Source organism: Antechinus flavipes, chromosome 1 (genome assembly GCF_016432865.1).
Source record: "Antechinus flavipes isolate AdamAnt ecotype Samford, QLD, Australia chromosome 1, AdamAnt_v2, whole genome shotgun sequence".
In the NCBI taxonomy this organism is placed as follows: Eukaryota; Metazoa; Chordata; class Mammalia; order Dasyuromorphia; family Dasyuridae; genus Antechinus; species Antechinus flavipes.
The window spans coordinates 249908881-249980969 of NC_067398.1; positions in this window are offsets into that span (position 1 = coordinate 249908881).

The following is a 72089-nucleotide window of genomic DNA, read 5'->3' on the forward strand; positions in this document are numbered from 1 at the left end:
GGAAGCACAGTTATGCTGCAAAAGTTCTATTGCCCCAGGCTGAGCCCCCCACTGTGCAGATTAGAGGCTGCCCTGGGCTGAGCCCCCCTGCCTTGCAGATTTATGACTGCCTTGCTATAGCCTCGGTGCTGCAGAATGCTGCTGCACAGATGTGTTGTGGTCTGTGTTGCGTCACTTCTGGTTTTGGGTGGGTATAGCCAGATATTGTTAGGTTCTGGCGTTTTTTAGAGTATCCTTTACCTTTGGCTTTAATTTCTCTGCTGGTCTACTGCTTTTCAACCAAGGCAGAGCAGTCAGCCTATGGCAGAGTCATCTCTGTAAATTTTCTAACCACAGAGGCCACCCTGGTCGGGTCTGCTAAATATGCTAGCCCAGGGGTCCTCAAACTTTTTAAATAGGGGGCCAGTTCACTCTCCCTCAGACTGTTGGAGGGCCGGACTATAGTAAAAACAAAAACTTTGTGTGGTGAACCTTTAAATAAAGAAACTTCATAGCGCTGGTTGAGGGGGATAAACATCCTCAGCTGCTGCATCTGGCCCGCAGGCCATAGTTTGACGACCCCTGTGCTAGCCTCTAGTTCTATCCCTGACTGTACTGGTCTGTTCCTGCCTCTTAGGACAAACCTTTTCTGGCGATATTCCAGATTATCTTCGGCTGGTAAGTTGTTGTACTTCTAATCTTTGTGAATTTTACCAGTCAAGCACTATTTTTGAGGCTGAATTTAATAATTGGTCGTAAGGATATGGGAGGAGCTTAGAAAGTCATGTGTGCCTTCTCCTCCATCTTGGCTCCACCCCTTCTGCTTTTGTTTTCTTTGATTCTTCTTTTACAAAAATGAGCAAAAAATTAAAATAGACTCTAACCATTGATAGCTTCTATATGGATAGAGAGCAGATTTTAAACCCTGGGGAGACTAAAAACAGACTGTCTGCAGATGAATCCCCAAAAAGGGATATGATCTGGTCCTTAATACACAAGACTCTCATAGAAGAAATTAAAAAGGCTCTCACAAGAGAGCTAGAAGAAAAATGGGAAAAGGAAAGGGAAGCTTGGCAAGAGAGTCTGGATAAGTCATTGCACCCATTTAAAGATAGAGTAGATAAAGAAATCAAATCCTTGAAAAACAATTAGTGAATTGGAAAAAGAAAATAGCTCTCTAAAAAATAAAATTGGTGAAATGGAAAAAAATTCCATAGAACAAAACAACTCACTTAAAAATTCAATTGGACAATTAGAAAACAATATAAAAAAAAGTGAGTGAAGAAAATAACTCATTAAAAATCAGAATCGAAGAAATGGAAATGAATGACTTGAGGCGACACCAAGAATCAGTCAAACAAAACCAAAAAAATGCAACAATGGGAAAAAAGGTCAAATAACTTATTGGGAAAACAACAGACCTGGAAAATAGACCTAGGAGAGATAATCTGAGAATGATTGGACTTCCTGAAAAATATGATGAAAAAAAGAGCCCGGACACTATTTTACAGGAAATTATCAAAGAGAACTGCCCAGATGTTATAGAAACAGAGGGTAAAATAGACATTGAAAGAATTCTTCATTCTCCTACTGAAAGGGACTCTAAAATCAAAACTCCAAGACATATAGTGGCCAAATTCCAAAACTATCAGGAGAAGGAAAAAATACTGCAAGGTACTAGAAAAAATCAATTCAAATATAGAGGAGCCACAATAAGGATTACTTAGGGTCTAGCAGCATCCACATTAAAAGATCAAAGGGCCTGGAATATGATATTCAGAAAGGCTAAGGAACTTGGTATGCAGCCAAAAATAACTTTACCCAGCTAAAATGAGCATCTTTTTCCAAAGACGAAGATGGACATTCAATGAAATAAATGAATTTCATTTATTTCTGATAAGAAATCAAAACTAAACAAAAAGTTTGATCTCCAAATATAGAACTCAAGAGAAACCTAAAAAGGTCAAAAGAAATTTTGGGAACTATATTTCTGTTATAAAGATATATAAAGAACACATGTATAATTTGTTTTAGAAACTAGAAGTGGAAAGCAAATTGTACCAGAAAAAGGGTAAACTGGGGGTACTACATCTCAGGAAGAGGCAAAGGAAACCTATTGTATTTGAGAGAGAAAATGGAGAGGGATGAACATAGTGTGTATCATACTCTCATTAGAATTGGCAGTAAGATCTGGAGTGAAACACCAAAGATGAAGATGGACATTCAATGAAATAAATGAATTTCATTTATTTCTGATAAAGAAATCAAAACTAAACAAAAAGTTTGATCTCCAACTATAGAACTCAAGAGAAATCTAAAAAGGTCAAAAGAAATTTTGGGGACTATATTTCTGTTATAAAGATATATAAATAACACATGTATAATTTGTTCTAGAAACTATAGGTGGAAAGCAAATTGTACCAGAAAAAGGGTAAACTGGGGGTACTACATCTCAGGAAGAGGCAAAGGAAACCTAGTGTATCTGAGAGAAAAAATGGAGAGGGATGAACATAGTGTGTATCATACTCTCATCAGAATTGGCAGTAAGATCCGGAGTGAAACAAAGTTGCCCACAATATTGTATTAGAAATGCTAGCCTCGGCAATAAGAATCGAGAAAGAGATTAAATGAATTAGAATAGGTAATCTGGAAACCAAATTATCATTCTTTGCAGTTGATATGATAGTATACTTAGAGACCCTCAGAGATACTATTAGAAATAATTCACAATTTTAGCAAAGTTACAGGATACAAAATAAATCCACATAAATCCTCAGCATTTTTATACAACACCACAAAATCCAACAGCAAGAGATACAAAGAGAAATTCCATTCAGAATAACTGTCAATAGCATAAAATATTTAGGAACCTATCTACCAAAGAAAAGTCAGGAATTATATGAGCAAAATTATAAAACACTTTCCATACAAATAAAGTCAGATTTAAATAATTGGAAAAATATTAAGTGCTCTTGGATATGCCAAGTGAATATAATAAAGATGACAATACTCCCTAAACTAATCTATTTATTTAGTGCTATTAACAATCAGACTCCAAAGAAACTATTTTAATGACCTAGAAAAAATAATAACAAAATTCATATGGAAGAACAAAAGGTCTAGAATTTCAAGATAATTAATTTTAAAAAATCAAATGAAGGTGGCCTTGCTGTACCTGATCTAAAACTATATTATAAAGCAGCAGTCACCAAAACCATTTGGTATTGGCTAAGAAATAGATTAATTGATCAGTGGAATAAGTTAGGTTCACAGGACAAAAAAGTCAATAACTATAGCAATCTAATATTTGACAAATCCAAAGATCCCAACTTTTGGAATAAGAATTCATTATTTGACTAAAACTGCAGGGAAAACTGGAAATAAGTAGGGCAGAAACTAGGCATAGACACATACTTAACACCATACACCAAGATAAGATCAAAATGACTTCATGATTTAAGCATAAAGAATGAGATTATAAATAAATTAGAGGAACATAGGATCGTTTACCTCTCAGACTTATGGAGAAGGAAGGAATTTGTGACCAAAGAAGAACTAGAGATCATTATTGATCACAAAATAGAAAATTTTGATTACATCAAATTAAAAAGCCTTTGTACAAACAAAACTAATGCCAACAAGATTAGAAGGGAAACAACAAACTGGGAAAACATTTTTTACAGTTAAAGGTTCTGATAGAGGCCTCATTTCCAAAATATATAGAGTACTGACTCTAATTTATAAGAAATCAAGCCATTCTCCATTTGATAAATGGTCAAAGGATATGAACAGACAATTTTCAGATGATGAAATTGAAACCATCTCCACTCATATGAAAGAGTGTTCCAAATCACTATTGATCAGAGAAATGAAAATTAAGACAACTCTGAGATACTACTACACACCTGTCAGATTGGCTAAGATGACAAGAAAAAATAATGATGAATGTTGGAGGGGATGCGGGAAAATTGGGGATGCATTGTTGGTGGAGTTGTGAACGAATCCAACCATTCTGGAGAGCAATTTGAAATTATGCCCCAAAAGTTATCAGTCTGTGCATACCCTTTGATCCAGCAGTATCTGGGCTTATATCCCAAAGAGATATTAAAGAAGGGAAAGGGACCTGTATGTGCAAGAATGTTTGTGGCAGGCCTTTTTGTAGTGGCTAGAAACTCGAAAATGAATGGATATCCATTGATTGGAGAATGGTTGGATAAATTGTGGTATATGAATGTTATGGAATATTATTGTTCTGTAAGAAATGACCAGCAGGATGAATACAGAGAGTTTTGGAAAGACTTACATGAACTGATGCTTAGTGAAATGAGCAGAACCAGGAAATCATTATATACTTCAACAACAATACTGTATGAGGATGTATTCTGATGTAAGTGGTTATCTTTGACAAAGAGATCTAATTCAGTTTCAATTGATCAATAATGGACAGAATCAGCTACACCCAGAGAAGGAACACTGGGAAATGAGTGTAAACTGTTTGCATTTTTGTTTTTCTTCTCAGGTTATTTTTACCTTCTGAATCCAATTCTTCCTGTGCAATATGAGAATTGTTCAGTTCTACATACATATATTGTATCTAGGATATACTACAATTTATTTAGCATGTATAAGACTGCCTGACATTTAGGGGAGAAGGTGGAGGGAGGGAAAGGAAAAATCAGAACAGAAGTGAGTGTAAGGGATAATGTTGTAAAAAATTATCCACGCATATGTACTATCAATAAAAAGCTATAATAAAAAAAGTGTTAAACATAAAGAAATATTTTATAATTCTTTATAAAGAATTACATTATAAACAAATTAGAAGAACATAGGATAGTTTACTTCTCAGATTTGTGGAGGAAGAAGTAATTTGTTACCAAAGAAGAACTAAAGATCATTATTGATCACAAAATAGAAAATTTTGATTATATTAACTTAAAAAGTTTTTGTACAAACAGAACTAATGCAGATAAGATTAGAAGGGAAGCAATAAACTGGGAAAACATTTTTACATCCAAAGGATCTGATAAAGGCCTCATTTCTAAAATATAAAGAGAATTGACTCAAATTTATACTAGTTCAAGCCATTCTCCAATTGATAAATGGTCAAAGGATATGAGTAGACAATTTTCAGATGAAGAAATTGAAACTATTTGTAGTCACATGAAAAGGTGCTCCAAATCACTATTGATCAGAGAAATTCAAATTAAGACAACTCTGAGATACCACTGCACACCTCTCAGATTGGCTAAGATGACAGGAAACGATAATGACAATGTTGGAGGGGATGTAGGAAAACTGGGACACTGATACATTGTTGGTGGAACTGTGAAAGGATCCAACCATTCTAGAGAGCAATTTGGAACTAAGCTCATAAAGTTATCCAACTGCATACTCTTTGATCCAGCAGTGTTACTACTGGGCTTATATCCCAAAGAAATCTTAAAGGAGAGAAAGGGACCCACATGTGCAAAAATGTTGTGGTAGCCCTTTTTGTAGTGGCAAGAAACTGGAAACTGAATGGATGCCCATCAACTGGAGAATGGCTTAATAAATTATGATATATGAATGCTATGGAATATTATTGTTCTGTAAGACATGACCAACAGGATGAATACAGAGAGGACTGGCGAGACTTACATGAACTGATGCTAAGTGAAATGAGCAGAACCAGGAGATCATTATACAAGACAACAACAAAACTATACAATGATCAATTCTGAGAGCGTGGCTCTCTTCAATGATGAAGGGATTCAAATCAGTTCCAATTGTTCAGTGATTAAGAGAGCCATCTATACCCAGAGAGAAGACTGTGGGAACTGAGTGTGGTTCACAACATAGCATTCTCTCTCTCTCTGTTGTTTGCTTGCATTTTGTTTTCTTTCTCAGTTTTTTTCTTTTTCTTCCTTCTTGATCTGATTTTTCTTGTGTAAGATAACTGTATTAATATGTATACATATATTGCATCTAATATGTATTTCAACACATTTAACATGTATTGGGCTACCTGTATGTCAGGGGAGAGGGTGGGGAGAAGGAGGGGAAAATTTGGAATAAAAGGTTTTGCAAGGGTTAATGTTGGAAAAATTACTCATGCCTATGCTTTCTAAATAAAAAATATTTAAATAAAAAGCATACACATATAAACTAATGATTAAATACTAATCAGTCTCCAGAAGTTATCAATTATTAATTAAAATTATCTCAATAATTAAATGAAGTGGGCTATTGCACATGCTCAGACAACCCATGATAGAGAAACCCCTATTAAAGACACAAGGTACATGCTTCTGGGAGAAAACATTCTGAATTCCCCTGCCACATGAATAAGAATGGCCTCTTTCCCATGATTTTGTAGCAAGAACAGGATAGCTTTCAAATTACAAGCTGAGACAGTCGATCTCCCTTTGCTGTGGCATCCAGGGGGGATTCCTGTTCATCTATAGCATAGACATTATGAACTGAACCTTTCCCCCTACATTTTGGGTCTTGTGACCCAAAAAAATGAGTTTTTGATTTTGGCATGATTCAGTTGTCCTTTTTAATTATAAGTACAGCTTAAGTGGAATTGGGGTAGAAGGCACACCCCAAATTGAGGCAACTTAATTCTTGGAGGTTTGAATCAACAACAGTAAGACTAGATGTTTTCAAATGAGTTATGGATACTGGAGAACATTTAGGGAGTGGTCATATGTAATACATATGGTACTGGGTGCCAGCATATTCACTGCTAACGTATATAAAACATTTGGTACTCAGTAGTATAATGTTGATCCTGTTTTATAGTCTTTATTAGTTTTCTTATTCCTGATGGAAATGGAACAAAACCAAATCAGCAATGAAGAAATGAGAAGGATGCTATCATATTAACTCTTTTTTTGATTCAAGAAGTCCATAGTGACTGAAAGGTTTAGACACTTAGTTATTACAATTAATATTATGCATATGTTTATATTATATTATGTTATATTACATTCACAAAATTGTTCACATACATACAGACACACAAATATGTGTATGTATGGGTGTATATACATTTAAGCTCAGGACTTTTGCCCATTTATGTAGTTTGAGAATCACTTTGGTGAAGCTTCTACCTCCCCTTAATATCTTCTCTGACCCTTTCCCATTTACTCAGTAAAACAACAATAACAACACATTTACTGAGAATTTATCTAGTGCAGAACATTGTGCTAGGTCCTAGGGAAATACAGTTTATAGAAGATAGATTGATAATAATAGAATGTGGTATATATAAACCAAGCTTTTATAAAGACTTTTTAAAACATTCTTTCCTTTTTTAGCCATCTTCTGTGCAACCTTGCCTAGTAGTTCACCTCATGGCCTTGTTCTGAATGATAAATGACTTTCTGCATAATTATTTCAAGAAAATGTCAGGCATTCTTCACTTCATTCTCACCTCTCCAATCATCTTCTTCAGAGTCTTGCCACTCTTTTTTTCCTCCCCTATTCCCTCCAATTCTGGCACCGTACACCCCATGGAAATGCCATGGAAAAAGGTATATGAATCTACTTCTCAAAGTTCCCATTCACTATCTCTATAACTTTTGAAATCAAAGTGCTGCTGGGTGTCTGGTCTCTCGTTTTTGCCAAGTAATTTCCTTGAAGATAAGATTTTGCTTTTATATTTGTATTCCTAATGCTTAGCACAATATTTGGCACATAGTAAACACTTAATACCTTTTTTTTTTTCACTTGTTCAGTCATTTGAATTCATACAAATGTAAAATTTGCTGCCTCTGCCTCCCATACCAAAGTAGATGTCCGAGGGTGCTAAATTAACTTGCAATTTTCTTTATCATTAAGAGATACAAAAAAGTCAGGATAATATAATATGATTTTGTGGTCCCCTGATTTTAGGGAGGCTTCTGTCCTGGCAATATTTCTGATTCCAAAATCCTCTGGCTTTGCCCCTCTCCCCCCACCAGGAATGCTATTATTCTGACAATTTGCCTGATTCCAAAGACCACTCCTTAATCAGCTAGCTTCTGGCCTCAGGAAACTCCCACAGATCAAACTTCTGAGATAATAGGGAATAAGACCACTCCTCAGTTCATTGCTGACTGATAATCTGGTCAATGAGAATCCAATTCCTTCCTACCTCTGGAGTCACAGAATTAGCATATTTATGATAGAAACTGGATAAATGTCTTTCCTTGTTTCTGTTTCTCTGCTGAATTCCCTTAAAATTCAGTCCTCTTGCAATGGCATTACTATTACAATAAAACTTTGCCCCTTAGCTAGAGGAGATGGATTCAAGCCCGCAAATTCTTTTGAGACACCTCAGGACACCAGTCTGTGACTCCAAACTTTTGGGGCCCCTTCCCAATTTTAACAAGGAGGCATAATAGAAAGGCCCCAAAGTTACTATAAAGAACTATGGGAGTTTTCACAGCTGTTCTAAGGGGGACTCTTAAAAAAGGCAGATGCCTCTACAGCTATCAGAATTTCTCTGAGCATTAGCTCTTATTTCCTGGGATTCTCTGTAGTACTGATGTGACAATGGGAGAAGATGGAGAAATCTGACCAAGGGTTATCCTGGAATGGGAATTCTCCAAGGGCTAGTTCTAGAAAGCATTAAATAGTCTACCAGGATACTGAGGCCAAGATCAGGTTCAGATAGCAATTGAACAGATACTGAATGCAGTTTATACTTGATCACTAACAGTAACATGGAATGATGAGGAGCACCGTGAGCTAACTTCCATCCCCATCCCCTCCTCACCTAGATATTGAGCACACTTGAAAATACTTTCCTACAAAAGTCTTCCAGTAACCTGATCTCCCTTCCCCAACCAAAGCAACAAGATCTGATGTAGGAGGGAAAAGGGGCAAGGAGAGAAAAAGAATTGAGAATTCAGATGTTACTAATGCAGCACTCTTAATTTTTAATATCAATGAGGTAAATAATTTAATGAATTTTTTATGGCCATCATGAGCAGAAAAAAAAAAACAAAATAAATCTGGGATCCAGGGGATATAGACAATACGTTAATTCAATTAATCAAGACTCACATTAGGTATTGGGGAAACAATGATAAAAATCAAACTATCCTGACCTCATGGAATGTACATTTTAACTGAGAAGAAAAACACATATGCAAGTATATAGAAAATAATGATAATTAATTGAGGAGAGGGACAGTTATGGGCAGTTCAAAAAAGGTCTCATGTAGAAGCTGGTACTTAAGCTGAGCTTTAACAAAAACCAGGCAATATAATAAGGGAATATATTCTAGGCTTAGGGAACAGTTTCTGTAAAGGCAAGGATACTGATTTGTCAAAATTATGAGAAATAGTAAAGGACCAATTTGGCTAAATCACAGTACATTAAGGGGAATAATGCATAAATAAACTAAGAAGGTAAATTGGAATCAGGTTGTAAAGAGAGTTAAGTGCAAGAGGAATTTTTATGTCATCCTACGTAATATTCTCTCTAAAATGCAATGTTCTCTTTTGGAGGTTTTCTTGGGGTCTCTGGAGGCAACCTTCGTTTCAGTTCAGTAATCATCACAAGTGCAGCCAAGTGTTAAAGTCCAAATGGTTTATTGTCTCCTTTCCTGTGGCCTTTCTTATAGTCCAGATCCTTTATTATCTCCTTCCTAGGGCTGGGCAGCTTTCTGGAGAGCCTTTCAGTCTGGCCTTGGTTTTGAGAGCTTGAACTCCCACCTGCCTTCTTTGGTTTCTGAATCTCCCAGACTCCAAAGGTTTGTGCTTCAGCCTCCAGCCACCACAAAGGTGGAAGATCTGTCTCAGCCTCCGAGAGCTTCTAGTGCACTTGTCCTTTCTGGCCCGGAGAACTTCTTCCTTAAGTGATCTACGCTGAGTACAAACCAATCAATATATCACTAGGAAACCATTATTTGTTGTAGGATTAAATCAATGCTAAACTAGATTTAACCATTATCTCCTCAATTCCACTTAGTACCTTGTTTCATAACATCTCCTTGTAGGATTAAATCAGTCATACTGAACCATGCTAAATTAGATAACTATTGTCTCTATCAATTCCACTGACTTGGTACCTTGTAAGAATCCTGTTTCAAGCTCAGAGTTCTGGCCCATAACAATCCTAAAAGCAATAAGGAGTCACTAAAATATGAATACCCTTACTTAACAACCTAGGAACTTGTTACACTAGATCTTGAAAAGTCTTAAATGGTTATTGCTCTCTATAAGGGCACAGAGTAAAAGAAATGGTAATTCCGTCATACACACATCACTAAGTGCTACTGCTATTATTCATTTGTTCAATTGTGTTGGATTCTTTATGATCCCATGAACCACAGTACTCCAATAGAGTCCATGGGGTCCATCCTAGGCAAGGATACTGAAGCTATTTACCATTTCCTTCTCCAGTGGATTAACAAGTCAGAGGTTAAGTGACTTCCCAGGTCAGAGAGCTCAGAAATATCTGAAACTGAATTTCAACTCAGGTATTTCAGACTTCAAGCCTAGAGTTCTATTCATGAGCCATTTAACTACCTCTCACTGAATGCTGCTAACAAATAAAACAATGTCTTGGATATTTCACATATCTTATTTGTACCTTATGTGAGACAGGAAGTAGAAGTATTATGCCTGTTTTACAAGTGAAAAAACTGAAGTTCAGAAAGAATGACAATCCATGTTCAGATAGATCCCATTTTCTTAAACTGTGGGTCAGGTTCACTTTTGAGGTCATGTAATTGAATTTGGAGGTCACAAAATTATGATTTATTATCAGAAAATGCTTGATTTGTGTATCAATTTTATATGCCTATATACCTAAGATCCCAAAAAATTTCCTAGGCAAAAAGAGATAGTGAGTGGAAAAAGTTTAAGAAGCTCTAAGATAGATATGTTGGAGGTACAGACTCCCCTGATTGTCCAGTGTTCTTTCTACTATATACCACTATGGTGCCCTGCATTCTTGGTGTCTATAGTCTAGAAGGGAAATAAGATAGAAACATAAATTAATAAAATAAATAGTGTATGACAAGCATATTTTAAAAAGTATAAAACAAAAAAAGGAATCATGGGAAGGCTTCACAGAATTTAAGCCAAATAAAATTCCATTCAAGGTAGGGCTTTTTGAGCCAGACATGGCTGAAAGTGAGACAAGAATAAAAAAAAAAAAACTGAACAAAACCAACAACAAAGATGTCAATCCATGTCATTTTGTGCTATGGAAGAGAGGAGGAAAATGAAATTAAAGAAGAAAGAAAGGAAAAAGGGGGGGGGGAAGAGGTCACATGCAAAAATTCAATAGGGTATATGTAATGCTCTTGCTATGATGCTGATTTTAAAAATACATGTAAATTGTGTGAAGAGTAAGAAACTAAATCTGTGGAACTTTCAGAATATTTGAACAATAAGACAGCAGACTACACAATTTCTCTAATCCCCTTGACTAATAGAAAAACAACAATTTAAGCCTCTCCAAAATATACATTATGCTCCAAGGATAATGCATTTTCAGCTGACTTCATGGTCTAGGACACTTAGAATTCAAAAGAACTAAAAACAAAAACAGGAACTGCAGGACCCTGAGCTAGTCATTATCTCTCCATTACCTCTCAAGTAAATGGCAGCAAGACTGCATTAGCAAACCAAAGGGAAGAATAGGAGCTTAAATCAAAACCCACTCCATTTATTCTATTCTCCCCTCTTTCTTTCCAGTGTCATAGAGACCTCAGCTCCAAGCTGCAGAAGTTGACTTTGATAGGTAGTTTGGCTACAACTCTCCAGGATCAAAAGCATGCCTAAGGTGGCACCTAAAAACTACCAGTGCCTCAAAACTCCAAATTCCTGATGTGGGTGATGTGGGAAAGATTCCTATCTTTGATTCCCAAACCCCTCTAGTTAATGTAATTATCCTTTGACTCACAAATCCAATAGAAGATATGGACCTATCCCAGTCCCATCCAGATCTGAGCCAGCTTTGGGGCTACACCCCAAAGCCCCTCGAGCTAAATCTTCCATTATAAAAGGGAGACACTGGGACGCCCTCTTTGCAGAGATTCTAAACATGCTAGCCATGTGAGGGCCCTCTGTCCAGTGCCCCCCTTATCTCTACCTTCACCTATCTTCTACTTCCAAACCCAATAATAAGCCGCTTTTATCAATCTAGCTCTCGGGGCCAATAAATGCTTTTATTGGGGATTTGCACTGCTACTAGACCTCATTTACCGCCTTGCGCAGAATCCAAGGGGGTTGCAGGGGAACTTTGCTTGACTTCCTCTACCCCAGACCTGCCCTAGACCTCAATTAAATCCTAATTTCATTTAGGTGCTCCAAATCTAGACCTCAACATGGGTACTGCACCAAAGAACTTTGGAACAGAGAAGAAAAGACAAGTGACCAAGATAGGACACTGTATGGAGGATGGAAAAGCAGACAGTCAGCAATCTATCAAGTCTGGAAAAAAGTACAGTATACAGCTGGTTTTGACCACCTAAAAAGTCAATTGAGACAGAGATCTAAGCTGGTCAATCATGAACTGTCCGATGCAGAAGGAGGCTGAGATCTCTGAAATCCTAATCAGAGGGAAAGGAATCAGGAAGTGAGTAATAAGGAAAATAAAGGGGGGAGGGTGGAAAAAAATTAAAGGAGGAAGAAAAAAACTCAAAGACCTTGAACATAAACAGACAAATCAATAGAAAGGAAAAGAGCATGTATATTCAGTAAACAAGTTCAAGTACCTATGAACAAATACTGCAAAATAAAGGAAAATGATTCAATACTTGATGAGACAGAGACCTCTTATGCATTTAAGAACATGGAAGCATAACACATCTTTCTTTTTTTTTTTGCCTTCATATTTTATTTTATTTTTTTCTTTATTAAATCTATTTTTCAAAACATAAGCATGGACAATTTTCAACATTAACCCTTGCAAAACTTTGTGTTCCAATTTTTCTCCCCTTTCCACCACTCCCTTCCCTAGATGGCAAGTAGTCCAATATATGTTAAATATGCTAGAAATATATATTAAATCCAATGCATATATATTTATATATGCATATATATTTATATAATTATCTTGCCACACAAGAAAAATCAAATCAAACCAGAAAAAAATGAGAAGCAAATAAAATGCAAGCAAACAACAACAAAAAGAATGAAAATGCTACACTGTGAATTACACTCAATTCCCACAGTCTTCTGTCTGGATGTAGATAGCTCTCTTCATCACTAAACAATTGGAACTGGAAGAATACATTTTTCTTGAGAGATTTAAAAAAAGAAATGAGACTTATAAGAGAAGAATTTATGGCCTACACAGAAAAAAGTAATGAATAGAAGAGGAAAAAATTGAATCTGCAATGGAATCACCAAAGAAACAAAAGAGAGAACAATTGGAGACAATCCAGAAGAAGAGAATTAGAAAATAATCACATCTAAAAAATATGTGCTTATTTATCTAAGCAAAACATATTGATCTTGAAGACAGAATGCACAAATAATTCAAGTCTCCCAGAAAAACACAACAAGACAAATAATCTTAATATCACAATGAATGAAATAATATAAAAGAGAACTTCTGAACACTGGAAAAGAAATTCCAATCAAAAGAATTCAGGTTGCCTCCAGAAAAATATACAAGGCTGCAAATTCTAAGACAAATTGAGGTAAAATTTAATAATTCAATACAGAAACAACAAGTTCTATAAGTCATCAGGACAAAGACTTTCAAATACAAAGGAAAGGATATTCTAAGAAGACTATTCAAGACTAGGCTGCCCCCACTAAAAAAAGTTAGCAGGAATGAAAGAATGTGTTCCAAAGAGCAATGAAGTTCAGGGTGTAACCCAGGATAACTTATTCTACAAATCTGAACTTAAATATACAGGACAAGATGGATGTACAATAATAAAGACTTTGACACACTTTAAGAAAGAAAACCACAACTAAAGAGAGACCCAAACAACAGATACATAGGAGCATTGAATAAACTTTGACAGCAAGAGCAAAGATGATAACTGAGAACCCAGTAACAAACCTCTTTTAAAGACAAGAATTCAGGAATGTAGGTAGAAATCTGATACAGATAATAATGAAGAAATCAATAGTCGGTATTATGAACAGAACTTGCCATTATTTGGCATACAGATGAATCAATGCTTTTTTGTGGTGGGACTATGACAATATGGGAGAGTAAATAAAAAGGAGGAGAAGAAAACAGGGGCATAGAGAGGTAATAGTAATGTACTGGGATCAAATTAAGAGATGGCAATGAGGAAAAGATAACCTCTATAGGGTGAGAAAAAGCTTACAGAGACATGGGTGAAAAGTGGGGAGGAAAGTAGGAAACGGAAGGGAAAGGAAATATGCCTTTGGGGGTTTGAGTTTTGGGTTTAACCCCATTTGTGTTAGAGAGTGTTTTACTGATAAATGTTCCAATGGATGAAGAGAGATGGTTAATGAAATGAAATGAAGATCTTACATTGAATGAAACCTGAGGAATTTGGACTTTAAAAACTCTTATTTAGGGGTAGCTAGTTGGCACAGTGGATAGAGCACCAGCTCCAGGCAAGTCACTTAACCCCAACTGCCTCAGCCAAAAAATAAAAATAAAAAACAAATCTCTCTTATTTTTCTTGGAATGGGGGAGCTAGAACCTCTGAGGGTAACTGGCACCTGAAAAAAAAGGAGATGCATGGACACACGGAAGAGATTGTGTAGCCAATGTAGGAGGAAAAGGTCAATAAAAGAGGGTTAAGACCAGTGAGGGACTACATGATCAGGGAGGTAGTGGGGAGCCCACAGAGGGTGAGTATTCTCTGATATCTGTAATCGTTATCATTGTTCTCAAAGTAAGGCATAATGGATACTTTGGAAACTCTGATTGCATGAAGTCTATAGAAAAAAGGGACCAGATAATTTTAAGAATCATGAATCGGAGAATAAGCGTCTAAACTAAACAGGAAATGAAAATAGATAATGAAGAGAGTGAGAGAAATCCTTTTTATTTAAAAACTAAAGATCAGGACTAGGTGAAGGGGAGGAAAGGGAGAAAGGGAGGCAGAATTTACTTGATGAACAGGAAAAAGGAGGGGAAGAAACATATAATCAGATCAAAGCAAGAGATATAAAGGAACTAATAAACAAAACCCCAATGGGAAAAGGGTATCAATAAGAATTGGAATTCACAAGTGAGGGAAGAAAGACTTATAGGAATGGAACTACCTTTAAAAAAAGATTAAAATTAAATAACTGAAGGACTTTCTACTACATAAACAGCAAAAAAAAAAAAAAAAGATTGAAACTTAAAAGCTTCTTCTGCATAGATTAATGTATTTAGAATAAGAAGAGAAGTGGTTGAATGGGGAAGAAAAGTCTATCACATTTTTCTGATAAAGGTTTAATATCCAGGATATATGAACAATTAATATATTACTAATAACTATTCCCAAATAGATAATAAACAGTTATCAAAAGAAAGTATGTACAGTCAAATTTAAAAATGTTCCAAATTACATAATAAGAGAAACATAAATTCAAACAATCCTGAGGTTTTACTTCACATCCTGTAAATTAAGCAAAACAACAATATTGGCAATACTTAATATTGGAGAAGTTGTGAAATGATAGGTATATTAGTACTGTTAGTCAATCTGTGAAATAGCACAAAAGTTTTGGAATGCAGTTTCAAATTATGAATATAAAATGACTAAAATGTCCATACCCTTTGAACTAGAGATTCCATTAATAAGCTGATACCGTAAGGTAAGAAAAAAGTCCCCATATATTTCAAATTGATTCCAATATGTGATTTTATCACATATTTGTGTGATAAATAAGAAATGAAAGCAGAGTAGATATCTAACAATTAAGGACTGGCTTAACAAATTGTATTACATGAATATAATGGAATATTACTAAAAAAGATGTGTGGTAAATATAGAAAAGCATGGAAAGAGCTACTTGAACTGATGCAGTGAAGTAAGCATAGCCAAGAAAATAATATCTACAGTAACTACAACAATGAAAACTGAAAGAACAAGTACACAACAAAAAAAACAAAAGTAAATGTAACAAAATTATAAAATTCAAGTGGGATTCAAATGAAGAGATGAGAAGACACCCCCAATCTATTCCTTCATGGAGGTAGAAAGTCCACAGAGTTATTGCACATGTTTTTGGACTTTTTCAATGTATCACTCAGTTGTGCTGACATTTTTTCCCCTCTCCAAAACACACTCTTTGTCACTTGGGATGGCTCTTGGGGAGAGACAAGGAGAGAGAAAAATAGTATGCTATGGTAATGTAAGAGGATAAAAATATCTATAAAAACTCTTAAAGAAAAAAATTAGGAAAAGATAGCTGAGGAAACAATTCTAAAAACAAATCTCAGAAGAAGACAATAACATTGGCAAATTGAAAAATATCATAGAAACAGAATTTTCCTTTTTAGACTTCTAGTTTTGATCTAACAGTATGCCAGATTTACCCCAATAAAGCTGTTTGATAGGAATTCTTGATGTAGGCTAAATGTGAATGTATTACAATTAAAGAGCATTCATTAAATATATTATAGAGTACTGATTGAAAATTGTGCAAAGGAAGTAAAAAAGACAAGTCATAGAGAACTTGACAATTTATACCTTATAACCATCAGCTATAATCTTAATATACAAAATGTACATGATATTTTTTTCAAATGATAAATAACAAACCTTAAAAATGTTACCCATTTCGAATTAAAATGCAACAGTACACCACAATATAATAATAGCACTTTCTATTTGTTCTTCTTTGAATATAAGAGTATGGAAACATATATATATATATATATATATATATACACACACACACACATATATATACACATATATGTATATGTATATATATATTACAAATAAAAATTCATGAAAATAAAATTCATAAAACAAGCCCAATTTCGTGACTCAAATCTCTAAAGTATAAAAGAGCAAAAAACCAAGAAAACACACTTTGCAAATTATAAATTTCAGACTTAATTTCTTAGAATAAAAGATATTATTGAGACATGAATTTGAAATCTATCAGACCAAGATAGATGGAAACGTTAGTTTGTTTATTTTATATTAACCAATGCAAATGAAATACTAATGAAATATGATCTTAAATAGCATAAATAATGTTTTACATAAATACAAATGCTCAGATTATAATTCAAATGTCAATCCTGAAATGTGAAGATTCAATCTATCATTATAAGGTCTGTCAACACCATAAATTTGCCTAATTTTTAAAAATGTGATATGTTCACTTAAACATCATGCTCTCATAAAGAAAACAATTACATATTTAAACTACAATAGCCCCTGATTATATTTGGAGAAATAAACTACAAAAAAAATTTTAATTTGTTCTAAAATATCTACAAGATTTTAAAAATAACTTTAGCATTATACTTTTCCTGAAAATAAGCAAAAACAGCAAGTATCATCTGAATACACACACACACACACATATACATATACATATATATGTATATATATATATATATATACAAATAGAAAGATAGATACATTGATAGATAAGTTCATGCAAAAAAAAAAAAATTCCTGTAATGAAAAGTAAAAGAGACTCAGAAGATGAAGACAAAACTTTGCAATTTTAGTCCTTGGTCTAGAAATCTCACTTTTCCCCACTATAAAATGGATGTTATAGTAGTTCTGTATAACTACTATGCAAATAGATACTCTTTAGTAGAATTATTATACAGGTCAAAATAACACAACATGTCAGGTACAAACACACAGGTATGTAATAATGTAATGGCACTTTATAATGTCATTTTGCTAGAAACATCTGTACAAAAAAACTAAATATTTTTTCAGGAAAAAAAAGAGTATCTGTATTTCTGAGAGAGCTAGATGTAAAGGAAAAAAATTTATAATCTACCATTTAAAATCTAAGAAAACATCAAGGACCTCTTTGCTAATGAGTAATTTCATTTTGGCCACATTTGTGGTTTTCTTGACAAAGATACCGGAGTAAGTGGTTTGTTAGTTCCTTTTCCATCTCATTTTACAGATAAGCAACTAAAGCACACAGGAATAATTGACTTGCCCAAGTTCACAGAACTAAATGACTTTGGCCAGATTTGAACTCAGAAAGATGACTTCCTGATTCCAAGCCTAGTGTTCTATCCACTAGGCCACAAGTTAGTTGTCCAAAGGACTTTCTATTTATACCTAAATATTGATCTCATAAAATTGTCATCATTTTTCATATTATTAAACTTCAATGGTCTAGTGCTACATGATTTAATGTTTTAATTTTAAATGTATCATTTCTTCACTGTGCAGTTCCTACCTTTCTTATTCTATTCCAATTTCAGGTCCATTCAAATATTTACTGAATTCCCACTATGGTTAAGGTACCACTGGGGCTACCAAAAATTAAAGAAGTTTAAGAAAAATTGGGAAAAGAAACAATATTAATGCTAGGGAATTGTGAGAAAAAAAGAGACAATCACATGGGGATAGCGATATAAAAATTAAACAAGGAAAATAACTCCCTAAAAAATAGAATCAACCAAATGGAAAAGGAAGTACAAAAACTCACTGAGCAAAATAATTCCTTAAAAATTAGAATTGAATAAGTGGAAACTACTGACTCTATGAAATGTCAAGATATGATAAAAACAGAATCAAAAAAAGAGTAAAAAGAAAGAAAATGTGAAATTTCTTATTGGAAAAACAACTGATCTAGAAAATAGATCCAAGTGAAATAACATAAGAATTACTGGTCTCACTGAAAGGTATGATTTTAAAAAATAAAATGGCATGTACAACATCTTCAAGAGATTATCAAACTGCCCTGATATATTATAACTAGATGAAAAAATAGAAATTTAAGGAGGACATTGATCACTGCCTGAAAATGATCCCAAAATAAAAATTCCCAGGCTCATCATAACCAAATTCCAGAACTTATAGATCAAGGAGAGAGCACTGCAAACAGCCAAAAGGAAACATTTCAAATATTACAGATTTTCAGTCAAGATTACACAAGTTTTGGCAACTTCCACATTAAAGAAATGGAAATTCCAAATGGCATGGAATATAATATACTAGAGGACCAAGGAGCAAGGATTACAATCAAGAATCACTCATCCTGTAAAATTGAATATAATCTTTCAGGGGGGAAATGGACATCTAATGAACATTGAAGAATTTTTTAAATATATTTTTTAATTTTTATTTTTTTATTAAAGCTTTTTATTTATAAAACATAAGCATGGATAATTTTCCAACATTGTACCTTGCAAAGCCTTCTGTTCCAAATTATCCTCTCCTTCCCCGCTCCCTCTCCCCTAGATGGCAGGTAGTTCAATACATGTTAAAAACATTAAAATATATGTTAAATCCAATATATGTACACTTATTTACACAGTTATCTTGCTGCACAAGAAAAATCAGGTCAAGAAAAAAAAAACTGGGAAAGAAAACAAAATGCAAGCAAACAACAACAGAAAGAATGAGAATGCTATGTTGTGGTCCACACCCAGCTCCCACAGTGCAGTCTGTGGGGTTAGATGGCTCTCTTCATCACTGAACAATTGGAATTGGTTTGAATCATCTCATTATTCAAGCATTTCTAATTAAAAAACCAGGGCTGAATAAAAATTTGGCCTCCAAATACAAGCTCAAGGGAAACATAAAAAGATAAAGAGAAAAAAATTAAATTCAAGAAGGTTAAATAATTTATATGTCTATGTATATGTGACAAGATATTTGTAAGAAGAAGTATATGTATAAGAAGGAGTATATGTATACAGAGGATTTGGACATAAGGTGACTTAGATAAGATCATACCCTAGAAAATGAAATAAAGAGATGAAAAAGAAAAAAGGCTTAAGGGGAATAAATTATCTGACATAAAAGAACTATTATATTAGAATAAAGGGGAAGATGGGAAGTGGGATGACCAGGTTTAAATTTTACTCTGATCAAAATTGCTTCAATTGCATACTCAGTTGGATATAGAAATAAATCTTATGCTATAAAAAAGGAAAGTAAGATAGAGACAATAGAAGGGGGAGGTGGGACTAATAAATGGGAGGGTATACTGAAGAAGGCAGTGATCAGAAGTATAATACTTTTGAGGAGGAACAGGGTAGAGTGTAAGAGAGAAAGGGGAATAAACAAGGGAAAAACAGCATGGAGCAAAACATACAGTTATCATAATTATTAATGAGAATGGGATGAACTTATTCATAAAATGAAAGCCAATAGCAAAGTGAATTAAAAACCAGAATATTTCAACATGTTTACCAAAAAACAAAACAAAACAAAACAAAACAAAACAAAACAAAAAAAAAAAACCTGAAGCAGAGAAATAAACACAGAGCAAAGGTAAGGCTCTAACGATCTACTATGCTTCAATGGAATCAAAGAAAGCAGGAATTTTAATCATGATCTCAGACAAAGCAAAAGCAAAAATAGGTCTCATTAAAAGAGATGAAGAAAAAACTGTATCTTGCTGAAAGGTACCATAAACAATGAAGTCATTCCAAAACTAAACACATATGGACCAAAAGGTATAGCATCTAAATTTTTGAAGGAAACAATAGATTTCAGAAGAAAAGAGATAATAAAACTATACTAGTTGAAGGACTTCAGTTTTGCCTTCTGAGGACTCAAAAAAAAATTTTTTTTTAAACAAGAAAGAAGTTAAGGAAGTGAATAAAATTCTGGGAAAGTTAGATATGCTAGATCTCTGGAGAAAAGTGAATTGAAATAAAAAGGGATGTACTTTTTTTCCCCTCAGCAATTCATGGTATCTATACAAAAACTGACCAAGTGGTAGAACATTAAAAACCTCACAAACAAATGCAGAAAAACAGAAATAGTAAACAGATCTTTCAGATAATGCAATAAAAATTACATTCAGTAAAGGACAATAGATAAGAGATTAAAAATTTAAATAATATAAGCAACACATCAAGTGGATTAAAGAACACATTGAGAAACAATCAATAATTTTGTGAAAGAAAATGACAATAATGAAACAACATACCAAAACTTATGGGATTCACCCAAAGCAGTACTTAGGGGAAAATTCATATCTCTAATTGCTTACATCAATAAAATAGAGAAAAGGCTGATAGATGAATTGGGAAAGAAACTAAAACACTAAAAAAAGAACAAATTAAAAATCCTCAATTAAATACCAAATAAGAAGTTCTGAAAATCAAAGGAGATATTAATAAAATTGAAAAAAAAAAACCCGTGAACTAATAAATAAAAGTTCAAGCTCATCTTATGGGAAAAAATGAACAATTGGTTGATTTGATTTTTTAAAAAGAATTGAAGAAAACCAAATTGCTAGCATCAAAAATGAAAGAAGTGAATACATCACCAATGAATATGTGAAGACTGTTGTTAAGAGCTATTTTACACTATAACAATTATATACCAATAAATATGACAATCTAAGTTAAATGGATGAATATTTACAATACTATATACATTATTTGGGAAAACAGACAAAGAAGGAATCCTATCAAATTTCTTTTATGACATAAATATCATAAATGTTCAAACCAGAAAGAGCCAAAACAAAAATGAAAATTATAGATCAATTTCTGTAACAAATATTCATGTGAAAAATTTAAATAAAATACTAGCAAAGACATTACAGCAATATTGTACAAGGATCATACACTATGACCAGGTGAGATTTATACTAGGAATGCAGGGCTGGTTCAATATTAGGAAAACTCTCAACATGATTAACTATAGTAATAATAAAACTAACAAAAATTAGGTGTTATTTCAACAGAGGTTGAAAAAGCCCTTGACAAAACACAGTACTCTTTCCTATTAAAAATATGAGAGAACATAGGAATAAATTGAGCTTACTTTAAAATGATAAGTAATGTTTATCTAAAACCATCACAATGTGTTAGCTCTAATAGGGATAAGCTAGAAGCATTCTCAAAACAGTTATAGATGAAAAAAGGATGTCCATTATCACCTGTATTATTTAATATAAAAATGCTAGCCACAGTAATAAAAGATGAAAAAAAAATGGAAGGAATTAGAATGGACGATGAGTAATTAACACTATCACTCTTTCCAATTGCTATGATGTTATACTTAGAAAATCCTAAAGAACCAACTAAAAGCTATTTGAAATTATTAACAACTTTAATGAAGTTACAATTTCCAAAATAAATCCACCATAAATCAACAGCATTTCTATAAATTTTTGACAAAGTTCAGCAGCAAGCGATAGAAAGAGAAATTAAACATAGACAATATAAAATACTCGAAAGTCTACCTGCCAAAACAAACCCAGCAGCTTTATGAACACAGCTATAAAACACTTTTCACACAAATAAAGTCACATCTAAACAATTGGAAAAATATTGTTCATGTGTAAGCCAAGTCAATACAATAAAAGTGACAACTATACCTAACTTAATCTATATATTCAATATCATGTCAATAAAAAATAGAGTTAGAAAAAACTAATAAAGTTCATCTGGAAGAACAGAATCTTAAGACTATCAAGGGAATCCATGAAAAAAAATGTAAAAAAGGTGGTTTAGCCTTACCAGATCATAAACTGTATTACAATTATCAAAATTATCAAAACCATTTGGTCCTGGCTAAGAAATAGAGTGATGGATCTGTGGAATATTTGGATACAAACTGCATTATAGTAAATGGCCATACTTGTTAAGACCATGCTTTAAGCCCAAATGAGGTTGGTTTTCGCTGATTGACCAAAAATAGAATCCAAACAAAGCCCCATTTGGTCATTGGTTGAGTCCCGATTATCTCAGAGTGAATATAGATTGTAATTGTTTTTATTTTTCAAAATGAGACCTGTTAAAGACCTTAGCTTAAAAATGCCAACATTTCTCACCACATCCGGGAACATTTCTGGTTGTTCTGATCTATATCTTGCGACTGGATTTGGTTGGCTCCAGAAGAGAAACATTGGTGATTGCACAACCCTCCCTCACTTAGGTCCAATTCACTTGTGTCTTCACATCAATTCACTAATGTTATGGTCTTTTTCAAGAACAAAGGACAAACAAGAATAGGGAACTGCGTCAAATCTATAAAAAGAAAAGTAATTCCCTAATTGATAAATGGTCAAAGAATACGAATAGATGTTTAAAGACAAAGAAATATGAGCTCTTTCTACTCATATGAAAAAAAATGTTCTAAATCACCTTTGATCAGAAAAATGCAAATTGAAACAACTGAGGTACTACTTCAAACCTATTAATCTTTGCATCATTCTAATCTTTCTTCTTTATTATTGTATTCTATATTATTCATTTATTGGATCTATTATGTTAGAATAAAAGAAACAATGAAGAATCAGGAATATTTTCAAAAGTAAATTGATAGGAAATAACTTAGAAAATCAGCAGGGATTGAAGAAAAGTTAGTGTCAGATTTTATAAAGCAGGTTTAAGTTCAAGTATAAAGGAAAAAAGTCAACTTTAGGATAAAAGGATAGAACTTTATAGTTTTTGTTGTTAGTTTTCATTATAAGTACTGGTTACCATATAAAGAAAAGTTGCTCTAAAATAATTAGTCAATATACTACCAATTTATACATTGTATACTAAAATTTTCACAATAGCTTTATCAGCAAATTTTCTAATAAGAAGGATACATACACACAATCTCAATAAAACTAAGCCTTGGCTCACATTAGAGAAAATATTGCAAAAATATTATCTTATAAATACAGCCCATGGAAATGAGGGTGGGGTTGCACAGAAAAAAAAAGACAAAGAAACAATGGGCTATAACAGGTGAATTCTAAAGAGGAGACCAGTGTTAACTCTCTAAATACAATTCACTTTCAAAGTCATAAAAAAACAATCTTTTTGAACTTGTATTTTCTTAACTAAAGCCATCCTTATTTCTACACTAGCTGTTCACAGTGAAACAGGTACTATCTTGTCAAATGAGACTTTCTTTTATCTGTGTATTGTTACCATTGACAAGGTTTTTTTTGGTTGCTTAGAAACCAGGTCATGCTGATATTACAGTCAGCAATCCTTGAATAACAGCATTGGGGGAAAGTAGAATTGACGGAGAAGGATGAGAGTAAGGAAAAGTGAGGGGCTTAACAAGAGAAAGAGAGTGAGAGTAGAAAGAAAGAGAGATAGAGAGGCAGAGGCAGAGAGAAAGACAGACAGAGAGAAAAAGGGAAAAAGAGAGAGAGAGAGAGAGAGAGAGAAAGGCAAACCTTATTAGTGAAAGTTAGTAAGTTAATATGATTTGGAATATGATAAAATTAGTAACAGAAAACTTCCAAATTCAGATTAAAATGATTCACTCCACAAAAATGTAACACCTAATGCTTCCTATAAAAACTATTATTCCATACTAAATCTGAGTTTGTCTAGCTATGTGAACTACAGGGAATATATAACTAAATATTAAATTACCCTGTGTAAGGTTCAGATATTCTGACAACACAGAACAAAATTTGCTGAACAAAGCAAATTAAGATATCTTTTTAAGTGGAATATTCAATTATGAACTTTAAACAAACCCCTAATGTATCAGCCAAGACAATTGTCTTCAAGAGTTATATGAATTTCTCAGAAAAGGCATTTCAGTTGAGTTGAATAAAAACCTCTCTGAGCCAACTTCATTAACTAGTACAACATCAAAGTTGCCTGGAGTGACAGGCTAATCTAAAACTTCTTTCATCAAGCAATTTCCATATGCCCTAGCTATATATTTTCACAAAATGTTGGCAGACATCTTGAAAAGAAAGCTAAGAGCAGCACCTAGAAATATCAACTTTAAAAACTGACTTTTTCCCCTTTTCTACAGATCAATAATTTCTTTGCGCTCTGCTTTGCTTTGGGAATTTTTTTTCCTTATTTTTGGAATGATGGCATTCTCAAAGTTGATCGATTATATTGGCACAAGAAAAATGAAGGCAGGAAATATGTGAATGGCTCACCTCCCCTCAAAGCAGTCTGTGACTGACCTCTTAGAAAAAACTGCTCTTTAAAGAACATAGGATTTTCAAATCACAGCAATCTCAATAAATAAATCCACTTTCAAATATGAGAGAACTACCTCATCCATTTCATTAATACAATGAATTCCATTATAACTACCTCCACAGGGATTCAAAATTGCTTTGTTGTAATTGAATTTTGCTATAATAAACAGGCCTCGGAATGGTGGCAGAGAGGTGCTAAGTTGTGCTTACTCTGAAAATATCTCTACTATAGTCCAGAAAGGCAGGACACAGCAATAATAAAATGCAAAATACTTTCTACTGAATCTTCTTCACTCTGAAAAAATCTTCTTGGATAGTGTGATTTAGTTGTTGAAAGAGAGAGGGGAAATGGGAACATTCCCTCAGTTTTGATATTGAGATCCAAATATCTCATTCCCCTGCTAAAAAAAAACAAAAACAAAAAACAAACAAAAAAAAAAACCTCCAAATTTCATTAATTCCTTCAATCCATTTTGAGAAATCTGTATTTCTTGTTTCTTCATTACTGATGAATAGTATTTTGCCTATGCCTCAAAAGTGTGCAGTAGGATCAAGAAATCAAATCCAGAGAGCAGTGGTAAGAAATTTCAAATTAGTTTTAGTTTCTCTCCATCAAGGTTACATAAACTATGGCAAATTGAATAACAGAGGGCCATTCAATTCATCAAATACTTCCTTCCACCTCCCCTCCATCTCCTAGAATAGCTATAAAAAGATTTAATAATGCCATTTACCTTTAAATTATAATCATTTCTGAATATATCTCTTCCATAACTCCTTCCTTCTCAACTAACCATTCCTTATATGCTAGTTATTGCTATAACTATTAAATTTGTCTTCCATATGACAAGTTCCTTTATTTTTCTTAAGTATTATTTTTTTCATCTAAGTCCAAATTATTTTTTAACAGCAGCCTATAAACTCAAGAGCTAATTAAATTGTCTAGTCTTCTTGTGATAATTAAATTTATTTACTTTTCACATGTTACTCTTATGTAGGGGGTTTTTAAGCCCTATGTTCTATTCATCTCATCATTAATTACCCTTGTCATTCTCTAGACAGCAAAGCCTTCTCACCAGTTTCATGTATGTATGTATGTATTGATTTCAATATGACTCCACTCTGGGATTGGTCTACCTGGCAAGTCCCTGGCCAGGATCACACATCTTTAGGAATCCCACTTATGTTGGCTTTATTCCTAGCAAGCTCAATATTCAAAGTGCTCTATCTTCTTGTCTTCATGGGGATACTCTTTGAACTTTCCAACTTCTATTCATGTTTTGTCTCTTCTTTAGAAAGGTAATTCCTAGTAAATATGAACCATCTTTTTTTTCTTTTTTACTAGTATCTCCAGAACTAAGTTTAGTGCCTAGCATTAGTAACTGTTTAATAAATATTCTACTGTCTATATCTAGGTTTCTGCTTGTTATATAGCCGTGCTTCAAATGATCCAGTTTTGTTAAAGGTCCATATATTTTCACTGTTGATAGAACTCTACAGCATCTATTATTTTGAGTTATAACTTGAATTCCTTTTCCTTCAGGATTATTCCATATTTTATATGATTTCTCATGACTACAAAGTAATTCCAAATAAACTCAATTAGTATTCTTTTATAATTAATGACTACCTCCTCAACTTTGTGGATATTTGCAAAACTTGTCATTTGGTGGTCATTCTGTGGAGTAGACTAAATATAAAGTTTTGAATAGTTTTCATATTATTTCATGGTTTTTAATTTATTATGATGAAAGACCAATGATCCTTAAGTTATTTCTATATAACCTATCTTCTTTCAAAATAATTTTTTCTACTTTTCTTCCTTCCACTTCTGAATTCTTTACTTCTGATCTTTTCTTTTCTTTTTCAGAAGAAAATCTTTGAAGTGAGATTCTCTATTATATATTTGACAGCTAGATGACTCAGTGGATAAAGCACTGGGCTTGGACTCAGAAAGACCTGAGTTCAAATCTAATCTCAAACACTTTCAACTTATGTAATCCTCAGAAAGTTACTTAACCTGTCTGCTTCTCTTTCCTAAATTATAAAATTAGAAGCCCTTACCTCAAAGAATCAAGTGAGATAACATTTATAAAGACAGCACAGTGTCTGGCACAAATACATGTTCTCTGTCTCCTTTCCTTTTTCTATTTTTGTAGTTATCCATCTTATTTGTGGTCATTACACATTTGTGGAAATTAAGATTATACCTACATTTTCTTTTTCAGATTTTTTTTCAAAATTCCAGCTTTTTCCTTTTTTCTTTTTTTAAAAAAAATAACATATTATCTCCCCCCCCCAAATTACAGGTCAACACATTTTTTATTATTCATTATTACAAGATTTTGAGTTCCAAATTTTTCTACCTCTCTTTCCCCTCCCATCTTCCAAAAATGGTAGGCAATTTGATATAGGTTATACATGTGCTACCATGTAAAACATATTTTCATATTAGTCACATTGTAAAAAAAGAGAAAGATCAAAAGAACAAAATTATGAAAAAGAATAAAGTCAATAAAAATATGCTTCAATCTGTACACAGAGTCAATCAATTCTTTATGTTTATTTTTACACATGTAGGTCTTTTTTCTCTTTTTAATATTCTCTTTGGGATACAGACCTAGTAGAGGTATTATTAGAACAAAGAGAAGGCATTGTTTGGTTGCCTTTTGAGCATGGTTCCAAACTGCTCTCCAGAAAGGCTGAATCAGTTGATAACTCTATCAACAATACATGAGTATTCCAGTTTTCCAACAGGCTCTCCAACCTTTATCCTTTTCTTTTTTATCTATCTTTTATCCTTTTATATTAGCCAATCTCATAAGTACAAAGTAGCACCTCAGAGTCGTTTTAATTTGTATTTTTATAATAAAAGGTGATTTAAAGTACTTCTTCATATGCTTATAGATACCTTTGATTTCTTCATCTAAAAACTGCCTGCTCACATGCTTTGACCCCTTATCAATTGGGGAATGATTTCTATTCTTATACATTTGAGTCATTTCTTTATTTATAAATATATAAATAATAATATTTATATATAAATGAGTATTTTCTCAAAGACACTTGCTATATTATTTTTTCACCTTTCTGCTTTCCTTCTAATCTTGAATGCACTATACAAATTCTTTTTTGATATATTATAATCAAAATCATCTATCTTATATTTGGTAATGTTCTCTCTTATTTGATCAGGAATCCTTCCTTCCCCATGCCCTTGACAGGTAGCCTTTCTAATTTGCTTATGGTGTTACCATTTATGTTTAAATCATACACCTGTTTTGGCTGTATCTTGGTATATGGTATGAGACGCTGATCTATATATAATTTGTATCTTATTGTTTTCCAGTTTTCCAGCTAGTTTTTGTGAAATAGGGAGTTCTTAGGCTAAAAGCTGGGGCCTTTGTGTTTACAAAATGATTATGGTCACTGACTTCTGTGCCTAGTATACCTAATTGATCCCACTGATCCACCATGGTATTTCTTAGTCACTACTAAATAGTTTTGATGATTACTGCTTTATCATATAGTTTGAAATCTGGTATTGCTAAGCCACCTTCCATTGTATTCTGTTGCTATTAATTCCTTTAATATTCTAGACCTTTTATTCTTGTAGTGAATTTTGGGTTTTGTTTTTGTTTTGTTTTGTTTTGTTTTTTCCTAGCTTGATCAAATAATTTTTTGATAGTTTGACTGATATGCTACTGAATAAATAAATTAGTTTAAGCAGAACTGTCATTTATTATATTGATTCAGTGTGAAATTTCACGAAAATATTTATTTGTGTGAAAAGTATTTGGTAATTGTATTTACATAGCTTCCAGGTCTGTCTTGACAGGCAAATTTCCAAGTAGTTTATATTGTCTACAGTTATTTTAAATGGAATTTCTCTTTCTATCTCTTGCTCTTGAGCTTTGTTGGTCATATAAAGAAATGCTGATGATTTATGTGGCTTTATCTAATATTCTTCAACTTTACTGAAGTTTTTAAATATTTCAAATAGTTATTTTGTTGATTCTCTAGGGTTCTTTGAGTATACCATCACATCTTCTACAAACCACTTATTCTTTAGGTTTAGATTATGTAGGTTCCAATTAATTTTTTAATTTATCTTTCCACTGCCCTTTGTAGAATGTAATTTTTATTCATTGGGATAAAAACTACATTTACTATTTCTGCCTTTCTAGATTTGATTTTGAGATTTTTATGCCCTATCATATGGTCAGTTTTGGGGTAAGTACTATGTCCTGCTGAGAAAAAAAGTATATTCCTTTCTGGTTTTTTTTCTTCTGTTTTCTTCAAACTCTGTCATATCTAACTTTTCTAATATTATATTTACTTCCATAGTTTCTTTCTTGTTTCTTTCTTTATTCTCTGAGAGAGTATGGCTGAGGTCCTCCAATACTTTTTCTTGAATCCTACTAGGGTTTTTTCTGGCTTCTCACCTCACTTTTTGTTCACTAAATATTAACTGCTCTTGGATATCTTTGAGTTCCTTAAGTTTGGATTTGAATAAGTATATTCTATAAAAATTCTTCAATAGACTCTAGCTGAATTTCAAACACTTTCCCTCTTATGTTTAGGGCTTTCTTTTTAACTGCCTGTGTGTTGTTGTTTTCTGAAATTGGAATAGAAACAGTGAAAATATAAGATTGTATGGGAGGGCATGAGAATAAGGGATTTGTGTTATGTTTTGTGAAAATAAGGAAACAACTTTAACCCATGTCAAGGATGCTATAGGAAGAATGAAAAATAAAGAGTAAGATATGAGAATTTCAAGAACAATCATAGCAAGAGACCATATCTACTTTTGGAAACCAGTCTAAGCATATAGTGGCCACTTACCTCTGACTGACTATTTGGTAATGTCATTCTTTGTCTACTGCTTTCAAATCACATTTATCAGGATAGCTATGAATGAAATGTAAAATTATTTGAGAAATAAGGGCCTTCAAAAGGAACCCTTAGTCCACTTGAAATGTCCTTCTACTTTTCCAATTGTCATGGCAGGATATGGGGAATGGAGATAGAAGAAGTTAAGAATCAGATAGTTATTAAATTACTTAACAACAACCTTTCTATTGGCATTGAAAATAGGGCACCCTTTTCTAATGACCAGCAAGTAGATTAATGGAAGAAATTTGACAAGTCAGTTAATATACAAGGATACAGATTGAATATAGGGGGGGCATTGTAGTCATAAATAAGATGATGAATCCAATGAAGTATTGCAAAAACAGAAATGAAAAACTCCACAAGCTAATGTCTGGACTCAAACTTTAAGTTTCTATAAATTCAGGATCCCTTTTTAGATTCCTTGAACCCTGAAAGAAACTTTGGGATTGATTTAATTTTTTCTCCCCAAAGCATAGCAATGCTGGAGTTTCCCTTTTTGAGCATAACCAAAAATTTTGTAGTAATTCTATTTTTCTTAATTTGTTTGTATATTTAATTCTATTAAAATCTAGAGGTCAGATTCCATTTAAAGTGTTGGTATCTTTTGCAGAATAGTAATTACATATCAAAGCAAAATCTTCGGAAGTATGATGTTCAGAAAACTACTTGAATTAAAAGGAATCAGAAGAAATAAGACTGTGAAGCTCTAAATATGCATTAAGGAGAAAAATTGATCTAATAAATAAATTAAATAAATGAATTATGCTCTTATAACCAACTGAATAAGTTCTATGGGAGTTAGGCTAACAGAATTCATTTTAGTTTCTTTAACCAAGTTAAGTTACTACAAATGGTTTCACAGAACTATTGAAAATGCTACATTAGAAAAAAGTCCACTATATATGACCAATACTTTAAGCAATAATTTTAAAAGTCTTTAATGAGATAGGTTCCCTCAAAACAACTCATTCTGAAAGTTTAGATCACAAAAAGGCAAGACAATTTTAATGCTGACAGTAGTTTATTTTCTCTTCAACATATTCTAAATTTACCTCATATGAAATGTTAACTTTAGTCCTGTTCCCATTATTCATAACATTCTTAAAATTAGGCACAATCAAACAAATTTCTCAGCTTAACCAGAAGAAATTGAGATATAAAATATACCAATTATCCCTAAACCTCTATCATGAAGAAATCCACAAATAAAACTGCTAAGTGAATTGAAAGTAGAGTAAATATGTCTTTGATGATCCTAAGATATTTGAGAGGAAGCTCTGCATAATGGATATGTATTGGAACTAAAGACAAGAGCACCAGCATTATAACACTTTTTAGCTATGGAATCATAAGCAAGTCCTTTTTCTTACTGGATCATCATTTTTCTCATTACAAAACAGGAATGGCAATACTTGTCATTTTATTGTGGGGATCAAATGGAATAATACATATATGGTGCTTTGAAAATGGTAAAGCGCCATATAAATGTCAGTTATTATTATTAATTTGTTGGGTAGTTTCAATAGAAATTGGTCCAGTCATTCTTTGTCTACTGCTTTCAAATCACATTTATCAGGACAGCTATGAATGAAATGTAAAATTATTTGAGAAATAAGGGCCTTCAAAAGGAAGCTTTTATGGCAGCCAAGGTATCTACCCTCATTTGAAAACATATTACAAAGGTAATCAGAAACGCATACTAATTAGTATTAGAGAAATTGGAATCTTAAACAAAACAATAACATCAAAATGTGTTTATTTGTTTCCTATCAATTTTGGTTTATAATGTTCCATGAAGTATCTTAAGAAAATGGCAGCAGCAATAAATTATGAATACATGGTCTGGCCCAAAGGTTTAATAAAAAAAAAAGTAAAAGAGGAACATAATCTGAGTTTTACAACTCCTCTTAGTCTATGTCATGAGAAAAACCATCATATCTTCTAAAGATTGAGATACTCATGAAAACCAATGGCTTAAATTTAAGTTTCATTTTAGTGATTCACTAAATGTGCTATAATGTCAGTGAGGCCAGCCTGATGGCACAGAGCCACAAAGGTGTAAAAAGAAATATTATAGAGAAATATTCTTCAGGCTTCAAAGTTTGATTCTTGGCATCATCTGTGACAGCAGTTGCAAAGCGAAGCATCAAGTTATTTTACAGAAAGTAAGAGGATCTCTTTTTTAAAAAAGAAAAATCTCAGAAGGGAATGATGCTGCCCAACTCAATGTACAATCACAGAAAAGGAAAAAAAAAAACAGTGCCTATGGCAGATAGCTTTTCCTCTTAGCTATCACTGTATCCTGGGTAAATTTAAAATTACTCGTACTCTGTAGGTGTAAAAATAGAAAGATGTAAATATCTGCGGGAAGAGGAAAAGGAAGAAATGAGAGAAAACATTACTATTTCTATCTTGATTAGTGAGACTAAATTTCTCTTACCACTCCTCTTCTCCTCTCTGTCAGTCTCTCTTCTCTGTCAATTCTTCTGTCTCTAATCTCTCTCTTGAGTGTCTTCTCTGTCAGTCCCTCTTTCTCTGTCCATCTTTCTGTTTCTGTGTTTGTCTCCATCTCCCTTCTCTTGCTCTCCCCCTCCCTCTCCTTCCTCCTCCCCTCTTTCTTTCCTCATTGTGCCAGGTACCTTCATTCCCTCTCCACTAAAGATATTTTTCAGTTCTCTTTTATGTATTGTCTTTTCTCATTAGAAATAAGTTCCTAGAGGGTGAGTACTGTCTTGATTTTTGTTTGTATTGGTATTTCAACCCTTAGCACAGTAGCTGTTATACAGTAAATAGTAAATAAATGTTTACTTATATATAGGTATATATAGATATAGATAGATAAAAGTCTATCTATACACATACATGTGTGTGCATGTGTCTATAATGCTTGAAGTTTTTTTTGCACTCAGAGACACTTTACAATGGATGTCAAAAGAGTAAAGAATTTTACTTTGTTTTTTCTCTATCATTCTCAATGCAATTAACACCTTTTATAAGTTTTGATGTATAACTAGTCACTTATACATTTAATCTTAGAATTTCTTTTTGAAGATGTCTGAAATATTTTCCATAAACTCTGTTCCAAAAACAAACAAATATTACTAACTAATTTATAAAAAGAAAATGGCCGTTTTTTATTGGAACAAAGTAATTCAACATTTTATAATCTTGGTTAAACAAATCATATTGAATCTTACTAGATCAAGGACATACTTTTTGGCCCATGAACCAATTTGACCTTTCACTTAAAAAATCACATGAATTTTTTATTTAATCAAAGTGAAAAATGCTTAGACATTACCTAGAGATAGTATGAAATGGTTTAAATAGTTGTAGTTAGTTTTTCTTCCCTATTGCTTAGGACACGGCATAAATCCTGAACAAATCTTTCATACATGGGGCACTTCCAACTGGAAGGTGAGGGGAAAATCTCCCTCAGGCAAAGTCAACCTAGGACTTTACTGTAACTGAACCAGTGGGGAAATATCCTTTGATTGTCATCAACTAAAATATATTTGCTGAATTATTTTTTAGGAATTTTTCTATGCTTTTATTTTCAAATTCAAAGGAGCAATTGATCTTCAAAGCTTTGTTGTTGTTCAATCATTTTAGCCATGTCTAATTCTTTGTGACCCAATTTGGAGTTCTTTGTTACAGACATGGCAGTGATTTGCCATTTTCTTTTCCAGGTCATTTTATAGATGAGGAAACTGAGGCAAATAGTTAGTGACTTGCCCAGGGTCACATGATCAGTTAAATGTTAAACTTGGGTTTTCCTGATCCCAGTCCTACCATGCTATTCCTTTGCCATTCTTACTCCTATCACAAATAATAATATCATGATTTCTAACAAATTTCTATAGAGATAGGAATAGGGAGAATATTGGGATAGGGAGGAAGACTGCATTTTAAAATTTTAATTAAAATAAAGATCTCCAGAATAAGATTTCCCTCTACTAGTATAGAGCTACATCTTTTCAGAAACTTTACATCTTAGAGCTGACTATAAGAAAAGAGTTAAATACAGCCTAGGAGTCTCTTATGGATCAAGATATAACCAAATTAATATGGATTTAGGAAATATTGGACAAAATAAATTAAAACATAATAAATTATAGATAACATTATATTTTAAAACTAAGTCAATTTGCAATCCACAGGAATGCTTATGTATGATTTAGTGATCCCCATTTTTATACGAATTTGTCATCACTACCCTGGAACATTGAGAGATTAAATACCTTCCTGACCTAGGGATTCAAAGACAATAGGGTCAAAGACAAAATCAATCTTCAACAGATGTGTCCCTGACTCTATGGTCAGCTCTCTAGGCTATACTCAAACACTAAAAGTCAACGAGGATATGGAGAAATTGGTAAAACTGGAACTGATGAATCAGAAGTACCTGAGTAACACTGATATTCTGAATTATAATCAAAACAAAGATTCTTACTGGCTGAGATTTTAGATTATACAAATAAATGGCATGATTTCAGCAAACATTTTTGAATCATAAGATTTGTTTTTGTTCTCAGCTAAATAAAATAATGAATGAGATTTAAATGTTGACTTACCCAGTGGTTTACTTATGAAGACAGAAGCTAAATTTTTACAGTTCAGTACATAAAGTGAATAAGCATAAACCAACCAAGCAAGTATTACACATTTCGGAGGCAATTGTCTCAAGTCAGTTAGTTTCAACCTCTCTCAGAAACATAGATAACAGAATAATATATTTCAGAAAATATTTAGAAGCAAACAGGTCTCTCAGTTGAAAAAAAGCATAGAATTAAATATACTTTCATAAAGTAAAATCTGATGGGTATTTGAAATATCTCCTCATTCCCACCAGGTAAAAGGAGCTAAAAAAAAGCCAAGGGCATGTAGCCCAGTGTTACATGTATGTGTATATATACATATTTATGTGTATACACAAAACACTTAACATATATGTGTATACATATATACAAATGAAATTTACACACATATACACATATATGCACTGCTTATACTCTTCTCCCTTTCCTGTCTTGTCCTCTTGGTGAACCAAATTAACTATATTATTCTTAACTCAAATTCTTTGTCCCATTGTCCTAGAGTGAAAAATACCTGATCAAAGCTCAGTCTTGGACTACTCCTACCCCTTCAATCATTTTTCAGTGATGTCCTCATTTTTGTGACCCCATTTGAGGATTTTTCAGCAAAGCCATGGAATGCTTTGCCACTTCCTTTTTCAGCTCACTTTTAGATAAGGAAATTGAGGCAAACAGGGTTAAGTAATTTGCCCAGAATTGTAACAGCCACTAAATGTTTAAAACCAAATTTGACCTTGGGGAAAATGAGTCTTCTGAGACCTGGCACCTAGCTGCTCAGCTCCTTTCCTTAACCTCCTACAATTTAATTCACTTGCTCTTAAAGTTAATAGAAATCATGAAATCATACTGATTAGGCCCACTATACAATTTTATGTTATCTAAACTCAACTGTGCTCACATTCACAAATAAGGACCTTGACTCAAATACAACAAAAAGCTCAGGCTCTTCACCATGAATTGCAACTTCTCCCTTCCTCATCTTATATCACTGAGACATCTTTGCTCACTATCATCTCTTTACTTTTGTGTCATATGAAAAGGGCCTATTTTCTCCCCCTTAATAGAAACCCCATACTTGCACCCTTGATTCTACATACTTCCATCTTTTCCAGCACACTGTTCCCACTATTATTTTACTCTTTCTTTAATATTCCACTCAAAATCTATCTACTAACTCCTCCACTCCAAATGTTCATATATTCATGTGGACTATTTGCGCCTAAATTGTAGTAGAGCCTTCTGAACTCTGATCAGTCACAGTTGGACACAGTATCTTGACTCCAATGCAGTGATGACATTTTGCTCCTCTTCAAGAACAAAACCATACCAAACTAATTCCTACTTTTCTACCTATAAACAAGCCTATATGTTTCTATTCTTAAAAAAAAAAAATCCCTTATTTTATCTTGGTGTACCTACTATCATATCTTTTCTCCCTTCACAGATAAATTCCTGAGAAAGCTGTCTTTTCTCAGTCCTACCTCTTCTCCTCTTATTCTTGTTTAAACCCTTACCATTTAGCTATCCTCTCAATCACTTAGTCTGGCAACTGCTGTCATGCTTAACCCTTCACATATTATTACTCCACATATATGATTGGAATTGTTGACAAATCTGGTTGTTTCCAATTTGACATCTCTCATGTACATTCTACTCTCTCTACTCACAGAAACAGTAGTTAATTCTGCATTATTATTCATTTGTGCTACCATAAAAGCATTTTTAGTTTAATTTTTATATTCTGAAATTAAAAACAAAAAAATGCTAAGCACAATATAACAAAAATGATTCTGTATGAAACAGAAAATAATTATATGTTTGCTTTAAAATGTTCTTTTAAAGATGTTTATCAATACAATTTTTTTTTTTGAGAAAAACCTAGTAGTGGTATTGCTGGGTTAAGGAGTTATAGACAGTTTTATAGCCTTTTGGACATAGTGGACATAGACATAATTCTCTGGAATGATTGGACCAATTTACTACTCCACCAACAATTCATTAATGTACCTATTTTCCCCTCATCTTCTCCAATATTTGTCATTTCTAGTAATTACCTCAGACTTGTTTTAATTTACTTTTCTCTAATTAACAATGTCTTAGAACATGTCCCTCTTGAACAATTTAACAACTGCCTAATCCCCACTCCCCTTTCTCATCTCCCACCTTTCTCTTATCCTTTTCGTTGGAAGGGAATGTTGGTAGAATTCATCTGGCTATCTTGGCTCTGCTCCCCAGTCTTCTAAGGATATTCTCATGTCCAGGCTAAAACTGATTTCATAAAATACCTTACTTTCAATTGATTTAATGTGTTATTCCTTCGATGGGTATTTGTATTTTAAAAGAGAAAATACAAGGTACAAAGGGGAAAAAATCTCTACTAGAGGAAATTTAAACTATGATAGATCCTATTTGTAGCAATACTATTGGGTAGTTTGTCTTTTTAGTTGTTTGCAAATCATTCAACAGAAATGATTGCATACTCTACTAATAGATATTTGAAGAGTAATCCAAAGAGATTTCTTATATTCATATAGTCATATTTTAATATTGCTACATTTAATTTCATAGATGTGCTTATATCCATTTATATTTTGTTACCTAATTTAATTACATTCATTCCTATATTATATATTTTCCTCTTTCCTGAATAATCCTTCAATTCTCAAGTTAATATTCTACATGTAGCATACATAAGAAAGATGGGAGGAAATTATTCTTCTGTCCATAAAAAGTGTTTTGCATATGGGGGCACTAATAAATGCTAGTTGAATTTAATTGAATTGAGCTAAATTGAAACACTAAGCATAGATATTTGGATTTAGAACACTTAAGTATGGAATAAGAGCTGAAGCACTCAGCTAGCACTCCATTGTGAAAATTTTCTACTAGTGTATTTCAATGTATCCAGGTCAGACTTCGGAATGACTCATTCTAGTAAAATCAGTATGATAATCTTGAACGATGTGTCTATCTGTAAGTCATTTTTTGGGGTGGGCTTCTTTGATTTTAGAAGTGTTTCATTGTAAGGTTCTTTATACATACATACATATATATATATATGAGAGAGTTTGTGCATACATCTCACTGGCTATGCTGTACATGTGTCTAAGCTCTCAATCAGAATGTGATTAAAATGATTGCTTTTAAAAGATGATCTGTATTTTATCTGCCTTATCCCTGAATATTGGATTTAAATTAAATAGTAGTTTGCCCTAATTAATTTTAATTTTACATATTTGGATCCTTTAAACTCAGCATGTAGATTAAGGCAAATTAATATAATGATGTGGGGTCAAGAACCCTAACACTTTTTAATAACAGGATTACTTTTATATTCTCATCTAGAAAATGCATTTAAACTATTTTGCAAATTAGGAAACTCTATATGCATTCATATAGATATAGATGTATACAAATCTATCTGTATCTAGAATGTCAACATATGTGTCAAATGACACATACCCATTTTATCAATAATAAAGACAAGCTTCTGAAGATAAATTACTTACTCAGAAAAGAACAGCTTTCTCATAATAGAACTAAAATTAATATTCAAATATTCAGATTTCTAAATTCATTGTGCCAAAAATGTGACATTATAGAATGAAATTTGGCTTTCTGGGCCATGGTTATAGTTATAAAGTGACAGCCAGGTAGATAGGCACTTAACAAGGACTAAGAAGAGCTGAATCATCTGGTTCAGGGAATTTTAATATGGAAAAAATAGAGAAGAAAACCATTCATATATGTGTGCTAAACCAAATACCAAAGAGAGCAAAAGATATTGCTACTGAAAGAAAATTAACAAAACATGAGTAATTACGAGAGCTGGAAATCTTAACAAAAAGAAATAAATGTTTCTTTACAGATATCCTGAAGATGTGGTAACAATGTATTGTGTAACTAAAATATGTAAAAGAATATAACCTGTTAAAAAGGAAGAAATAGATAAAGGGACTGCAGAATTTAGGATTTTACATCAAAAAGTATTATGCTGTACCACATGATGACCACAATGGTAGATCAGTCACTTTCTCCAAACCATCTAACAGTTACATTTTCAAATTTTCTTTTAATTCTATCTTTATCAGAATATTTTAAAAGGAAAACAGAATAATAACTGGAGATGATAATATTCAAAATAGATTTTACTATTTACTTAACTAAATGCACTTAAATGCCCCACAATTTTTAACTGTTCATTCATCCGTCAACAAGTATCTATTAAGTACTGACACAAGTCAGGCACTTCATTAAATACTGGGGATACAAAGAAGGCAAAAAAATCTCTACCCTTAAAGATCTCATTTGGGCAGGAACTGGAGATCATGAGGACACATGTAGATAACTAAATAAATAGGAAATTTATACAAATTAGAGAGAATCTAATGTGAAAGAGAAAGGCATTAGTAGCTTGGGAGGTTTCTTGCAGTAGATGGAATTTGACCTGAGGAAGCTGAGAGACAGAGATGAAGGGGCAGAGCATTCCAAGTTGGATTGGAGGACAGCTGCTTCTATAAAAGTATAAAGATGGAGGAATATACACTAAAATATTTATAATAGGCTTAGCAAAACAACAACAACAAACACCTGGAAACAAATGTCCAGCAACTAGGGAATGGCTAGGGAATACAATTTATAGTACTTGAATATAATGGAATATTGTCTTTTTATATATGATGAAGATGATGAATACAAAGAAGCATGAAAATATGTTAACTGAAGTAGGGTGAACCAAAAAGAAAACAATATGTACAATGATTAAAACAATGTAAAAAAAAATTAACAATCATAAAATAATAAAAAAATGAATACTGTAAAATTACAAAGAACAAGTCTTACCCCAAGAAGAGAGAAGATGCCTCTATCTAACTTCTTTACTGATATGTAAAGTCTGGAGTTGTGGGACATTGTATATTTTTCCTGATATTTTCAATGCTCTAATACATGTAGGTTATTTTTTTTTCTCTTCTTCTTGTTTTTCCCCTCTAAAATGTTATATAGAACTGACTCCCTTAAAATAAAAAGAAGAGAAACTGGGAGAAATTTTGGTAATTAAAGAATAAAAGATATTTTTTTGTGTGTGAAAGCAAAGAATAAAGTAATATGTAGAGGTTTTCAAGCAATTATCAGAATAGCCATGATTGTAGATTTGATACAGTCATCCAGCTGAACTCTCCCCATATTCCCCTACAAACAACTTTAAAATAACAGGAAAACGAAGAGGGAAGAAGTGGGAGATCCTGCTATGCAATAATAGCAATGTTATAATGATGATCAATTGTGAAACATGTGGCTATTCTGATCAATAAATTGATCCAAGACATGGGATTCATGATAAAAAATAAATGTCACCTACCTTCTACAAGAGAAATGATGAACTAAGTGCAAACTGAAGTATAATATCCTTACTTTTTAAATGTTTCTTGCTATTTAAAAACAGTATGGAAAATATGGAAAAATGTTTTTTTATGATTTCACATATATAGGTGTTCTCTTACTGCTTGCCTTCCAAGTTGATGAGGGAGGGTGGAGTGGGAAGGACAAAATTTGAATATCAAAATTTAAAAAGAAAAGAATGTCCAACTTCTGGGATAAGATCTCATTACTTGGCAAAAATTGTTGGGAAAACTGGAAAGTAATGTCAGAAATTCAGCATAGGCCTACATGTTACACTCCATATAAGGTCAAAATGGTTACATGATTGGGCATAAAGGATGATACCATAAACAAATAAGGAGAACAAGCGATAATTTACCTATCAGAGATCTTTGGAGAAGGGAAGAATTTATGACTAAAGAAAAATTAGAGAACATTATAAAAGGCAAAATGGACAATTCTGACTATCTTAAATTTAAAAATTTTTGCACAAACAAAACAAACAGAAACAAGTTTAAAAGGGAAATACAAAGCTGGGAAAGCATCTTTACAGCCAGTGTTTCTGATAAAGGTCTCATTTCTAAAATATATAAAGAACTGTGTCAAATTTATAAGGATAGAAGTAATTTCCCAAATGATAAATAGTCAAAGGATATGAACAGACAATTTTCAGATGAAGAAATTAAAGTATATTTAATCTTCTAAATCACTATTGATTAGAGAAATGCAAATCAAAACATCTCTGAGGTACAACCTTACACCTTTCAGATTGGTTAAGATGATAGGAAAAGATAATGATAACTATTGGAAGGGATATGGGAAAACTGGTTCACTAATGCATTGTGTAGAATTGTGAAATGATTCAATCATTAAGCAATACCACAACTAGGTCTGTATCCCAAGGCAATCATAAGGGAGGAAAAAAGGCCCATATGTGCAAAAATGTTTGTAGCAGCTCTTTTTGTGATAACAAAGAATTGAAAAACGAGTAGAAGCCTATCAATTAGAGAATGGCTGAATAAGCCATGGTATATATGAAGATAATAGAATACTATTGTTCTATAAAAAATGATGAACAAGCTGTTTTTAGAAAGGCCTAGAAAGCTATACATGAACTGATACTGAGCAAAGCAAGCAGAAGCAGTAATATGTTGTAGACAATCATATGTGCAAAAATATGTCATGATCAGCTATGAAAAACTTGGTTCTTCTCAGTTGTTCAATGATTCAAAACAATCCCAATAGACTTTGGACAGAAAATGTCATCTGTATCCGGAAAAAAAAAACTATGAAGACTGAATATAAATCAATTCATGCTATGTTCTTTTTTTCTATTGTTATTGTTGTTTTTTCCCTCTCCTATGTTCTTTTCCTTTTGTTCTGAATTTCTGATTGGTTAAATAGGTATGTGATTTGCTTTTTCCTGGTTGCTTTAAAATTTTCTCTTTGTGACAAATTCCAAAGTTTGACCATTACATTTCTGAATTAATTAAATTTGACATGCCTTTTTCAAAATATCTTACAGATTCCACAGGGGGAAAAAAAAAACATTTTACCATCTATTTTTAATACTGCCAAGAAATTTTCTTTTATGTTTTTAGGTTCTTTGTTTTTTGATATTTTTATGGAAAACTCATAATTCTCAACTTGTCTCTTTGAGATCTATCCTTAAACTCTGTTATTGTGGTCTCAAGGGTCTCAAGTCTTCTTCTAGATGTGCTATGTCAAAAGTTATTTTTATGATTTTTCTGTCATTTTTGTATTTTTGTTCATCTGAGCTATTCTAGTTCACAAAGTTTTTATCAATTCATTAAGATTTGCTATGAATTGTCCAAGATAAGTTTTGAATGTATTTTAATTTTTTAAACTTCATTTATTTAAATTCAATTTTTATAAATGACAAAATTTCACATATTCTTCTAATTGAACTTCATCATTTTGTAAGTTTTTGTTAGGCCTAATTTTATTTTTTGTTTCTTGTTGAACTGTTCTTTCTTTCTAGAGATTTGTTTAGCTTCATAACATTTATTCCTTGGGGGATTTTATCTTTTTTAGGTTTAGAATGCCTATCCTCTTCTGGTATAGGAGCCTAGTCCAAGACTACATCTCTCTCATATGATATACTTCCAACATTATCTGGTTGGTAATAAAAGGTTATTGGAGTAAAAATGAAAAAGGGAATAGTACAAAGAAAGAACTCCTAACTTTTGGGTCTTGGTCAGCAGTGTTCTTATTCATTCCCTAATTTTTAATGTTTTGTTTTTCAAATGCTATTGACAATTAGCTTAAAGACAAAGTTTATGACTAAGGATTTTTGTACCTCAGATAAATCCCTTTTTCATCAAAGAATTAGAACTACAGGATAAGAGAAGAAGGTAATTACAATATCTAGAAAATATCACACACTTTAGCTTTTCAGAAAAGGTTCCTCTGTATTCTGACAGTCAGGGTTTCAGTTGCCCTATGTGTTCCTCATCATATCTTCATTCTCCTCTTCACTGAAAAAATATATCAATTGATATATTGAATCTTGAAATCAAGATACATATTAAATATAACCTTAAAAGTGAACACACTTAAAAGTTGAAATGGGCAACATATTGTCCAAGGGATATGAAAAGACTACTTTCAAGTCTATGAACTTTAGAGTTTGTGAGCACCACTCACTAACAGGCACCATCCATTGGAGGCACTTTCTCTTCCTTCACCAATTGGCTTTCCTCAATCACTAAGTGTATAGTTGCCTGGATTGTATTGAAAGTGGGGTCTGCATCTGTGAGAAAAGGTAAAGATGTTGATAGCAAAAGATAAACTTTGTAGTGTATATATAAACCAACTATACAAATCTCCTAGGTTTAAGTGAAAGAAATAGTATTAGCATTTATAAAAGGTCCAACTGCACATATTTATATGGTTCCCTAATGCTATAAATATTTTTATAGCAACTTTTTATTAGTAAGAGGCTTCTAGCCAAAATCTCTTTCTTAAAAATTTAATCTGGTACTAGTGATCTATTTATAAATATCTGATAACATGTAAAAATGTCCTTAAAAGTTGATTAGCATATGGGAGAATAAAAATGTCTATTTATATTCCCATCTTCCTTTCAAAGAGCTAGAAAAATCCATTTGGAATGAGGATCCAGTACAGGCAGAATAAGGCATTAAAAGAAGAGAAAACCTTAGAGTAATTGTAAATGATGTTTAGACATTCTATAATTGATTCTACTCTACTAACCACACACAGTGAACAGAAGATTTTTTTGATTGCAGAAGCATTCAACAGACCCTAGATTCTGCCATGTCTCTCTTGTCTCCAAATTTTCAGCTGCTCTTTTTGTATTTGGACACTGCATAAGGTGAAAAAGGGGAGGAGGCACAGGGATTTCTTCTCTAAGCCCATGTTTTCCTGAGAAATGGACTTCTGCCTTTGTTCTTTTCCAGCCTAGTAGAAGTGAAAAAGTCTTTGTGAAGTGAAGTGAAAAAGACCTTTTAAAAGGTCAGGAGAGTGAACAACAGGAATTTAGAAGTTATAAGTCCATATTACATTTTGTAGCCATCCCTGAAATGATGTCCCCAAGGAGTCACTTCATGAATGACTTTCTGGACCCAAGCCCGCAGAATTTGAGGCAATGCCTCATCTAGCAGTCATACTACATCTGGAACCAATTTAGGAACTGCGCTAAATTTAGCACCCTGTAAGATTCTGAAGCAGTGTCAATAAAAATAATATGTTTATTTTTGAAGTATTGGGTGGAAATGTTTATATATTTGTTTTTGTTATGTTGCTCTGTAAAAGTTAATTGATGTTAAGAGGAAGTGAGATGCTAATCACTGAAGCCTAAAAATGAGAAGAACATACTTAGTGGGAGAAATGATCATTAACAGCAAAGGATTTGGGGAGATGCAGTTACCCCTTTTTTTCTATACTCCTCATTTCAAAGTTTAGTCTCTTGAAGGACATTGAATTAACTTTCCTCTTTCTTGGTCAATCCCTACCCAAGTTTACAAGGAATCTCTAATTTAAGATGAATGCCATTTAGTCAAACTTGGGTGGAGAAAGACCCTTTTGTCTAGATTGCTCAAGGTGAGGGTGGTCTGGGTATAGGGATATTCTCTCTGTCCAGAAGTGACAAGACATCAATCTCAACCTCTTACTGGAGTAAATTCACTTATCTCTGTAAAGTCCACCTCTATAATGAATAATTAGCAATTATTAATTATAATTATCAATAATTTATATTATAAGTATAATATAAGATATAAAGATATAAATTATATTGGCAATAATTATACAATGACTTTTGTTTTTGTTTCTATACGTCTGGGTAGATACACATGTACCCATGTACATACATATGTATGTATCTGTGTATGTATGTATACATTCCCCACATATAATGAATATTAAAACTTTGTTAGGGATATCTGCCACAAAGATTTTTTCCCAATTAAATGTTTTTCTTCTACTCATTAATTTTGACCCAAAGCATTCATTGAATTGTCTAGTTTATCAAATTTGAAAAAAGTCTTATACTAATTTTATTTATTACATCAATAGTCATTCTTCAATACTATGCTGTTTCCTAGAGATGCAATTGTAATTGGGGTCCAGAACAGAAACCATGTTTGTCCTCTATAATAATTTCACATTAGGAAATCCTACTAGCTGGATCTCATTTCTTAGAGCATCTTCTGGTTGGAAATCTTACTGACATGAACCATTTACAGACACAGTAACCTATCATATTAACTTTAGAGTTTGTTTCATGATGCCGTCCCTAAATATGAAGTATTCTGACTCTTGGCCTCATCTCTGATTTGCAGGTCCTTGATTGGAATCAAGGACAGGATAGAGATACTCACTAGTGCTTTCTCTTTAGGTTTATTGATTTTCTATTTCATTTGGTGCCCTTCCTTCATCATTCTTAGGCTGGTTGTCAGCCTGGACCTTTTGAATATCATCATTTTTGCCAAAAATTCATTACTAATTAGTGTTTAGGGAACAAATCATTGATGGAATTGAAAAGAAAATCAGTCTCTAATTCTATTAACTAGAAACTTTACTGTCTATTCTACATTCTGGGATAACTTCTAATCAAGATAATCCCATTCTCTGTAGTAGGAAATGATAGCCACTTAAGAAAAATGTAGAGCCATAAAAATTCACTAGTTACCACACTTAAATTGCAATGAGTTTAAAGCCTCAGAATCCCTAACTAGTGTTATCACATAAAACTTACTGTAGTACACATGGAATTCAGAAATGAAGGTTTTATATTTCCCATTGACATTAAGCTTAGGCCCTAAACATTTTAATGACTCAGCTTTTAGCTGAAGAAAAAAAAAACATAAAGAATAAAAATCTTATAGTCCACCTACCCCATAGGGATAATGTGAGGATTAATTAGTGTTTGTGAAGTATTCAAAGAGGATGTGTGATTCATGGGTGAAATGTGTTTTCTTAAACATAAATTTCCAGTTTAAAAGAAAGTGCTATCAATAATAGTAAACAAATAGAAATGAATAGCTAGTATATGGCAACTCACAAAAACAATGGATTTCAATTTCACTATTAACAATCTCAAACTTTAAAGATTTAAAATTTCATCAATATTGGCATTCTTTCTATGATGCAGGAGACTTAGGACTTAGTTGTCTTTCACTGTCAATTGCCATGGCCTCCAAATTTATCTACTAATAACTAACTTTGTGGCAGTGAATGAGCCTCTTTTAACTAACTTTGAAATAAGCTACCCTATTTCTAGTGATTAGTTATCTAAGTGGCACAGTAGAAAGAGAATACTGGGCCTAGAGTATAAAAAAAAACTGATTTCAAATCCAGTCTTAGGAACTTAATAACTGTGTAACCCTGGATATGTTATTTTAACTTATATCTGTCTCAGTTTCCTCAACTATGAAATAGAGATAATAAATATTATCTAGCTGATAGGGTTTCTGCAAGGTTCCAATGAAGTAAAGTTTGTAAAGTGCTTAGAATGGTGCTTGTCACAAAGACAGTGCTTTATAAAACCTGTTTTCTTCCTTCCTTCCTTCCTTCCTTCCTTCCTTCCTTCCTTCCTTCCTTCCTTCCTTCCTTCCTTCCTTCCTCCCTCCCTCCCTTTTTTCTTTCTTTCCTTCTCCCATGCTGGGATGATATTATAACACCAGTCCCATACTTGAGGCTTTCCTAGCTTTATAGCACCTAGCAGAACTTATATTCTTCTGTCATCACTTTGAAGAATTCAGCTTAATTTACCTATCATGAAATAGCACTGGGGTAGAACTTTATTAAATACTTTTGTACCTTGTTTTGAACAGGAATTTAGAAGAAAAACAGTAGCAGAACAAGATAATTGACATAGATCATTTGAGTATGTTTGCAATGCATGCATACTCATTTAACTATTATAACAGCTCATATGATCTTAGGAGAACAAGTAGAAAAGCATTTTCAGAATTAACCTTTTCCTCCTACATAATAGTGACACCAAACATAGATACTATTTGAAGTTCATCAGCCTACTATTCTGAGCACATTAGAAAAAGTCTAGCTTTGTGAGTTATCTTGACATCCATTATTTTATTGTTCACATTTTAAAAAATTACCCAGGAAGTTTTCTCCATGGGGATCTTTTTTTGGTTGAATTTATCCTTGTAAATCCATGCTTCTTTATTTAGTTCATCTGAAAACATTGTATTATAATGGTATTTATGTTCCTAGGGTTTTTTTTATCATCATCAAGTAAGATGACAAGATAGCTAAAAGATGGAAAATATATCTACTTAAAAACCCTTAGTCAAGAGGCATTCTGAGGTGAATCAAAATCACAAAATAAATTAAAATACATAATGTGTTCTTCCCCAAAAGCACCACTACTAAACATCCTTGAATATGCAAGAGTAAAGGCAATTTCTACAATACAATTCTACAAGCTAGCTTCTATTCATTTCATTACCTGAAATATGAATTGAGAGTTAGTGTTCTAAAAGAAAAAATCCTGCTCAAAACTATACCAAGCCTTATGGATGTACTGATATTTTAAAAGTTGATGAGTTAATAAGATAATAACAATGCACATTCAAATGTCACTTGAGGGTTCACAACTTTCTGAGGGAAACAGCACAAATGTTATTATTCTTGCTTTAACAAGTGAGGAATCTGAGACCAAGAGCCACTCATAAGTTGGGTGTAAAGTTTTGTCTTCTGAAAGTAAATAGAAAGGATATAGAAGGTGGGGGACTGTGGGAAAGAACGCAGAAAACCACAACTGATCCAGGAAGAAATAGCCAAAGTTTCAAGGAAAGGTCTGACCCAGAGGTATTACCAACTCAATAGAAACCAATAAGAGCCAGAAAGTTTCAGGATAAAACTTAATGTTCTTGAATCAGCCTTTGGTGGTCATTGGGTTCTGGAACAATGCAAATAGAATAGTTCAATGTGGGCTGAGTGACTAGGGAAGGCTTCAACCCTGATCTGGGTTATTTAAGAATAAGCAGGATTTGAACAGATGAAAGGAAAAAAGAGAAAACCATGACAATTGGGGAATAAGAAGCAAGATGAAATGGATAAAAGCATGGAAATTGCATTGTATATGTCATAAGTATGAGACAGTATAGGGTGCCAGCATGAATACCAGGTAATAGTGAAATATAAGGAAATATAAGAAAAATAAAAGTGAAATAATAGTGAAATGTTAATGTGCAGACTATGGAGTGCCTTGAAAGTCAGATAAATGAGCTTTGATGTGACATCCTAATAAATAGGGAGCCACTGAAAGTTCTTGAGGAAGTGACATAGTGAAAACAGATCTTTCTAAAACTTGAATGGCATACTTTATTTCCCCAATAAAGTAAAATGGAAGTAAATGGTATCCTTTTTAATGATTCTAATTATACATTAGATCAGTAGACACAAAGGGAATTCAGATTAAATCAATGTAACAACAAGGTTGTCTTTTAAACTAAAAGTAACTTTTTCCTCTATCTGCCTTGTAAACAGTCATTGAGTGATACTTTTCCCAATGTCTATTTATGATGCAAGTTTAAAAAAATCAATTCCCTTCAATGAAGGAAAACATCAGTGTCTCTCTAACACCAATTCTCTCTTCTTATCACAAGCATGCCATGCCTGTAATGCCTAAAAAGCACATTCCCAGGAATGTCAGTCAAGAAGAAGCACCTCATTCACGATCGATTTATCAGGGAGACAGGTAATTATGGTTTGATTAGTATGTAATAAATGATGTTTCTCTTCACTCTATACAAGCAAAAGAAACTTCTGAGGAGCAGATAAGAAAAGAAATGAGCAATGTGAGATAGTGAAAAGCAGAAGAGTGTAATGTAGTCTTGGGATCAGAAAACCTGGGTTTGAATTCTTACTCACCATTTAGTGGCTATAATACTTACTAGAGACTTGGGAAGGCACGAAAGGCAAGATTTTGTTTCCTTATCTATAGAATGGTACCAAGTCCTGGAACTAAGCCAGAGGTGTTCTTATAAAAAAAATGTAAATAACTTTCTAATTACAAGTAATAAACATGAGTTTTTATTTTTTAAATTAGTATCATGAATTTAACATTAAACAGAAAAACATCTGAACATAGTTTATAATGATTTATATTTAAGTATACTGATTTTACATATAAAATATCCCCTTAAATTATTCCTTTCTGTATTTGCTTTAATTTTTTTCCGACATTCATTTTTCTATAGCTATATAAAATAATTTGTTTTTCACCTTTTTCTTTATATTGTTATAGTATTCTTCGTTTCTGGAACTGGAGACTTTTAGTAAGTATTTAACAATAGGCTAGAAGACAAGAATTAGAATCACAATGCAGCAGGAATCGAGGGAAATAGTAGAAAGGAAAAGGAAGAATATAGGAAAATACAAATAATATCCAGGTTTTGAACATGAGAGCCTTAGCAAGTGATGATAAAACAGAAAAACTGTCAAGTCTAAAGAGAAACAGAATTATAGAGGAATAAAATACATCAGGTCATGGACATGCTGAGTCTGAGAAACATTTATATAGAAGAAATGTCCCAAAGGCAGTCAAAAATGGGGATAGGGAAGTGTCTGGATTTGAAATCAAATGCAGTACAGAGGTAAAACTGGGAGTCATGGCAATAAATGAGATTGACAAGAGAGGAAATGCAGAGAGAAAGATAGGTGAAGGAAGAACCTTAGATTGTTCTTAAGAAGTTGAGAATAGACTAAGGAATCAGTATTCCCTGCCTCAAGTCTCTTCCCACTCCAGTTAATATTTAACTTAGTTGTCAAATTAATTTTGCTATAATATAAATCTAATTATGGTGGCTCCCTACTACCTCCAGGTTGTGATAGAAAATCTTACATTTAGCATTCAAAGTCCTTCGAAAAAGAGAGTAGTCTTCTCCTACTCTACCAGTCTTCTTCTATCTTACCGTGTTTCCCCGATAATAAGACCTATCCCGAAAATAAGCCCTCCCCTTACTGTGTAAGATTCCTCTAAAATAAGCTCTCCCCCGAAAATAAGCCCTATAGAGTTTGCTACTGTAGTGAAGGTGATCCCCTGCGCTACATGCTACATTGTGGTACCCTCTGTATGCACCATCCCCCCTCCCCCCCCCCCCCCCCCCCCCCCGCGGTAAACCGAATGCTGTGCTCTGAGTTGCATCCAATCAGAGCTGCAGCAGTGAGCGCATCATAAAGTTCTTCCCCAGTGATTTGCTTGCTGGCGCCTTTGAGAGCAGTGCCGCCGAGGAGAGCTGAGGCAGGACAACATAAAAACCCGGTATGTAAGTGGGAGTGAGGGGGCATGATAGAAGATAAAAGGGGCATGATGGAGGATAAAAGAAGAACTCAGCCAGCACTCACCGCTAAAGAAATGAAGAACTTCCTTGCTGAGAGAAGAATAGATCAAGTAATGATTCCTGCAGGAATGACTGCCTATCTCCAGACCCTTGATATTGCAATAAACAAGCCATTCAAGGACCATTTGCGCATGGAAGTCAATGACTACATTGAAAATGGAATGGAAAGAAATCAGCGTGGAAACTTTGTGAAGCCCTGTCTGCAAGAAGTCGTGACTTGGGTGAAGAAGTCACGGGATAAAATTACTGACAGCTGTGTCGCCAAGGCACTACGAGCAGGTTACCTGGACAAGACATGTTCATTTAAAGAGAACTCTATTGCTGGACATGACAGATTGGGTCCACTTCTTCTGAAGGAAATAGAGGTGCAAGACATCCAGGACGGAATTCAGGGTATGGACACTTATGACGATGTTATTGAAGAAGATGACATGATCATTATTGAATAAAGGTATTTTTTTGTTCACATTTACCTATTTATTAAAATTGCTGTCAATGTTCATTAAAATAAGCCCTCCCCTGAAAATATGCCCTCTGGTGTTTTTCTGTCCAAAAATAAAAATAAGACAGTGTCTTATTATCGGGGAAACACGGTAGCTTCACAGTCAAACACACACACATACACACACACACACACACATACACATACACACACGAGAGAATGAGACAGATAGAGAAACTGATTCCTTGTAGTTCCTCCAATAAGTATAATCACTGGCTATGCTGAAATGTTCTGCTACCTCATCTTAACCTCCTGCTTTTCCTGGCTTTTTTTTTTTTTTTCCAGTGCCAGCTAAAATTCCATCTTCTACAGAAAGCTTTTTCTCTATTCCCTTAAACTAGTGCTTTCTTGTTTTTGAATGTTTCTAATTTATTCTGTATTTATCTCATTTTTGCATAGTTGTTTTTATGTTGACTTCCCCAGTAGATTGCATGTTTCTTGATAGCAGGGACTGTTTTTTGACAGTCTTTGTATTCCAAATTCTTAGCCTAGTTCTTGGCACATAATAGATGCTTATTTAATACTTGACCAACTGACAAATAGAATCAGAGAAGGTTATGTTAGAGATGTAAATTATGAAAGTGGTATCTTTTAAACTAAGAAAAGAGCATGACTCAGAAAGTCGGCAACAAGGGCAAACAAATGTATAGGAAGAACAAAGAAAATAAGGAGAGGGAGGGGAGGGGACAAAAGATAACAAAGGACTGATAAAGTATATAGAAAAGAAGAATGGAGATTTTAAAATAAATAACTTTTTTCTTTTCCAAACAGATAAGGGGAAGAAAGACAAAGGATGAATAGAATCATCTAGATAGGATAAATAGCTATGGAAAAATATGTATAAACATGTGTATGTGAATGTGTGTGTGTGTGTGTATATATATATGTATATATATATATATATATACATATGTGTATATATATATATATATATGATATTTACACACACACATATATCCTATTTGCCTATAAATATGCTTTATATCTGTACATGTACATATTTATATATCATATCACAGCATCTGATATTATATATGTTAAGATCATGGATACTTAAGCATATATTATATTATGTGTATATAATTTCTAGATAGACAGATAATGTCTATGTTCTATAAATTAAGATCGGGGAAACACAAGTATATTTACAGTAAGAAAAGAAGGAATTGGAGAAATGAGGGAGAAATTGAAAGTGCCTAAGAGAGAGGATGATTGATTGCTGGACCAGAATACTTAATGAACTGAGAAGGTAGCATTAGAGGGATAAGACTAATGGAGGACCTTGTCCTGTGAAACAGGAAATACTGAGTTAACAAGTGATGATCCCTTAAGTATATTGTTTTTTCTTATTGTTTGATTATTTTAGTCTTTTCCAGCTGCTCATGACCCAATTTGGGAATTCGGGGCAAAGATAGTGGAATGGTTTGCTATTTCCTTCTTCAGCTCCCTGGACAGATGAAGAACTAAGGCATATAGGGTGACTTTTTCAGGTCATACAACTAGTAAATATCTGAGGCTGGATTTGAACACAGAAAGAGGAGAAAAATCCAAATGATCAGAAATGGAAAATTGAGGGAACTCCTTCAGCCATTCACCAGAGGTAAAGAAGGAAGACTGAGTAAAATATAATTCATGCTATATAATGATTAATTGAAAGAATTGGGAATGTTCAAGCCAGAAAAACAGGACTTAGAGGATGCATGATAGTTGTCCTCAAATATCTGAAAAATATAAGCTTTGTGAGGTCAGGGATTGTTGAGATTTTGTTTTTGTTTTCCCAGTCTAGGTCTAGCATCTTGTTTATAGTAGGCACTTAATATATATTTGGTTGAGGATTAGATTTACTCCACAACACTTGAGAGGTCAGAGGGAAGCAGAAACAGATTTAGAATTAATTTAAGGAAGAATTTCCTAATAGATATATATATATATATATATATGGAATGGAATTGTCAATCAGTCAAAGTTCAGTTAGATGGTACAGAAAATAGAGCACCAGGCCTGACATCAGGAAGATTCATCTTCCTGGGTGAATTCGAACCTTCCTGGGTTCAAATCTGGCTTCAGACATTTATTAGCTTCCACTTCATAATGCCCCCCCCACCCCCCCTCACACACACACTGTGCCTCTGTCTCTCTATTTCTCTCTCTCTCGTATGTGAGAGGACATGCTAATCAATTGTCCATTACCTTAACTCACCATCTTTTGACTTCCCAGTCTAAAATATTCTTTCCTGTCTCCTCTTCCCTTAAGTATATTGTTTTTTCTTATTGTTTGATCATTTTAGTCTTTTCCCGCTGCTCATGACCCAATTTGGGAATTCTGGGCAAAGATAGTGGAATGGTTTGCTATTTCCTTCTTCAGCTCACTGGACAGATGAAGAACTAAGGCATATAGGGTGACTTTTTCAGGTCATACAACTAGTAAATATCTGAGGCTGGATTTGAACCCAGAAAGAGGAGGCTTCATGATTCTAAGCCCAGTGTGCTATCCACTGCACCATGTGCTCTTATTCCATTGTAAACTCCTTGAGGACAAAGACTACTTTTTACATTTATATCTTCAGTGCTTAGGAAAGCACCTCACACATACTAAGCACTTAATAGATGCTTTTTCTTTTATTTATTCATTCATTCAAATAAGTTTTCTCAAATTGCTGCATATTATTAGTAATTATTCATTGTAATCACATGACAGGGAACAATTTACTTAGATGAGGGACTGTGGTAAAATGTAGAGAGAACATGACTCAAAGACAGAAACACAATACCTGGCACAGAGTAAATGCTTAATAAATGCTGTGATTGTTAGATTAAATATTTACCACAGATGCATATCAGCTGTGTCACTCTTGGCTAGTCACTCTATCAGTGCCCTGAGGCAGCTGTCTCAGGACAAGGTTTGCAGAGCACTTGTCTAATTTCCATTTAAAGTAGAAATTTTCCTACACCAAAGAAACCCAAGATCTGGACCTTAAATTATATTATAGTATTCATTATCATAATAAAACAATAATCATAAGAGGTCATTATCATAATAGAACATTTGTAAAGACATTTTCTAATAGTTGGATTTTTGCTTATTGCTAGTTTATTATTCAGTTCTCTTATAGGAACTACTAAGTTAAAGGGCATGATTATTTTGGAATCTCTAACTTGTATGTCAAAATATTTTCCAAAATGGTTGCAAAAGCTGGCAGTTCCAACAATGTAGAAAAGTATGAATTTTCCTATAGCACATCCAGCAGGATTTGTCAATTTTTAATCCTTACTGCAATTACAATGGCTAAGAGATAGTGATACAGTTGTTTTAATTAACATCTTTGGTTTACTAGAGTGAATTTTTAAAAAGTGATTAAATTTGTATTTATTCTTTTGCAATTTGTCTTTTAATATCTTTGACCATTTATCAAATTATTTATCATCACTTATTTGAGTTGAATCAAACTTCAATGACATCTTACCTGTTTTATCTGTCAAAGCTTATGTAAATATTTTAACATCTATTATTTTATTGCAAACTTTTAAAAATTTTATGTATCTGAGACAACACTTTTTTCTTTTTGAATTTTTATTTGTTTAATAGATTAAGATGTTACTGTCCATTACAATACATAACAGTGTTCTATTCCATTTTGTAAATAATTTTTGTTTAAATGTCTAGTTGAAATGTAATACAGTATGAGAAATGATTTAAATTTGCCTTTCACCAAAGTGCTAACCAATTTTCCCAGATATAATTATTAAATTATAAATCCCCCCCCAAGGAAGCTTTTTATTATTATTAAGAAGAAACTCTTTGATGCAAATACTATATACATACTTATACAAATCCTAAATCATGAATTTAGTAGATTGAAAACCCAGGAGACTGGATGGTTCCTGGATTTTGACACATGCTCTATTACCAAAGTCACCAGTTGATTTCTGACTATTTAAAATAATTGCTGGGGTTTTGAAGAAGTAATAGAGGTTCGAATTTGAAGCTGTCTCACTGCACAAATCCATATATTTTTCAAAGTATTAACAGACAAAATTGTTTTAAATGATTGGTAATAGTCTAAAAATGATGGCATAACATAAAGAGATATAAAATTTCAAACAGTTTAAGTACAAAGAATAAAACTATATGAAAGGATATATTTTTTGTAACCACTGACTACAGAATATGCAACAGAGTATTCATTTACTTTCCTAAGGGAAAAATGAGCAAAAGTGATACTTGGGCCATAAAAGCTTTAAGCTACCCATACAAAATTATTTCCCATAACCACAGACATGTCTTTAATTGAAAATGGTCGCTTCTAGTCTTATTATCTATGTCCAGAATTTATTTTTTTCTTCCAACCTGTATTCCTGAAGCAGTGTTTCTCTATGCTGATGACTATTAAAATTTTATGACAAACATTCCTAAAAACAATTCTATTTAAAAATGTTATTACTCAAAATGATGGCACTTGTATCTTTTTTATATCTTTCCTGCTATTCTAGTAGGAAATATTCTCTCTCTCTCTCTCTCTCTCTCTCTCTTTCTCTTTCTCTCTCTCTCTCTCTCTCTCTCTCTCTGTATGTGTGTGTGTGTGTGTGTGTGTGTGTGTGTGTGTGTGTGTGTGTGTGTAGTTTGAGGGTCTATAATTTCACAGGTATAGAGAACTCGAGGTGATGGATCTCATTTATGAATTCTGGGCAATATTTTCCCTGTCACATATCAGTGTAAATCAAATATGTACCTCAAAAGTCAGGTCTTCTGACTCTAACGATTGCCCTTCTATCATTAAGTCATACTTTCTAAAATTCTTTTAAGCAATGAATATTGTAATTATTTTAAGAGAAATTACTCTATCCTATATTTTTCATCCAAAAAGTTTTTAAAATCATCTCCATGTTATCAGTGATAAAGGTTAGCTGTCTTCATGATTTTGCCTCCAAAATCAGTCATTATTTTATGATGTATTAATACATCATAATGTATTAACCCAGAATCAATTGAATTTCCAATATAATTAGACTGTTAGTGTAGTATTTTGGGAAACTTCATTATAGTGGCAAATTATGGTTTCCACTTCAGATGTCACTAATAAACAACTGTAGTAAATCAAAAGAAGAATATAAACTATCATATTTGGGAATATCACCTTTTCTAATCTTAATATTTTGTAAGAAGATAATCATAAATCTTAATCTGATTGCATTTCAGACTTTTTTTCTTTTTTCTTTTATCAGATTTGTAATTTTTATTAGTGTAGGGAATTCCTAGTGAGTAACTTTCTCTGTCAGTGCAGACTGGGACAAACAATTAACTCTGACTAGGAAAAAAAATTTAAAATGGTTGTTAAGAATAGTGAGAGGTTAAGCCTGTGATGAATTGATGTGAGGAGAAACATAAGAATGGGAAAATTTTGATCCAGGGTTGTAACTGTCTCGGTGGAGAAAAGGGGACTTAATATGAGGCATGTTGAGAAGACAGAAATGACCAGATTTGGCAATAGATTGGAGAATAAGGATGATCTAGAGGTTGGAAACTAGACGAGGACTAGGACAAGGAAGATTGTCATGGTCTTAAAAAGAAATGGAAAGAATTCTCAGATGAAGAAATTGAAACTATTTCTAGCCATATGAAAAGATGCTCCAAGTCATTATTAATCAGAGAAATGCAAATTAAGACAACTCTGAGATACTACTACACACCTGTCAGATTGGCTAGAATGACAGGGAAAGACAATGCAGAATGTTGGAGGGGATGTGGGAAAACTGGGACACTGATACATTGTTGGTGGAATTGTGAATACATTAGCCATTCTGGAGAGCAATTTGGAACTAAGCTCAAAAAGTTATCAAACTGTGCATACCCTTTGATCCATCAGTGTTACTACTGGGCTTATATCCAAAAGAAATTTTAAAGAAGGGAAAGGGACCTGTATGTGCCAAAATGTTTGTGGCAGCCCTCTTTGTAGTATACTTTGTAGACAAAATACAGCCCTCTGTAGTTTCAGAAACTGGAAACTGAGTGGATGCCCATCAATTTGAGAATGGCTGAATAAATTATGGTATATGAATATTATGGAATATTATTGTTCTATAAGAAATGACCAGCGGGATGATTTCAGAAAGGCCTAGAGTAACTTTACATGAATTGATGCTGAGTGAAATGAGCAGGACTAGAAGATCATTATATACTTCATCAACAATACTATGTGATGATCAATTCTGATGGACATGACCCTCTTCAACAATGAGATGAACCAAATCAGTTCCAATAGAGGAGTAATGAATTGAACCAGCTACACCCAGAGAAAGAACTCTGGGAGATGACTATGAACCACTATACAGAATTCCCAATCCCTATATTTTTGTCTTCCTGCATTTTTTATTTCCTTCACATCTAATTGTACACTATTTCAAAGTCCGATTCTTTTTGTACAGCAAAATAACTGTATGGACATGTATACATATATTGTATTTAACTTATACTTTAACATATTTAACATGTATTGGTCAATCTGCCATCTGGGGAAGGGGTGGGGGGAAGGAGGGGAAAAGTTGGAACAAAAGGTTTTGCAACTGTCAATGATGAAAAATTACCCATGCATATATCTTGTAAATAAAAAGCTATAATAAAAAAAAAAGAAAAGAAATGGAAAGTTCAGAAGTGGATTTTGAAGGAGGAAATAATGAATTCTGTATTGGACAAGTTGAATTAAAGAAGTCTACAGAATATCTAGTCTTGTTTATTTAAAGGGTGTGTGGACATGTGAATAGGTACATTCTTTCTGGAAATCAATTTGGAATTATACACATAAATCTGCTAAACAGCATGCTCCCTTGACTCAGCTATACTGTTACTAGAGCTATAGCTAAAAAGGATTTTTTTTTTTAAAGAAAAAGATCTTATGTCACAAAACCCTGAAACTGAAGAGGATGCCCCAGAATTGAAGATTAGCTAAGTCAAAACTATATAGTGGGAGTATGTGAAAAAGAGAATATAGATTTCTGTTAACTAATACATATATTTGTATTATATATGTATACATACATATATATATGAGTTTTACAGATATAAAGCATTGTATAAATTTTCAGATGAAATCATTGCATTATGAATTTTACTGAACTGTTTTACTTTGACACAAGAAAACTTTCATGAAGTGGGAGTAACCTGTAAATGTTGGTAATTAAAAACCAAAACTCATCAACAAAATGTTTTAATAAAAGCCTAGGACTAGATATACATGGACTTAAGAATCATCTGCAGAGGGGTGATAATTAAATCCATGGGAGTGAGAAGATTATCAAGTAAGGTAATATAAAGCAAAGTAAGAAGAGAGATGAGGATAGAGTTTGAGCAGACATCGAAGATTAGTGGGCAAAACACGAATGAAGTACCAGCAAAGGAGATCTAAAAGGAATGTTTGGATAGTACTAAAGGTATTATGATAAAAGCTTAAAGAGGCAAGTCCAAAGAAGGTGAACCATTATCCTGAATGCTACACATAGCAGAGTATCTTATGTATAGCACACAATAGGTTTTTAAAGAATGCTTGTTGAATGATTGCTTGATTCTATCAAAGAGCTGCCCTGGGAATTATGTCTTTGACTTGCAAAGATGAATGATTCTCAAATATAGTTCTAAGATTGAGTTGTAGCCAGATCACTGGTAATTTTGCTAAGGACTCATTGTTTGGTGTGCAAGTTGGCCTAGCAAAGCTTCTTTTTAAAAAGATTTTTAATTAAAGTTTTTTTTTTTTTATTTTATTTTCAAAACATGCATAGTTTTCAACATTCACCTTTGCAAAACTTTGTATTCCAAAATTTTCCCCTTACTTCCCTCCACTTTCTCCCCTAGACTTCAAGTAATCCAACATTGGTTAAACATATGCAAATCTTCTATACATATTTCCACAATTATCATGCTGCACAGGAAAAATCAAATCAAAAAGGAAAAAAAAAGAATAAAAACAAAAAGCAAGCAAACAAGAACAAAAAAGGTGAGAAAATTATGTTGTGATCCACATTCTGTCTCTGCAGTTCCCTTTGTGGATGCAGATGACTCTCTCCATCACAAGTGTATTGGAATTTGCTTAAATCACCTCATTGTTGAAAAGACCCACATCAATTAAAATTGATTATCACATAATCTTGTTGTATACAATGTTCTACTCACTTCACTTAGTATCAGTTCATGTAAATCTCTCCAATCCTCTCTGAAATCATCATCCTGATTGTTTCTTATAGAACAATAATATTCCATTACATTGATATGCCATAACTTATACAGCCATTCTCCAACTGATGGGCATCCACTCAGTTTCCAGTTTCTTACTACAAAAAGGGCTGCTGTAAATATTTTTGCACATGTGGGTCCCTTTCCCTCCTTTAAGACCTTTTTGGATTACAAGCCCAGTAGAAACACTGCTGGATCAAATTTGTTGCACAATTTGATACCTCTTTGGGCATCCACATTGCTCTTCAGAATGATTGCATTACTTCATTATTCTATAAACAATGTATTCGTGTATTAGTTTTCCCACATTTCCTCCAACATTCATCATTATCTTTTCCTGTCTTCTTAACCAATCTGAGAGGTGCTTAATAATACCTCAGAGTTAGCAGAGCTTCTTAAACTTTTCCTACTCTTTCCCCTTTTTTTGCCTAAGAAATTTTCACAAGATTTTGGGTATATAGGTATATGAAATAGGTATATAAATAAAACATTTACTGATAATAAATCATAACTTTGCTATCTCCACATTCAATTATGAAACCCATATGGGATCACAAGCCACAATTCAAGAAACTGGAATCTAGAGCAGCAATCTTCAAATGGGGGGGGGGGGGAGTGCACAAGAAGATACATTGAGATTTGTGAAGAAAATAATAGAATTTAAAGCTTATTTTCTTTAATCTGAAATACAAGAATGCATAAAACTTTGTTTATAGTTAACATAAACATTAATGCTAGCACCCTCACCTAGTCTGTTTTTCAAACAATCTCATATGTAGTGTCATTGTTTAGACTTTTCAATCATGTCTATCTGTGATCCCACTTGTTGGCAAACATATTAAAGTGATTTGTCATTTTCTTCTCCAGTTCATTTTATTCTAATAAATTTATTTATTAAATAAATTATTATTTATTTTCAATATTCAATTATATTCAATCATATCTATCTGTGATCTTACTTCTTGGCAAACATATTAAAGTGGGGGCATTTACTTCTCCAGTTCATTTTATTCTAATAAATTATTTATTAAATAAATAAACATTGTTCATGAATCATTTTGGGAGAAAAAAGTCAGAGCAAAAGGAAAAAAACATGTTGTTTTGTTTTGTTTTTTAACAGAAAAAAGAAGTGAACATAGCATGTGTTGATTTACATTCAGTCTCTTTAGCTCTTTTTTTGAATGCAGATGGCATTTTCTGTTCAAAGTCTATTGGGATTGCTTTGGATCATTGAACCACAAGAAGAATCAAGTTTTTCATAGTTGATCATCGCACATTCTTGCTGTTATTGTGTACAATGTATTGCTGGCTCTGCTTGTTTTACTCAGCATTAGCTCATGTAAATCTTTCCAGGTCTTTCTAATATCAACTTGTTCATCATTTTTATAGAACAATAACATTCCATTATCTTCACATATCATAACTTGTTCAGCCATTTGAATTGATAGGCATCCACTCCTTTTCCAGTTCTTTGCTACCACAAAAAGAGCTGCTACAAACATTTTTGTACATGTGTCCAGCTCATTCTACAGTAGTAGAATTAAGACAAACAGGATTAAGTGACTTGCCCAGAGTCATGTTAATAAGTAAGTGTCTGAGACCAGATTTGAACTCACAAAGATAAGTCTTTCTGATTCTAAAATGAGTGCTCTGGCCTCTCTGCCACCTATGTACAATAGCAGTGTCAAACTGAAGTAGAAATGATGGCCACTACTTCATATATGTTCATATATTCATATATGTTCATAAATTCATATAGACATATATGAATATATATATATATATAAGGATTCATATTGATTTAGTTTCAAAATGTGATAATATCTATGTCTTATTGTATTTTAATTTATTGTATTTAATATTTTCCAATTACATTTCAATTTGGTTTGGTTATATGTTTGCCACCTACCATATACAGTACCACAAACTTTCCTGAAGGTAGAATATGATTTCCACATCACAGAGGAGTGGAAAGTTACCCGCACATATTTCATCTCTTCCAGCATCCTGTGGTATATGATAGGTTATGTGTGCCTTTTGAAGAGGATTTATGGATTATATTATTAACTTTTTTACAGCACTTTTTTATATTTCTTTTTTTAAATAATTATAGCTTTTTGTTGACAGAACCTATGCCTGGGTAATTTTTTAAAACATTATCCCTTGCACTCACTTCTGTTCCGACTTTTCCTCTCCCTCCCTCCACCCCTCCCCCAGATGTCAAGCAGTCCTATACATGTTAAATATGTCACAGTGTATCCTAGATACAATATATGTGTGCAGAACCAAACAGATTGGATTCAGAAGGTAAAAATAATCCGGGAAGAAAAACAAAAATGCAAACAGTACATTCATTTCCCAGTGTTCTTTCTTTGGGTGTAGCTGCTTCTGTCCATCATTGATCAATTGAAACTGAGTAAGATCTTTTCTTTGTCGAAGAAATCCACTTCCATCAGAATACATCCTCATACAGTATCGTTGTTGAGGTATATAATGATCTTCTGGTTCTGCTCATTTCACTTAGCATCAGTTCATGTAAAGTTTCGTCAATCCTCTTTGTATTCATCCTGCTGGTCATTTCTTACAGAACAATAATATTCCATAACATTCATATACCATAATTTACCCAACCATTCTCCAATGGATGGGCATCCATTCAATTTCCAGTTTCTAGCCACCACAAAAAGGGCTGCCTCAAAGATTTTGGCACATATTATTTATTTTTAATGACACTAACCCTCACAAAATAGGCAACTGGCATAAAAAGATCACTGAAGAGAAACCACATATAGAGGATATTAATAATATAAGCCCAAGCAAACAACAATATAATGACAGAGTTAGTACTTTTCTTACATTTACTAGGAGTCAAATTATAAAATTTGAAACCATAATTATCTAATAGCATCTGACAAAGTTGCCTAAAATTTTTTAAGCTGTCAAGATCATTTGAAAGATGGATTTAACAACTATAGTTAGTGATGAACCTCATCCTAAGTTTATGTTATTCCTTGAAATATAAAATAATAGTATTATAAATGCTTTTTGGTATAAAAAACACCTAAAAATAATGGGGTTTTTTGATTAATAAAAGTGATGTGTCACTTATAAAACTTTAATCTGAAAACATTTAAATCTTGAAAACAGAATTTTCTATCTTGTTTAAAAGTCTCCCTAAATATTTCTTCTTAGAAATATAAAAAAAAAAGAAAAACTTGTTTATATCAGGGAAAGATTGAAATTTTACTCACCCAATTTCAACAAATACTTTGAATAATCAGGGATTGAAACTGAATCATGAGTGTTATGATTTTGTAAATGTAGATCTCAGTGCTCTTCTATTTGTATTTAATTTGCAAAGTATCTTTTTCAGCTATGCTATCCATTATGACCAAGTATCAACATAAATTGGACTAAATCCCTGTGTCATAAAGTGTTATATCAAAATGATCAACAATAATGCAATGTCCTATTTCTCTCACTTAAAAAAGTAATTTAAATTAGAGCAAAATATTTGGTGTATTATTAATGTAATTTAAGATCATATATATTTTCATCTTTATCTCACCTTGTAACTTTTTGTGAATGTTTTATGCCATAATTGAAATATTAGCATAATGGTACATATATATGATTTATAAATAAATATACATATATTAGGAGTAGAACTCAGATATTTTAATGACAATGTATAATCAAAAAAATTATAAAAATCATTGGTAGCAGATGATACAAAGCAATACTGAAATACAGAGTCCAGCCTCATAGCAGTGAAAAGTCCATTAGATTTTCAGATGGAAATGAACCAAAATCTGACTAAGAAGATGTGTGTCCTACATTCAGTTATGTGAAAACAGACAATGGAAACTACTGCATTCCACTCTGGTGTTTTACTCTATCTGTGTAGTAAATACAGTTTTCATTTCAAAACTAAAATATGTGACTACAAATTTCAACTGTTCTGTGCTCAATTTTTAAAACTCTCTGGAACATAGTAATACTGAAATGCTTCTTGAAATGTGGCTTGAGAATATATTTATTCAATGATAATTTATTAAGCACCAAATAAGCAAAATATTGAGGTATGGAGTTAATTTAAAAGAAAGTTTAAAAAATAATAATTCCTTTACCATATACAGATTGCAATCTAGTAGGGTTATAAAATATAACCACAGTTAACTCTAATATATAATAAATATATTCATGAGTGGATGGATAGAGGGCAAAAGTCATTGCCAGCTGAAAGGATCAATAATGCACATTAGTGATGTGTTAGAATGCTTAGTTCCATCTTTCATTCTAGTATAAGGTAAATAAGTTCATCATTGTATGGGGAATGATTTATAAATTTCTTAAATTTTATAATACTAACACTGGCAACAACAACAATAATACCTATTCAATGATTCATACAACAGTGAATATTGAAGAATAATAGAATGACAGAAACTTAAAGAAGGCAGGATGATACAATGGAAAGGTAATTCACCTAACCCATCTCTGCCTCAGTTTTCCCAACTATTAGATGGGGATAATAACCACACCTACCTCAGGATTGTTGTGAAGGGCAAGAAAGATAATATTTGAAAAGTGCTTAGTACAGTGCCTGCCATATAGTAAGCACTTAATAAATGCTTGTTTTTCTCTTTCCTTCCTTTTTCCCTTCTTTATTTTCTTGCTTCCTCCCTTTCATCCATTCATATTTGGTCAGTATTTTTAGAATCAGTGAGTTTCTGGAGATATAAAACAACTTAAAACTAATCAATTTTCTTTTTCAATACATAGATGTGTTAATTCTAAATCTTCATATTTCATCACTCTAAGATCAAGTGAAAGAATATAAATTTGAACTCTTGATCCTATAATTAATCATCCCTAATATTGCCAACAGGAAATAGTAAAGAAAAAAGGATTTTATTTTTTTCTTTTTACTCTAATCCTGTTAATTTTCTGAATAATACATGAACAAAGAAAACAAACAAACAAAAAATCTTCTTTCAATTTTATTAAATCATCTAGCTCGAGTAGCAGGGCTTAGGTGATTCCTTTTATTAACAAATTTATTTTTTTTTCAAAGGTTTGGGATATAATGTTGGAAGGGGGAAACCAGGCATTATGATGTTTTTAAAGAAAACTCACTCTCATTTTTATGATAATCACATACATTCCCACCTATCCTATGTGTTCATGAAAGAAATACAATTGGTCCATTTTATTTATGGTCTCATTTTGAACTCTATTTGCTTATTATCCAACAGGAATAGAAACAACTTTTTAATGCAGGAATCTTTTCTTTTGGAACAGACTAGAGCTAGGTATAATTTAGTGGACTAAGAAGAGAATTAAGTAGCCAGAAATCCTTCACTAATACAGATATGCTATGTGGCCCTGAAAAAGTTATTTAAGCTTTCTGTTTCTGTTTCCCATGTGTGAAATTGAATATTACTGTATTAGTTATTTTTCTCTCCCAAAAATAATATAAAGTTTAATATTTGTAAAGCAGTTTCAAGGGTAAAAAGTTATAAATAGTAGGTACTCACAACATCCACTTCTTTATCCTAGGTAACAAATGTTTCTCCTAAAAGGAGAAGCATCACAGGAAAAAAAATGAATATGCTTCCACTAGGCATCATAATGTCCCAACTAGTGCAAGGATTGTGCATTTATATGTGTACATATATGCATATATATACACACATACCCATGAATGTATATATGTGTTATGTAAATACAAGTAAATTAAAATTTTTAAGTAAAAGGGATGAAGTGAATGAACCAAACCAAATGCAAACTGCCTTCCTTTCTTTTTTGGCTTTATAATAGTGATTGTGTGTGACGTTCATAATTCAGTTACAATATTTGTGAATATGAATTTGGGATGATCAAGTGATAAATGAACAAATCTTAAGTACCTACTTTTATACAAAGGCACTGTCAGCGTTGCTGTGGGAGGCAGAAAGAGACAGAACACATCCTACGCAAAAAAAATGCACAATCTATGTGGTTATGGTTATATAAAATATATTAAGTAATATATATTAAAAACCACCATGATGAAGACATTCTCTCATCATTTTCATAGAAACCTCTCAATTCATATTTATATAAGACTACTCTCAATCATGTTGTAGCATACATATTATAGGTATTAAATTCCAAGTTATGAGAGTTTTTAAATATTAATACTAAAGGGTATGATAAATTGTTCCAGATAGGTGTACAAATGTAATTCTCATTTTTACAGTTCATGTTCAAAAAGTAGAATGCTGACAGTCTTTTTCTCCTACATAAAGAACATTTAAATATAGCTCATAAAGGGGTCCTAATTTTATATGTAATTATATTGAAATATAGAGAACAATAAGGGTTGTGGTATTTGATACCGTAAATTGTCTTTTGAGAAGTTGATCCAAACAGATGTGAGTTTTCCTTATTTATTTTTTCTTTATTTGAATTTTTAATGCTATATAGTATTGGGTCACAATTTAAAAGATGAGAAGAGTCTTAAAAAAGTGAATCAAGATCAATCTAAAACTACACTGTATTTCCTGACTAGATGAGTTAAAATCTAAAATTGTTGTCCTTATAGCATTTTATTAAATCCCCTGCATTTAGAATGGTTCTTAAATTTTCTGAAAATGCACTAAATTCTAAGTTCTTTTACTTAAATTTGGGACTTAAATACAGTAACATCTTATTTATCAAGCATCATCAAGAAAGGAAGTAATGTTGTGGCTCACAAAAGTAAATTATCTAGAAAACAATCTTGCTCAATTTTATTTATTTAATCCTTTTGAAGACCATCTTTCTAAAAGTATATTGTTGTTTGTTTTTACACAGAATACATTAAACATAATTTATTCTTGATGACTAGGAAATCAGTCTCTCTTTTTTTTTTCTATCAATTGTGAAAAGGCCCCAAATAAGAACTTAAGAGATCCTTTCAGATGTTTAGTCTATGAGACATCTATTTTGGTGAGCATAATTTTTTTTTTTTTGATTCTTGCTTGTAGTCATGTAGTTGGGATTGATAGAGAATCGAGGTGTTATTATAATAAAATTTTGCTTTAAAATAAATATGTTGCCTTGTTTAAAAAATACTTAGAAAATAGCAGTGCATTTATAAGATGAAGATAGCCCAGATTAGATTAGCTATTGTGTAATTCTAACTATAACTAATGATCAAGAACTAAATATTGTATGATGGAAAATTCTTATCCTGCTAAGATTGACACAACTTTCAAAAGAGTCTTTGTATATATTTAGATATAATATATCAAAGCCTACTATAATGGCAAAAGAAACATGTTTAAAAAGATAATTAAGAAAAGGTTGAATGAAAAAAGTCATAAAAATGAAGCAAAGGGGGAAAAAAAAATTTCACAATCATTTATTTCAGTCCACATATCCTTTAACTTTAAAGCTCTTATTTGAATTTTTGGGGGGAGGGGGCAAGTGACTTGCTCAAGGTCACACAACTAAGCAGACTTGAATTCAAGTTCACCTGATTCCAAGGCTCAAGGCTGTATCCACTGCACCATCTAGCTGCCCCACTTTAAATTATTTCTAAGGAAGACTATATCTTTTTTTTCTCCTATAAGTAAAGATAGACAGACAATCATATTTATACTTTATTGCTCTACTGAATGTGGATCCCCAAAGCTATTCGAAGTAAAGAAACTATTACTTAAGTGTTCTTTCAAGTTGGTGAGAATCTCTTTCATTTTAGAAATAGTCTTTTCATATTTTCTAAATCCAACAGCTTATAATTTCCTATACGAGAACAATACTCCAAATTTATACTGTCTAGTTATATTAAATAATTTTAAATAATATTGGTTAATATGGCTGACATATAGTCTAGTTTTCCTATTTTTTCTCTTTTAATTAAATCTATTTTAGCTTTAACTTTGCCTGAGATCATGGTTACTATCCTTACTTTTTAATATATAATTAATTCTACTCCTGATCTTTATCTTTGTGTGTGTCTCTTATCTTTATAACATTTTCTGAAAACAACATGTTGTCCAGTTTTTAATCTACTTTCTCTCTTTTTTTTTTTGTGGGCAAACTCATCAAATTAATGTGCTAAACTATAATTATTTGGTCTTTATTTTCCTCTTTCCTATTTTCTTTACTAGCCCTCTTGTCTTATTCCTATCCCTCCTCACTCCTCTGCTTTACTTTTACTTGTGATTTTGCCCTTCCATTCCTTAACCTATTCACCCTTTCAAGATTTTTTCTTTTATCCTCTTCCCCCAACCTATGCTTTTGCTCTCTTGTTTCTTTTTTAATTTAAAAGCTTTATACTCTTCCAAATATATATGTTGTTCCCTCTTTATTCCACTCCTATTAATCTACTTACCCTTTTTTACCCATCATTTATCTTATTTTCTTACCCTCTTATTTATAAATTTAGAAAATTTTTATTACCTTATAAATGTATATGCCATTCTCTATTTAATCCTGATCTGATATGAGCAGAGTTCCTGTAGACAGCCAAAACTCTGGAGAAGTATACTTGAAACAAGGTGTTAACTCAATGGAATTGATATGACAATGATTATCTAGTTTAGCATGGTGATTAATAGTTCTCTAGTTCAATATTTTTGATTTAGTTTTACAACAAGGTGTTAACTCAGTGGAATTAAGATAATGATTCTCTAGTTTACATGTACTTAGTACTTAATATAGTTCTACAAGATTGACACTTATGATGATGTACTTTATTATATAAGACGCCAAAAAGGACTGGGAGAGAGATATTCCATCTCCCGCCATTTTGGTGGCTGGCCTATCCTCCTTCATTTCTCCACTGAGACCAAGTCCTGTCTGAAGGTCCTCTAGAAAGCTAGGCAGGCACCAGGTGAAGGATACAGACTGTGAAGGAGATAATAAATAATTTGGACTTTATCCCTGGCTATTCTCTTGTGGTGATTACTCAGCTAAAATGAAGACTGGTTCCAAGACCTCCAAAAGCTAACCAGAACATTACAGGTTCCCTCTAAAAATCTCTCCTTTACCTTCTCTCCTTCCCTATTCTCTTACTCATTTATTTCTTTCTGAATTTAGAAGACTTTTATATCCTTCTAATTATATATGTATTGTTTCATCTTTAACCCATTCCCAATAAGACCAAGGTCTAAAAACTAATAGTCCTCCTCCCCCAGTTAATTTCTCTATTTGTTTTCTCTCTCATTCACTACATTTTTTTACGAGATAATTACTCTTTTTACCTTTTCCTATGTGATTTTGTTTTTAGAATCACATCAAACTCAGCTCTATCCCAATATTTCTTTCAAACTACCTAAATACTAAAGACAATCTTAGACATAAAGTTTACATTTCCACATATAAAAAGTATACAATCTGTCCTTACTGAATTCCTTATAATTAAGCTTCGATATTTCCCTTATATTTCTCTTGGATACTGTACATCAAATTTTCTATTAAATTCAGGTCCAAAATCCTGCAAGTTTGCCAATTCCTTGAATATTATTTTTTTCATTCATGACTAAACTTAATTTTGCTCAGCATGATATTTTAAGTCACTACCATAGTTCTTTTGCTCTTCAATATATAGTATTCCATCATATTTGAAATTTTTTGTCGTTGTTGCTCACAATTTTTTTTTCCTTTTCCTAGGAGTTCTGAAATTTCACTATGATCTTCTTGTAGTTTTTCCTTATAGGATCTTTTTCAGGGGGTAATGGATGGATTTTTTTCTATTTTTATTTTCCCCTCTTGTTCCAACACTTCAGGTCCAATTTCTTTAATGATTTCTTATATTATTGTAGTTAGGTTTTTTTTTTGTTTTTTGTTTTTTTTTTTATTGTAGCCTTCAGGTCGCCCCAATTTTCTCATATTTTCTTTTCTTAATCTGTTCTCCAAAGCAGATTATTTTTTCTTTTAAGCTGTTTCATGTTCTTTTCATTTTTTTCATTCTTTATGTTTTATTTTTATTTATTTATTTATTTTTCTGAGGCAATTGGGGTTAAGTGACTTGCCCAGGGTCACACAGCTAGAAAGTGTTAAGTGTCTGATACTAGATTTGAACTCAGGTATTCCTGACTGCAGGGCTGGTGCTCTATCCATTGCACCACCTAGCTGCCCTTGTTTTGTTTTTATTATTTCTTGGTCTCTTATAACTTCATTGGCTTCCATTTAGCCCAATTTTAATTTCAAAAAAATCATTTTCTTCCTTAAAATTCTGGATCTCTTTTTCCAGTTAATTGATTTTCTTTTCAAAATCTTTTTTTCTTGTACTGTTCTTCTTCTTATTTTTTATTTTCCCTCATCTTTCTTATTTAATTTTAAAATCCTTATAAAGTTTTCTGAATTCTTTGGCCAGTAAAAATTTGATGTTACTCTTTGGAGTGGCAGAGACTTTTTTTTTGTTTCAGGATCCACTTTGAAAAACTAGTCTTCTCTACTCCCATAGTAACTCTCTATGGTTCAGTTCTTCCTCTTTTGCCTGCTCATTTTCTTTGAAAATTTATAGCAATTTGTTATTATAATCATCTCTAGTTCTAGGGTGAGAGGAATGGTACCTTTGGTCTCAGCTCTTTCAAAGTGCTATTTTTGGAGCTTTGTCCTGAGAGTCCTGAGCAAACTCTGCATTGCTTTCTCCTTCTGAGGCACAGCTAACCCCACCACCAAACCCTCTTATCCCCCCCACTCTACATACACTATGCTAGAAATGATCTTGCTCCCTGAGAATAGTCTACTGGCTCTAACCTTCATCTCTCCCTTCTGGCCATGATCTGAAACCAAGAACTCAGCTCTTATCCAAGTGCCATAAGCCATCTGGGACCTTATCCCACTGCTTCTACACTCTTCAAGCTGGTTTCTTCTCACCTAGGGCTCCATTTTAGCAGCACAGGTGGACCTGACTCCCTTTGTCAGTAGAGGTTCCCTTAATCTTTCCCTGCTCCAATTCCCCCAGATTCCCTACACTGTTGTCTGGGTAAAAAAGTCCTGGGGCTGAAGCCATGGCTCTCTTCCAACCCAGTTACCTGCAAGGCTCATGTCTTGTTTCAGAGAAGCTAGCCTGGAGGTGGTTGCACTTTACTTGGGACAAACCTTTCTCCTGGGATTTTCCTTTAGATTTACTGTAGAAGGATGATGACACTTCCATCCCAATTTATTTTTGTGCCTCTATATTTCACCCTGAGGTGTGGTTTGTCCTATTTGTGGAGGAAATCTGGAGAGCTTAAAATTTTCTGATCTACTGTGTCATCTTCCCAGAACCCTTTCTTAAGAAGGCATTTTTAAATGGTGGTAATAGCATTAAATTCTGACTTAGCTAATAATTAAAAAACTAAAAAAAAACCAAAAAAAAACAAAGAGAAATACATTCAAGATTGTCTGGTCACATCATGTGTATGGGTAAGTGGGTAGATAGGGTTGCCATAGCATTTCTTTTGTAGAAAAGGAAACATAATTTAATAAAGTTATACTTTTTATGGGAAATATTTTTAATTGGTGATTTCTTAAAAAAAAAAAAAAGGAACAGTTTAACAGTTAAATTATTACCAAAAGACTCCATGAACTTAGCAGGATTGAGGAGTAAGCCCCTCATAAACTGCTGCTTTCCACTGGTTCTCCAGTTGCAAGCTAGTCCAGGAGTGTTACAATCAACAATCTTTTAGAGTGAGAGAAAAATTCTTTACTCAGAGATTCTCAAGAGAAGCAGGTGTACTCAGGGATGAGACTCACAGAATACTCAATCAGGGGAGCAAGCTTTATACTGTTAATTTGGTTTCCTACCTTGCCTTCAAGGTTTTGGATAAGGTGGATTTATAGTCAGAGTTGGTTACAATTGGTCATATTTACAATCCAAATTACAATAGGTTGGATTACAATGAGAGTTACAATCGATCGATTTACAATCCTAATTACAATTAGGCTTTACAATCCCAGTTATAATTGGTCAGATTTATAATCCTTTTTATTGGCCCATTCTTTATGTCAAAAGGTAAGGCTTTTACCCTGTCATTGATGCCAATTTGGAAGGGTTTAAGTCTGGGCTCCTTTTCCAGGAACTTTGTTGTTTACCCAGTTTTTTGACTCACATGGTGATTGGCTGAAGAATATCTTAAGATATTTCCCCTTTTCCTTCATCCTGTTTTGACAATATTTGTGGAAACCCAACTTCTCATACTTCTCACAGATTACATATGCTACCTAATGAGTGTAACGGGAAACTGAAAACTTCTCAAAATAGTCACTTGACAATTCCTGACCCAATTTCAAAGGTCTGTTAATCATCAAGGTTCTAGGAAGCAGAACAAAAGCCTTGTTCTTCTAGTAAAAATATCTGAGGGGATCTCCTGGACCTTAACTACTTAGAGAAGAACTTAACTATTTATTGGCCTGGAGATATTCTGAGAAGTCTATAAACTGGCTAATCTCTATTTGTTGATTGAGGTAAACTAAGTCTCTTTGTTTATTCTAGCTTAATGGATTTACCTATAAGCAAATCTCCTTTTGTGGAGGATTATATGATTTCTTATAAAATTATTAACTAAGGTAGATTGAATTTATAACTTAGATTCAGTTTATTTGGGGAATTTGGGAAAATGAAATAGGATGCTCAAGTAAACAGTTGTAAACCTTGTGAAATTGGCCATTATAAATCCATAAACTTAGGAAAACACACTTGCAAATAGTAAAATTAGCCATATGGGCCTGACCAGAATTTGGCAAATTTTGAGACTAAATGGGGAAGGGAGAATTGATCGATAAGGGGAGGAGGGGTGGCATAGATTCTTGTGGTCACGACTATATAACTCACTTCAATCTCTGTGGAAATTAACCTCTCTCTACTGGTGAACTGAACTCCATTAGAAAGAGGTTTGCTTCTTGCAAGATTCTAAAATAAACACTTCTATTCTTCACTTGAGATATCTCTGAGTATTTTTAAATTGGATTTGCCATACCACACACAAAGGAGAATACATTGAAAACTTATAGTGATCTGCACACATATATTGTATCTAGGATATACTGTAACCTATTCAACATGTAAAGGACTGCTTGCCATCTGCGGGAGGGGGTGGAGGGAGGGAGGGGAAAAATCGGAACAGAAGTGAATGCAAGGGATAATGCTGTAAAAAATTACCCTGACATGGGTTCTATCAATAAAAAGTTATTTTAAAAAAAAAAGAAAAAAAAAAGAAAACTTACAGTGAAAATATCTGGGAACAAATAAGCATTTTAGTCTTCTTTGAAGCATACTACATAGGAAGATATCTCTTCTCTCTCCATATTCTTCTTAGTATAATTTTTTTTAAATATTTCTTGAATGTTGTCCACCAATGCAGAAAGCGCATTGTTCTGTTTTTTTTTTTTTAATTACAGCATAATGAACTCAATTCTCTGTTCTCAAAATGATTAAGGAAGATAAAGGAAAAGATTAGAATTTTTTTCCCATTTTTTTTTTTTTTTGCCTGGGGGATTATAAAATCTTGTAGCTAGAAGAGGCCCTTAGAATTAATTAATCTGAAAACCTAAGACCACTGGGTGGCAGGAAGACCCAATACCACCAGGAATACCCTTTTTTGTGTTTGCCCTTTCTCTAGTCCCTGCTCACTCCAAAGCCCATCTGGGCTATTTGTTCATAGAGCTCAGATGAGATATGAGTTATTGATATATGGCAACAA